Raw genomic sequence first — 70,748 nt, 5'->3', positions numbered from 1 at the left:
ATTCCCCATTTCCATTCTCAATTTTATTCTTTGAATTAAAGAAGGTTTACATAGCTCTTTTAAGATTGTTTATTCATTTCTAACGTCACAGAACCCAAATTGCATCGAGTACCCAAATTGCCCCTATTCAACAAAAATAGCTGTAGGAAAGTTTTCTTTCAGCCAAAACACTTGGTATTTTTATAATTTGATATTATACATCAAAATATCTGAATGTATTCAAATATGCACAAAACGTACACAGTAAATACCGAAAGATGAAGCGTTCAATGGAAAACGTAAATCCGATGTTCTCAAGAAGTCATCTTTTAAAAATGAGCAAATTCAATATGTTTTAAGCATCCGTTTCTTATAAAAATAGATAGTAAGCATGGACTTATGTCAAATTGCTCCAAATGTTTAAAGAAATGGAACAAACCATCTGTTATTCCATTTTAAAGAATGTGAATTTAAGCATGGAAGCAATTTGGGTACTCCTCATTATGGAATCATTGATCATTTGGAGGTCGGTTCAAGCCCATTTTTCTAGGATTCAATATGGATTCAAAATTAAATTTGATGTCACTATATAGTAAACAAGGATACATCTACAAAATAAACACAGAAAGCAAACTTTTGTCTGGATCATAAAAAAATGTGGGTGAAAAAGCAAAATAGGTGCAATTGATTACCGTCACGTTAAACATAAACGTATAAAAAACGTTATCATTGGTGTACCAGTGTATGTAAAGTGCGGATCCTAAAATATCATTTTCACTGTATATGCCATGCATTTCTGATGTAGAATGGTAAATAAACAGACGAAAAAATTATGATTTTTGAAGAAAATGAAGAAAAATAGTTCAAATGTATATGTTTAGTAATAATTAATACAAGTTAAATAAAGTAAGAGATGGGAACGGGCTTTTATCGCGCCGAGAACCATCTATACGTGAAATATATACCGAAATAGGTGAATATTTAGGACGTTTTACGAACAAATCGTGCAGGTGATTAAAAACTAGCAGGAAAGATGTAGTTGCAGAAGAATATTAATTTCAAAACAATTATTAATGTTGTATAACGTAGAATAGCTTTTGTTATTCAGTTTTTCCATATTATATTGAATTCCACTATGATGCTATCTTTATGCGAGTCATGTTTACTGTTGAATAATGATACTTCACCTTCATTTTCACTGTAGAGCGATTCATTAGTACTGTATATGGATTTCAACAACAATTGAATATTTGGGGTGCTTCGGCATGCTGAATCTCATCGTGTTTTTAAATTTGGGATTTTGGTATTTTGGATTTTAAGTTATCGAAATGGTCCACATTGAGGTACAAAGGGTCCGACATTCAACATTTTTTTTTTTTATTTCATCAAAAAAGAGTCTAGCTTGAATGTTGTGTACATACCTACCCCAAACTGTTCAGGGTTCGACCTCTGCGGTAGTATCAAGGGTGCTCTACAACACGTATATCATGTACGGTACCAACTTTATCAGTTTACATTTTTGACATAAAAAGTTTGCCCTACACAACTTGACTTGCATTTCACGCTTTGCTGACTTTGGATAATTTATATGTCACATGTCGTTTCATTTTATACAGTAAAGAACATGCAAGCAACAGTCGAGCTAAAAAACTATCTTTCCTTAATAATATGGATATGGTGGATATGGAAGCATAAGGGGAGGCAAGTGAAGATGAATCACAGAAAAAAGAACTAAAGTTAAGAAGGAGGGGTCTTCATTTCAATGCACTTATTGTCCTTTCAACACAAAATGGGTAGCTAGTTTGCACAGGCATAAGAAGATCCACACTAATGAGTTACACAAATGTGACCAGTGTGAATAATTTTTTTTAGACTTCTCAATGAACATAAAAAATGATAGCATGGAGAAGGCCTAATTTGTACTCATTGTTCCAAACACTTCAAAAGCAGAACTGGGCAGTGGCCGATCCAGAACTTTTTATAAGGCGGGCCCGATGGCTTACCTAAATGGGGCGCCCCATCTCACGCTTCAGTGATTCCCTATATAATCAACCAATTTTTTCCAGTCCCCCTGGATACGCCTATGCTGGCCTGGCTTACCATGATATGACGAAAGCAGTAGGAACTTTTAATCACAACTGCTCGTTTTGTAGAAAAACATTAAAATGCTTCGCTGACCGCAGAGGTCGAACCATGAACAGTTGGGGCAAATTTGGACACAATATTAAAGCTTGATACTATCTGAATTTGGATTATGATCATTTGGAGTAGGTTCTGTAAGACCCCTTTTTGGGCCTAAAAATATAGCAGTTTTACAAAATTGTTAAAATATAAACCTTTAGTTATTTATTGGACAGTAGAATGCTTCTGCTACATAAATATGAGCTGTTTTTGACAATACAATGCACATATATCCGGTACAAGCACCATTAAGTCATGCTAAATTACTGAAATCCTCATAATTCTAGCATTTTAGTTAAATTTTAGATAGTTTTCGTGTAAAACGAAAGTGGCCGCATTCGTGTTCATCCTTAATATTGAAATGCAAGTTGTATTTTATGATAATTCATAACATATATAAAGGTTGAGGATGAACACGGATGCGGCCACTTTCATTTTTACCAAAAACCATCTGAAAAGTGACATTTTTCGGCATATTAGGTAGATTTTTCATATTTGAGCTTGAATCGGATCGTTTTTAATGACTAAATCTGTTAAAATCTTTCACATAAACTAATTAATTCAAATAAAATAGACACTTAAGTGTTTAAAAAGTGGTCAAAATCTTTCGTCAGATGAACCTGAAATTTGAGGCCAAAATCGGTCCTTACCGGACCTACTCCTTTAAGACGTTATAGGTTTCTGACACAAGTAAATGTGATCGAAGATCTTACAAATCGTATGCGCAATACTTTTAAAAATTTGAAATTCAAAAAAAATAAAATAAAAATAAAAGAGATATGAACCCGTTTAAACCATCAAACGAAATCCCAGTCTTTCCCTTGTGGTATTATAAGTAAACCTTGTAGTACAATTATGAGAGATCCATACACTTAAACACAAGATATTGTCTGGAAACATTTCTGTTGTCCCTAATTTCTGCATGTTTGGGGCAATTATCCCCGAACCTAATCCCAGTCTTCCCTTTGTGATATTGTTCCTTGTGGACTGGTACAATGCCAGAAAGATACAAAAACTTACACACAAGTAAACATGATTGTTGATTGTCCCTTTTTGTTCCTTAATTCCTAAACTGTTAGTACCGTAACCCCCAAAATGAATCATAACCTTCTACTTGTGGTATTGAACACTGTGGTACAATATCAGAGCAATCGAAATTCCTATACAAAACTATATTTATAAGTAATTATCCTGAATTTTAAAAAAAAATGCTTCTTGTATGCCCCTTGTTCGTAAACGGTTGGAACCATCGTTCCCAAATATATCCCAACATTCCTGTTATGGTTTTGAACCTTCTTTAAGATTTATATAGATCCATTCACTTAAATTGAAGTTGTCCGGAAACCAAATGTGTCTTCGGAAGACGCAGACGATGACGACATCATAGCAATATACGAACCAAAAAAAATGTGTTCGTATAAAAACAATACTTTGATGGCCATGTCAACAAGCATCTAAACAACAAGCCCTATAAATTTAAGAAATGCGAGAGGTCATTGTTTTACATACATAATTTGAAACAACATGCACCAAAAAAACAACAAAAAGTATCAGTGTGATTTGTGTAATCAGGAATTTGCAACTTCAAAAGACCTAGCGAATCACAAAGCAGGGAAACATGGCGATACAGTTCACACATGTCAATACTGTGGGAAAACGTATAAATGGCCAGCCAGTTTTTATAGACATATACAATTTATAAAAAGAAATAAATATTAAAGTAATCAAATAAGTTTTTCATATGTTACAAGTCTAATTATCACATTAATCTACAATGAAAATTCATCGCATCTTCGAAAATTCTACATCAGAAATGAATGCCATACAGTGATAATTTATCGCATCTATAGTGAAAATGGATCACTTTTAATAATTTGTATTCTATATTATGTTGCTTTTCTAACACATATTTGAACTTTAATACTGTTATTTTACATTAAAAATACACATCATAATAAAAATATCTTAAAATTTAGTTTCAAATCAATTATTTTGGTATTTTCAAAACGTAAACAAATAAAGTTTGTCCATGATCCTTTATTATACAATGAACCTACTCGCATACAACAGTGAAAATGAACTGACTGGATTTGCACTTTATATACACTGTGTACGGGCATTAAAAAATACATCTGATTAAAATATAGAATGCTGATTTCGTTATACTATATGAGCTCATATTTTAATAAGATTTTAAAAATTGTAGACACTGTAACTGTTAAAACTGTAACTGTCCGAACGATAGCTTCAATGATACAATATTTGATATTTGAGTTCAGTAACTTTTGTAACACTATTTTATAGATTATTTATGACAAATGTTCATTACATCAAACTAGAGGACAATAATAGCTGTAATTGCGCATTTAATTGTACGAAAGAAAGTGGTAATAAAATTGTTTCATTAACGATAATTGAAAACATCGGAATTAATATGCGGAAGATATCAAATGGACAATCAAAGAGTTCTATTTACAGTAAATGAAATACTTCAAATTGAAGACATAAAATTCTATTGATGTTATTTAGTGATAAATCATAAATTTCAGGAATTAAAAAGTACTAGACAACAACTGTTCCAGTGTATTCCTTGTATAAACATATGAGGGGGAAAAAAATAAGTAAAATCCCAAAAGTACAGAGCTCTGAGGAAAATTCAAAACGGAAAGTCCCTAATCAAATGGCAAAATCAAATGATAAAACACATCAAACGAATGGAGAACAAGTGTCATATTCCTGACTTGGTACAGGCATTTTCAAATGTAGAAAATGGTGGATTGAACCTGATTTTATAGCGCTAAACCTCCCACTATGACAGTCGCATACAATTCCTTTATATTTACAACGATGCGTGAACAAAACAGACATAATAGGTAAAATTCAAAATAGGGGTACAGCAGTCATCACTGTGTCACAATGTTAATAAGAACAAATACAAACAAATATTTTAAAAAGAAGCACAAAAAGCATCTATCAAATTTAACAATCACATTCATTGCTAAGAGTCCCCATACAAATATAGAACCAACTATTAATAAAAGGTAGAAGTAAAATGTCATAAAGCGTTTATGATTTAAGCTTGTCAAAACTGCAGTTTTAAAAAAAATGGCAAATTTAGAGGGCTTATCCCAAAATTGAAAAGGGAAAACATTCAAACCCAAATCCTAAAGACTATTCTAACGGAAATATATCTAATATACAAAATAATTTACTTTTGTCCCTAATGTTCTTTAGTGCAGATTTTTTTTAGACATAAATTTGCATCAATGAACCAAAATTGGTTTCAACAGTAATGATAGCACGCAAATGCATTCCGATTTCATCTAGACTTAATTTTTGTGATTCATGTTACCTTTTTCATGTATTATATAAGTACACATGATGCAAATATCTAGATTATATTCCAATTTCACTTAATGGTAAATGTGTGTGCTGAAAATTAGCTTGAATGTAACCATTTCTATAGCTCACATATTCAATGCTTTCGGGTTGTATAATAAGAGACTGTTCTAATGGTGTAAAATAACAAAGGGACAACGGCATGGCTAAATCAAAGTGATGGAAATCACTCATGGAAAGTTAGAAGATTAGTTTAAATTATTTCATATTAAGGTATGGTGGGGGGAAATGAACATTAATAAAGTACTATTGCTGAAAATTGCATTACCAGCAGGTCTTTAGAAGGAAACGTGTTTTTCCAGTATGAGGATAAAATGAGCTCAAATTAAATAATATGGGTCTCTTAATTTGCACAATTGTGTTCCAACTAGAATTTATATCTTATCGAAACAATGTTGCCTGTTCTGAACATGTTTCAAAAAACAAACAATTGCAAATCAAAAAGTCTTCTAGTAAATGTTACCAACTATTCTTTTAAGACATAAAATAAGTGTCAACAAAAATAATCTAAAAACGTTGTGTTGGGGCATTTTGTAAGTTGAAACAGAGGTTAAATGACATTGAAGATTTAAAGTTGTAGAGTGCCTTTTGGTCAATTTTTTTAAAAGTATTTTTCAACACAGTGCATTGAAAATGTACCTTTTCAACGTAAACAAATTAAAATACTTATTTTATTGAAATTTGGATTCTTTCTTGATTGCAAAAATATATATTCACTTCTAATAAAAGTTCAAATGACTGAAATAGACATAATGATTGATGGGGAATAAACTAATAAACAATGGTTTGTTTATAATGATTAAGTTTTAAAATTTGAAACTGTTTCAAGCCAATTCCTGATAAAAAAAAAAGAAAAAAAGTGAACTAATCTAAATTGTTGATTAATTACAGATCATAATTGCTTATTTCTCAAGTAAAAAAATAGGCCTTACTTGAATACCTTTTATATATTCATATTTATATTCATATTTCATTTTTTTAAAGATCTTGTTTATCCATTAATCATTTATCTTTCAGATATAATTTACAAAATCACTTTCTGTAATGTAGATCAAAAGTAATTAGCAATTAATAAATATTTCATCTTTAAATATATCAAACATCTAATATATACATCTGTGTATTCAATTATGAGGTCAAATATTTGTATATTGCAGGATCTGTATAATTATGTAAGACTGAGGTTGATAAGTAATGTGGTCAATTTGATTGACAGTTTAGGAGGTGGGGTATTGTAATTAAAGGTCTTCCTTGTCTCTGATTGGTTAGTGATAATGACAGTTGTCAATCACACTAGTATTGTATCAATACCCAGTTACCTAATCAAATTTTTTTTAAAAGCCTGCACATCAACACACCTTAATGACATACATTCTTAAATGAACTGCTCCAATAATATACCAATTTTTTTCCAGTTTATATGTGTATTATGTGCACATACATGAGAACCATAGGGAACTATATATCAGTGTGAATACATTTAGTAACAGTAGCTAACCTGTCGTGTTTTAGGGAGGCCGGTGCCTTAGTAAAGATTTAGAACAAGTTCTAATCTTTCCAAAAAGAAGACAAAAACCTGTACACAAATAAACGCAACATAGAAATCTGAAGACTGAGCAACAATAGACCCTTAAAATGGGGATGCTCTATAAAGGTAAGCAGATCCTGCTCCACATGTGACATTCCATTGTAAAAACACACAATTTACCCTAACACAGACATATTTTTGACTTAACGAATAAAACGCATTGTAAAATTAACATGCATGCATTGCCAATATTAAAATAAAACTCTAGAAACCAGTTTGAAAACAAAAAGTTCTTATTAGTTTCCCTTTTTCGAGTGTCAATGTTGTATACTTAAGAAAGAAGCAACAAATAATAATATTACTCGTACTTAACAATGCGAAGAAAACATATGTACTAAACCATCTGTGTCGATTATCAGTTACAAGAAGAAGCACCTAAGCAGTAATGATTTTCATGATCCATAAATGGTCAGACTATTCTGAATTATTAAACATTATCATCAACTCAATTGTCAAACAGATAAATGTTGGTAAACAAAACTAAAAGGCTCTAAACAAGAGCCAATTCTAGCGTTTCAAAAGAGTAAGGAATATTCCGCACAATTAGGCAATCACCCCATAAATATATAAGATAATTTATTTATATCCTTGATTGAAGTTCTGATAAAACACAACAGATGGTAACGCTAAGGTATTATCACTTGTAATATTCAAATAATTTTACATAACAATCTGGTTTGAGTCTAGAACAAACAGGATAAATGCATTAAGTGTATTGTTCAAATTTGAGATATTTATAACTATACAAGTCAAGGAAAGTAATGATACAAAAGTTAAATATAGTAATGAATAGAAAAAACAGAAAAAAAATCAAATTGAAATAATATTAATTTGAAAAAAAAGGATGCATTATATTTAGAAAATCTGACCAAGTTTGAAAGTTAGATTATATCACGTGATTATATCATATTATTGAACGATGGCAATACAATTTTGCAGAAAGTTGACAATAATCTGCCCTTAATTTAAAAGTTGAGAACTTAAAAGTATTCAAGTATTAGCGAAGTTGATAACAGTTTCAATCACACAATGACTTTGTTGTAAGTTGTTACATCGGTTTTAGATATTGTTGGTGCAAAAAAATAACAATATATTAGTTTTTTTACAGTAAGAAACCACATATCTGGGTGTATTAGACGATTTGGACAATTTTTACTAGCAAGGAACCGTGTATCCTTAAATGATCTTAAATGGCTGCTTTGTTTTTTCTAGTATATGTATATAGCACGACTTTGTTAAAACAAAATCCTCAAAGATACCAGGCTTAAAATTGTATTCCAGACGCGCTTTCATCCACAAAAGACTTACCAATGAGGTCCCATTCAAAAACATTTAAATTAATGAATCGCTGAAAAATTAAGTTTGATTATAAATGTTGTTGTTTTGTAATACATTGGATTATAAAAACATGTTGAAACTATTAAAAGGATGAAATGAATATATGACATTGAGACTCAAAGACAAATATAACAGACATTGCTCAACGTAATACTTCTACTGTTCACTGATTGTATACATCTTTCTTTTTAGCTCTTCCTTTTTTACTGGTTTGGTCATTTATATTGTGCTCATGAATTAATTTTTATACAGTTAATCGATTTGTTCAGTTCAGATGAAAATGACAATATCAGTACAGAAATGTATCCACTAGTAAACTGCTTGAATAGCATATCATGGTCTAGCACTTTTGAACTTTGCTGGAACACCATCTTTGCCTAGCATAATCTAGCCCGTTTGGAACAAAATTGAAAAATAAACAACTGAAGTGATTCCAACTAATTAAAACCCAGAACACTCGTTAGGAAAAGGGAAATGCTGTTCATTCATGCTGCAAACAAGAGAAACAAAACCCGAAGTAACAAACTACATATATGTAAGGGTTGAAAGGACGATATCAGAATTGAGAAAAAATTGGCCTAAAACAAAATGGGCAAAAATAAGGAATAGTGAATAAGGGGCAATTAATATATATATATAAAGAATAGGCTCTGTATACATGCGCTGCTGGAATGTTGCTACATAGAAATTGAAAGTTCACAATTTGGAAGCTGAAATCATCTCTTTTGTTGTAAAGTTTTGTTTTCAACCGACCCTCATTGCCAATTTCTAGATGTAAGTCAGATATTAGGCAGACTTAACTGTATCTGTTGTATCCTTTATCTCTAGTTTGATGGGATAGATGCATTCAACATAGTCACCCAATTTTGAATTATTTAGCGGTAGGTAAAGTTAAAGGATATTGCTAACTTCATATCTTCATTCCTAAGAAGTTCCTGTATGAAGTCAGCCTCATGATAATAAAGAAACAAGTCAGCTAAAAGTTGGACACAATTGGTTCCCATTGGAATGCAACTGTCTGTTGAAAAACTTGTCCTCCATACGTAGCAAATATTTTGTCAATCAAGAAATCAAGCATCTTGATTATGGCAGTTTCAGAGATGTTTTGTTTTTAATCAGAGTGATTCATTACAAAGTGAATTTATCCCTCCCAAAGACAAGATAGTTGAATCTACGTTTGACATTCTTTTTTATGAAACAAAGCAAAACCAACTCTTTCAATTTTTCTTTTAGTTTGGAATGGGGAATACTTGTGTAAAGAATAGAAAAGTCAAATGTTTTAATACTATTGCAAGATGAGAGAGTCTTAGATTGAATGTACTCTAAAAGATCTTTGGAATGTTTTAATATCCACATCTGATTCACGCCACCTCTAGAACAGACAGTTTCACACTAACTTTGAAGCCCTGCTTTGATTGCTGATAGATGTTAATAATTTAGAAGGAGGTTTCGTGGAGCACTTGGAAGACCCAGCAATATATTGTTGTTTGTAAGGACACTTTTGTAGTTTAGGTATCCAATACAGTGATGGAAGATCCAGTTCTTCATCTTTGGTTGAAAGATAGAGTCTAGTGGTGATAAGACCTACTTCTGCCTTCAACAATGCTGGTAAAAATCATTATCAGTATGTTACATGAGCAGCATTTGGAAATAGAGATATTTCTAAATATAGCTTCAATTTGTAATAGTGCAAATTGCCTTTTGGTATTTTCTTATTCTATTGCTTGTATGTTTTTTATCTAATTTCTAAATATATTGACAACACTAAAACAATTAAATATTATTATTTATCTTTTAAACACCATCTCTGTCATCAATAAAATCTAGTTATATTAGTGAACACTAATCCTATTAGTCTACTTAATTTAATTCATGATAATTTGCACTTAGCATCACCACCTTGGCACAATACAACTTCAGCCTCTTTACAAACTTATCACTTTATAATCTAGCAAAAAATAAATATATCACAGTAAAAAATGCCATTCAACTATCAACTTCTAGAAGTTCATTTCCATTTTGATCTGTCACCTAAAATGTTCTTCTCCGGATGAGGATAAGGAATTCCAAACTTCACGCACATTTTTCTTAATGTCTGTTCATATTCTTTGTTTAATTTTGCTGACTGTTGTAAAGCAAATTTAATATCCTCTATTTCTTCAAAGAACCCCTGTAAAAGTAAAGTATATATTATTACATTGGTTGCAATGAATTATATTGATTTCCCAGTTAAATAAAAACCAATAATTTCACCTGGTTATTTCACTCTTTGACGTCATACAAACACTCGTTGAATATTTTTCTCTATTTGAATTCTTCAATAAGTTATTCTATTAATGTTATTAACTATGAACACAATGTCAATGTCTAACGTCTACATATATTAAGCTCTAAATGACTCTGACCATAATATGTAGACCCTTTTTCCATTTCATCTCTTTATTCTTTGAAAGAAATGCTTTTTATTCAATATAAATGACCACAAATTTTGAGAAGTATCAACTTATAGAAGAAGCTAATTTTCTGGTTCCATATGGGATGTTAACTCACCACATACATGTAACCATACATTTTAAAGAATAAAAAAAGTCTTCTATACATGGAATAAAATCTCACTTACCAAATCTAAACCTTTCAATTCTTTCTTGAGCTTTTCATTTTCCTTTTTTACCTTTACACATTCATTCTTAATATGTGAATATTTATCTTCTGTGTCTGAAAAAAGATAAAGGTAAAAATATTTATATATATATATCAGTATTGCACAAAAAAGTAAAACTACACCCATTCCCCCTTTTTCTTACTTACAAAATAAATATTATGATGTAGCTTAGTTTTGCATGTGTCATTTCATTGATTGGTTGTTTATGTTTTGTAAACACCTCATTCAGCACTCTTGGATTTATATATATATTGGCACCCAGCTTTTATCTGTGCCTATAGAGAACCATTAATCTGCAGTAGGAAACAATCAATGTATTAAAAAAAGGCTATGAATGCTGGAAATATAAAATTTGACATAGAGAGCAATTTGACTAGAATTAGTGTTTTTTTCTCCCTAACTTTATTTCCTACCTTCTTTCTTCTGTGCCATTTTCTTATGTTTACCGACATGAAGATCTAGAAGTTCTTTCTGTGTTTTTTTGTGTTTCTCACTCTTATCAATTAGCTTTCTCTCTAATTCACTCAGTTGTATCTGTAAATCACAAAAAGGTTAATGAAAGATGCAGATAACTTTCTGTATCTGCACAATTATTAAAGAAATATTGGACAGCAGAACTAGAATGCAATGTCACAAAAATTAACTACTATATAGATAAGGAAGGAAGCATCTGTGTACCTAGCTGAAAATTGAACTATAACCAGAAAGTATTCAATATTCTTTGAGAGACTTATGTCAAGGCAGTTTGATAGTTATGAAGCCAATTACAAAAATTGAGAAGTTTAAGAAATCTTGATTATTTCTTGATCAGTTTAATGAAATAGGCTACCACAATTTTTGCAATACCAAAACATTGACAAATAAAATGCTTCGCTGATCACAGTCTGATACTACTGCAGAGGTTGAACCCTGAACAGTTGGGGCAAATTTGGACACAATATTCAAGCCTGATACTTTCTGAATTTGGATTGTGATCAAATTTTTGACAAATTATAGGTTTCTGACACAAAATAAATGTGGTCAAAGATCTTACAAATCTATTCCACAATACTACTAGTACATGCAATTGAAGATTTCTTCTTGAACTTTTCAAAAATTTGAAATTTAGAAAACTTCGAAAAAAAATATGAACCCTTAAGAAAAATAGGGAAAAAAATCCCCCCCCCCCCCAACTGTTTTGAATACTCCTTAGGAGCAAATTCCCCAAAACTCATTCCCAGCCTTTCCTTTGTAGTATAGAACCGTGGGCAATTTTAGAGAGATCCATACACTTAAACACAAGTTATTGTCTAGAAACTAGAAAAATGCTTGTTTTTGGCCCCTTTTCTGTCCCTCATTCCTGCATGTTTAGGGCATTACCCCTAAACTCAATCTCAGCCTTCCCTTTGTGATATGGAACTTTGTGATACAATGTCAGAGAGATCCATACACTTAAACATAAGTTATTCTTTGGAAACTAGAAAAATGCTTGTTTTGGCCTCCAAAAACAATCCCAACCTTCCTTTTGTGGAATTGAACCTTTTGTTAAAATTTCATACACTTAAACTTAAGTTATTGTCCGGAAACCAAATGTCTTAAGACGACGCAGACGATGTGATACCAATATACAACCACAAAATTTTTTTGTGGTCCTATAGAGATTAATACATGGCAAAATCCGTATCATATGCCGTATCATCCCGAGATACCAATATCAGCCACAGGGCCTTTAGGCTCGTGGGATGATATTGGTCCAGGGTGATGCAACATGTGATACGGATTTTGTCATGTTGTATACGCTTTATCATATATTTCAACAGGAGAGTACAGAACATATGAACAGCTTTCTGATCCCTAGCACCTGGGTAACCTTCAGTTCTACTTTTGTCTTATTTTAAAAGCTTTAAAAGAACTGCTCAATTACTCATCTGAAGCACCTGGGTTACCTTACAAATTACGTGCTGTTGTTCAAAAAATATTTTGTTTATTGTGTTTTTTGTGTGTTTTGTATGGTTTTTCATTGAGTTCTTTTAATAGTTGCATTTCGTGTATCAGAAATATGAAAATTCAACGTTTGTGACTTCACATTCCAAACAATGACGTCATTCAATAAATTGCGCCACGCCCTAATGACCGTTCATAAAGAACTCATTTTGAGGGAAAAAAATTCTGAAGAAGCTTGCATAAACTAAAACAGAGTTAATGTAAAAAAAAAAAAAAAAAAAAAAAGTAGGGATGCGATAAAGGGTAGAGGTGTGATAAAGGGTGTGAAAAAGGGGTATGATAAAGGGTGCACATTAAAGTTGCGCAATATGGATTAAACAGCAGGCTATTTATCAAATATTCAAAACTACTTTATTTACTACTAAATGTATGATAAATAAAAATTATGAATCTACAATATAATATATGTATAATGAGGGCTTTGAGAGAAAATGAGATAATGTAATTACTTAAATATAATAAAATAAAAAAATCTATGATCACCCTCTTAAATTAAAGTGTTTTTTTATCATCATATTTTTTTATCATTATTATATATATAAATCAAACTGCCTTTGAAATCAACTGACACAACTTGATTCATTTTAGTTAGTAGTAATACTAGAACATGAATAAATCTGAATAGGAAAAAAGTGTTAAAGATGAACACTAATTAACATTAGGATTGCTTTAAATACTCCTCTCTTTTTTTAAAGGGAAAGTTGTAATATGATTCAAAAGATAACCACTCAATTTTCAATAAGCCCTACTTAATTATTGAAGAAATCAAACGCCTAAGAATATTACATTTAAGTCTGTAATAGTTTCCATGTGTGACATATTTAGTTTGACTTCTTTTTCATATCTTCTCATCATCTGATTATGCATAGATAACAGTCTGAAAAGAAAAAAATAATGCATAAAAAACAGTCTAATAAGAAAATCTAATTCATAGATAACAGTCTGATAGTGAAGATAATGCTTAAATAACAGTCAGACAGTTTAGATAATGCATAGATAACAGTCTGAAAGATAATATAATGTGTAGATAAGTCATAGAGTGTAGAATAGGTAATGCATAGATAACAGCCTGAAAGTGTAGATAATGCATAGATAACAGTCAGAGATAACAGATAATTCATAGAAAACAGTCTCAAAGTGTAGAAAATGCATAGATAACAGCCTGAAAGAGTAGATAATGTGTAGATAACAGTCAGAGATGGAAAATAATGCATAGATAACAGCCTGAAAGAGTAAATAATGTATAGATAAGTTAAATAGTGTAGATAATGCATAGATAACAGTCTGAAAGTGTAGATAATGCATAGATAACAGTCTGAAAGTGTAGATAATGCATAGATAACAGTCTAAAAGAGCAGAAAATGCATAGATAACAGTCTGACGGTGTAGATAATGCATTGATAACAGTCTGAAAGTGTAGATGCTGCATAGATAACAGTCTGGCAGTGTAGATTATGCATAAATAACAGCCTGAAAGTGTAGATAATGCATAGATAACAGTCTGACAGTGTAGATTATGCATAAATAACAGCCTGAAAGTGTAGATAATGCATACACAGTGAGACAATGTAAAGTAAAATCATATTCATTAAATACCAAATTATTTGTATAAAAAGAACAGTTCATTTTACACTACAAATTATAGTATGGCCATTAAGATCAAGTTCCTTGTGCATTATTATAGGATTAAACACATTTTTTCTAGAGGTTATTGATGTGTAAACCAGGGCGATTAACTCACAAGCTGAATAAAAGTCCTTCAGGACTTTTATGTAAAGTTTGTGAGTAAGTTTTTTACACATCAATAACCTCTAGAAACAATGTGTTTAATCCTTATAAATCTTAAGCCAAATAATCGCGATTTTTAATTAACATTTTTTTGTGTAAACGCTTCTATAATATCCATCAAATGCACAATTGACATGCCGTAACTAAGGAAGTTGGCCGCCATATTGACTTTCTAAAATCCATAAATGTTTGTAAAATGCAACAGAATCTAAAATAAAATAGCATCTACCTCCAAAACTTCAATTTAATGAAATATTATCTGAATTTGAAGCATTCAAGCAACGAAATAATCTATTCAACCCTTTCCTCCATGATTTTCTTTTTTAATATACTTGATTCGCATAGGATTTTTTTCATTTAAAAAAAATCATCAGTTTTAAAGTGTTAATGCATTGTGAAAACCAATATTTTATCAATGAAATTCAAGTCAGATAATTCTTATGAATCTCCTTTTCATACTGGATACAATTTTTTTTAAGTCTGATGCAGACATTTTGTAGTCAAAGCATTTCAACTGAGGTACTACACAGGCGTCAAAAGGCGTCATTATGGAGTAAAGGGGGTGGCCTCAAAAGGCGTCATTATGGAGGAAAGGGCTAATAGAAGTTTTCATTCGTATGATGTCCTGTTTTGCCATGACGTAAAGTCGCCAAATCATTCATGAAAGGAGAAGGTCCGGTAAGGACCGATTTTGACCACTTTTTAAACACTTAAGTGTCTATTTTATTTGATTCAATTAGTTTATGTGAAAGATTTTAACTGATTTTGTCATTAAAAACGATCCGATTCAAGCTCAAATATGAAAAATCTACCAAATATGCCAAAAAATGCTACTTTTCAGATGGTTTTTGATAAAAATGAAAGAGGCCGCATCCGTGTTCATCCTCAACCTTTATATATGTTATGTATTATCCTAAAATACAATTTACATTTTATTATTAAGAATGAACACCAATGCGGCCACTTTCGTTTTACACGAAAACCGTCTAAAATTTAACTAAAATGATAGAATTGTGAAGATTTCAGTGATTTAGCATGACTTAATGGTGCTTGTACCGATATATGTGCGTTGTATTGTCAAAAACAGCCCATATTTATGTAACAGAAGCATTCTACTGTTCAATTAATAAATAAAAGTTTACATTTTAACAATTTTGTAAAACTGCTATATTTTGGGGCCAAAAAGGGGTCTTACCGGACCTACTCCTTTCAGGGAATTTTATTTGAATTTGAATTTTATACATTTTCGAAGATTTAGTATATTTATTTTATTTCTTTTTTGTTATATGTGCACTAGAATAGTCACAACTGTTATGCATTTGTTTTTTAATCTCAATTTGCTGAAAATCCCGGGTTCACTGCAAGCTTGTGTATCGCGCATGAATAGATTACGAAAGTTGTTTCGGAAACATGGTTTATTGAAGTGTAAACTTAGAGAAAAATATTAATTGACCAATCCAATTGAAGTATTTATAGATATGCAAATCATATAAGAATTATTGCTTAATAATAGCCTAAAATTGTTTATAGCATAGAACTACATCATCAAGATTCGAATACACATTTTCACATATTCTTACTTTGGTCTTTATGAATAATTGTCTATAGCAAGTCAAAATCTACATCACACATGACTTTTTTAAATATTCTTTAAATTACATTTTTTTCAAGTTTACCATTAACATGATTAAGTTCTTCCAACAGAAAAAAAGATTTATAGCAGGAGAATACTTCTATATCATTTTGCTGTTAAAATTGTACCATTCAGGCAGCTTATTTGCCTATAAGAATAGTGGAGTTGGCAGACTCCTAAAAATCTGCTACAGTTATAAAATCAAATAAATTCAAATGTTCAAAAGTTTACTTGTTTGTTTTATCAGCATCATTTTCCTTAGCTTCTTCACTTTTCTTTTTCTGAAAGCATATAGGCTGCCATGATCTTCCAGGTTCTGTCTGACAACTAGTGCTGAAATATATACAAACACATATAAATAGATATAAGAAGATTATATTAGGATATGTGACAACTCTCCATCCAAGTCCAAATTTGTCAAAAGTAAACCATTATAGGTCAAATTACAGCTTTCAGCACAGAGCCTTGGTTCACACTGAACAGCAAGTTATAAAGGGCCCTAAAAAATGACTAGTGTAAAACCATTCAAACAGGAAAACCCAAAGTATAATCTATGTAATAAAAACAAGAAACGTTAAACACTTATGAACCATAATCAATGAATTGCTTTTAAGATAAAGATAAAAACGACCCTAAAAAATGATTATGATTAAATGGCCATAGTGTATATAAATCAGAAGATGTTGTATGATTGGCAGCCAATGAGACAAAAATTGACTAGAGTTCACATGACAAATATGAAAGTCACTGACTCCCTGTACAGCCTTCAATAACAAGGAAAACCCATACTGTATACATTTTAATGCAGCTAACAAAGGCCTATAGAAGAATATGAAATGATTCAAAGGAGAAAACTAACAGCGCCACTTTAGTATAAATCTTAATCTTGAAAATGGGCAAGACACATAAATCAAACCAAATTAGTAAGTTTCATTTCAATAACAACTTCTCCCTCCACTCTATATGTAAGGGTTGGAAAGATTAATCATCTGAGGATCAGTAATATGATTGAATTGTTGTATAAAAATTACTAAGACAAGTACTATTGTATCGTGTTGTTTCACATATTTCTTTTTCATGTATGATTTTGATAACTTACTCCCTGGTTGTGACATAACTCTTTTTCATGTATTATTTTGATAACTTACTCCCTGGTGGTGACATAACTCTTTTGATAACTTACTCCCTGGTGGTGACATAACTCTTTTGATAACTTACTCCCTGGTGGTGACATAACTCTTTTGATAACTTACTCCCTGGTGGTGACATAACTCTTTTGATAACTTACTTCCTGGTGGTGACATAACTCTTCTGATAACTTACTTCCTGGTGGTGACATAACTCTTCTGATAACTTACTCCCTGGTGGTGACATAACTCTTTTGATAACTTACTCCCTGGTGGTGACATAACTCTTTTGATAACTTACTCCCTGGTGGTGACATAACTCTTTTGATAACTTACTCCCTGGTGGTGACATAACTCTTTTGATAACTTACTTCCTGGTGGTGACATAACTCTTTTGATAACTTACTTCCTGGTGGTGACATAACTCTTTTGATAACTTACTCCCTGGTGGTGACATAACTCTTTTGATAACTTACTCCCTGGTGGTGACATAACTCTTTTGATAACTTACTTCCTGGTGGTGACATAACTCTTTTGATAACTTACTCCCTGGTGGTGACATAACTCTTTTGATAACTTACTCCCTGGTGGTGACATAACTCTTTTGATAACTTACTTCCTGGTGGTGACATAACTCTTTAGAAGGTGATAACTTAATTCCTGGTTGTGACATAACTCTTTAGAAGGTGATAACTTACTCCCTGGTGGTGACATAACTCTTTAGAAGGTGACAACTTACTCCCTGGTGGTGACATAACTCTTTTTCATGTATAATTTTGATAACTTACTTCCTGGTTGTGACATAACTCTTTCATGTATGATTTTGATAACTTACTTCCTGGTTGTGACATAACTCTTTAGAAGGTGATAACTTACTTCCTGGTGGTGACATAACTCTTTAGAAGGTGATAACTTACTCCCTGGTGGTGACATAACTCTTTAGAAGGTGATAACTTACTCCCTAGTTGTGACATAACTCTTTAGAAGGTGATAACTTACTCCCTAGTTGTGACATAACTCTTTAGAAGGTGATAACTTACTCCCTGGTGGTGACATAACTCTTTAGAAGGTGATAACTTACTCCCTAGTTGTGACATAACTCTTTAGAAGGTGATAACTTACTCCCTGGTTGTGACATAACTCTTTAGAAGGTGATAACTTACTCCCTGGTGGTGACATAACTCTTTAGAAGGTGATAACTTACTTCCTGGTTGTGACATAACTCTTTTTCATGTATCATTTTGATAACTTACTTCCTGGTTGTGACATAACTCTTTTTCATGTATAATTTTGATAACTTACTTCCTGGTTGTGACATAACTCTTTTTCATGTATAATTTTGATAACTTACTTCCTGGTTGTGACATAACTCTTTAGAAGGTTGTCAATGTTCTCTTTCTGTTTGAAGACTTGTAATTCTTTATGGTATGTATCTCTTTGCTCTTTAACCTTTAAATACTTTCTTTTCAAGTCTATATTTTCTGATGATAACTACAACAAAAATGTTTTGTGTTTTTAAAGTTCATAGTATGAAGAAAAAAAAATTTGATCAGTAAATATAATAGATACAATTGCTGTTTCAAAACATAAAGTAAAAAAAAAATGAACTCTTTTAAACAAATGGCAAAATCATATAAAACCTGGTTTTATAGCTAGCTAAACCTCTCACTTGTATGACAGTCCAATAAAATTCCATTATATTGACAATGATTTAGCTGTCAAATTCATGTTCATCAATTTGACACAAATTCTCATATATGATTTATAACATACTCACAGAGTACAAGCGGACAGTGACACAAAACGGAAGTTGCTGATCTGTCCGACGGCGATCGGCTCGTTGTTTTTCAAAAAAATATAGAATATCAACACAAAGTGTCCCATAATGGATTGTTCAGCAGCTCAAGGTAAGTGAATAACTACAATGATGTATTTTTGACCATTTAAAGCTTATTTTATGCTTTTAGCATCAACCGTCTTTTTAAAATAACTCCTGATCATGAAGAGGGGTCAAAATTTTGCGATTTTTCGAGTCATAAATCTTAACAAAACTCCGAAAATTCAAACATTTTCAAGATTTTTAATCGATACATAGTTGAATAATCATATTCCGCATACACACACAAAAGTTTGGTTCATTTTTTTTTATTATATTGTCACAATTGAATCTTTTCTATTCAAAGTGTACTGTCCGCCTCGTTGCCACCGTATGTATTCATACTGTCCGATTCGTTGGTCATATTCATGATCGATATCTTATGCAAAAGTAAGATTGAAACATGCAATTTATCCACATTTAAACTTTATTCAACACAGATACTGTCTATGATTATATATGGAAAATATTTATAGATTATATATTCAGCTTGGATCTCGTGTCAATTAAAGGGGGACATTGGTCACTCTTCCAGAACCTTTACTCATGTCTGCTGCTCGTATTCATCGTTTGCGGACCTTGTTGTTAGATTCTCTACCGATATAATATTCTAATAAATGCATGGTGAATTCAGTACACATGTTCCCTATGACATGAATTCTAATTTAATGCAAAATTAGAGTTTTGATCCAATTTTAATTGCCAATGAGACAACTCTAAACAAGAGAACAAATTAAATGACACAGAAATGAACAACTATAGGTCACCGTACGGCCTTCAACAATGAGCAAAGCCCATACCGCATAGTCAGCTATAAAAGGCCTAGAAATAACTTTTGTTGCATGGTTGTATTTTTCATGAAAAGTTATTACCCCTATTTATGTTTTTAAGTGATAAAAATAACAATGTTCCACATGAATGTATGAATAAATATACCATAAAAATCACCTACGTGCCCCATTTTCCTAAAACAAACTAGAGAAACGTATATTAAATTTTCATGTGCATGCATTAACAATGCTTTTTATATGTAATAATCAGTAACATTTTATAAATGTTGATATTTCCTAGGAAATCGGTCATGAATGTGGATAAATTGCATGTTTCAATCTTACTTTTGCTTAAGATATCGATCATGAATATGACCAACGAATCGGACAGTATGAAAACATACGGTGGCAACGAGGCGGACAGTACACTTTGAATAGAAAAGATTCAATTGTGACAATATAATAAAAAAAAATGAACCAAACTTTTGTGTGTGTATGCGGAATATGATTATTCAACTATGTATCGATTAAAAATCTTGAAAATGTTTGAATTTTCGGAGTTTTGTTAAGATTTATGACTCGAAAAATCGCAAAATTTTGACCCCTCTTCATGATCAGGAGTTATTTTAAAAAGACGGTTGATGCTAAAAGCATAAAATAAGCTTTAAATGGTCAAAAATACATCATTGTAGTTATTCACTTACCTTGAGCTGCTGAACAATCCATTATGGGACACTTTGTGTTGATATTCTATAATTTTTTGAAAAACAACGAGCCGATCGCCGTCGGACAGATCAGCAACTTCCGTTTTGTGTCACTGTCCGCTTGTACACTGTGATACTAAAACATATATCAAAATTACAATAAGTTTGAAATAAACAGTTAACAATCCATGTGCTCTATTACATATATCAGAATTTTGTATGTATTAAAGTCTAGTCTCAAGCTAAATAACTATCAAGATGACCTCTGAGGATTGCAGATGATCACAATACCTGATATAGACATATCTTAGGTTCGAGACCACAATTTTTTCGTAGTGCATTTCTTTTAGAACATTAATGAAAATTAAAAAAATCCCACATGCGCTTTCTCAATGAAATTTTTACAGTGTTTTGTACTACTTTTGGGACAAATTATATCAAAATTATAGAAAACTTCATCAGCTTTAACTCAAAATATGGACAATTTTATGTGTAGGGCGTCTTGAAATCTTTTGACAGCTTCCGAAGTGCTAATTATTAACCTTTTTCAGCTGGACCAAATCATTACTTTCCTTTAAAATTCATTGAAATTCTGGACCAAAATTTGTTTTTAGTGTAATTTCAAAGCCCACCCCCCTACTTGCAATTTGAGGCATTAAACATGGAGAAATAAATTTGGAAAGGGTATAAAAATTAATGGCAAGTAACCCACTGTCAACACTAGGGACTATATTTGTGGACAACGAAAATCAAGGGACGACAATTGTGGTCTCAGACCTAATATCCAGAAATAGAAAGTGACCTACATCATGTACATTGTAGTGCAATTGAATATTTCAAGGACTGTTTGATTTCATATTATAGATTAAAAGAATAAGTTAATTTGCATGCAATAAATGAATACATCTTGTTATATAGACCTCATCCCTATTTGGATATCAACAACACTTGACCTGAGAATTTGCAACACTTGAACCATTGACATCATACAACAAACACTTTCCCTCTTGTAGCATCAGACATTCTCTATTGTGTCAGTGACGTCAAAATATTAATGGAAATGTTAAATTAGTGATGCCAGTGATGACGAACAAATATTGATGCGGTAAATTCTGTCTGGCCCTACTGTCCAGTGGTAAGCATAGAGGTTTGTTACAATTTGCTGGGTTTACTATCTATATATGAACCCTGAAAAAATCAATGATTTTTTTTTATAGTAAACCCAGCAACTTGTAACAAACCCCTGTGGGTAAGCAAGGATCTAACACTATTATGCAAAGGGGTCATTTTTTTACATCCATGCATTGTTTCATGTTTGAATAAATACACGAATCTGGGCACATTGACCAAAAATGATTTTGCCCCCTTTCAAGTTCGCACCTCACATGTTTGCACCCTTAATGAAGGTTTTGTGTTGAATAAGTTTTTAAGAGGGGGGGCAAGGGGTTTAACTGTTATGCTGTTATGGGGCAATTTAATTCTTTGTTATCTGTTATTTTGAAAATATATTTGCTGTTAGCTGTTATTGTCTTATTCTTTGTTAGCTGTTATTGGGCTATTAGTTTTTTTGTTATCTGTTATTGTGATAATGTATTTGCTGTTAACTGTTATTGAAAATTGGAATGTTAGCATTTTTTTCTGACAGTCAATATTCGGTATAAACTGAAGATCATTGGACATTGGGGTCTACCACTACTAATATGTTTGTACCGTATTCAGAGAAGGATTCCATTAACTTTTACCCATCACAAAAGTGAGGTCCAGGACAATTCAAGTATATCTTATGATTATCCTTTGTAATAAATTCCATTTTTTTATGAATGTGTATTTAGAATTATCTTAATTTTTTGTATGAGAATAATGTTCCTGGTTTCCCATACGAATTAACATATTATATTAAAACAATTCATAATATGACAAAAAGGAAAACATTTGGCCAGGAATCTCTGACAAGGATCTCAATTAAGGACTAGGTCCTAACAACCAGTTAACCTTTTATATAATATGGTACATCGACTCAACTGTGTGATTCTTTTCAAATCAGAACCAAATGCATTGTACAATGAAAGTTCCAACAATGTACTTGGGTCCGAAGCTGCACATAACTCATTACAAACAAAGATTTCTTTCGTTTCAAGCCATTGGTTTCCCTACTAAACTATGTATTCTACTTACTAGTACACTTGGTACAATCAAAAACCTCAGCTGATAAAAAATTGTTCAAATAAGGCCTTTGAAAATAGTGGAATAAATTGCTTTTGGAGTGTCAAAATTCGTTCGAAGTACTTGATAAATTGCATGCTTATAATTGGTGCTTTTGATTTTGCTACCCTATATACCACTTTGCCTCATAGTCTTATTAAGAAAAATTCACATACCTCATTAAAGTCTTTTAATTGTGCTTTAGTTAACACATTGCTATAAAATAAAGAAACTATTTTTTTTTTTAGGCAGTGGCTATTTGACCGGCACCGGCTAAATAGCAAATTTGCTATTTGACCGGCACCGGCAAAATAGCAAATTTGCTATTTAGCCGGCACTGAATAAAACTGTTCATTGATGTGATTAATAGAGAATAAAAAAGATTAATAATAATTTAAAATCATTTTATCATAATATCAAGCATTAAAAATATAGTACAATAAAAAAAATTATTGAAGATGTTCATAAATAAATAATTTATAACTTTATAATATTAATTAAAAGCATGAAAACACATTTGTATGTAACATTACTAAATATATTTTTTACTAAAAAATATTTATAAAAAATCTGTACTACATCACTACTCCACATTACCAGATTTTGCTGAACACTTTCTGATCGCCTTAAATTCTTTGCGAACAGAACGAGACCTCAAGACAAGTGGTATATTTCAAAAGAGGACTGTTTCAGCATTCTCCGGAATGATTCACCTGAATATAGATATCAAGAGTTGGTGACACCATATGCTTGGGCATATATCCTGAAACAGTTTTCACTCAGGTCTGAAGTAAAACTGGAGCAGAAAGAGAGATTATATGGACAGCTACAACAAGCCAAGGCCAAATGAGGGTCAATTCAAAAATTTACTCTTGTATCTTTCATCAAAGTGTGCTTCTCCCGTGTAGGCATATACTCAAACTAAGAGAAGTTAATCACGAAAATTTGTTTGTTGAAGCAGTGTCAGATCGTTGGAAGATTAACACAGTCAGGACATCACATAGATTATTTGATGATACCAGTCAGAGGCAGATTTAGGGGGGGGGGGGGGGGGGGGGGGTCCTCTTTTTGGGAAAAAAATGTGTTGCTTATATAGGGAATCATTGAAGCGTGACTGGGGCGGGCCCCCTCTTAGGTCAGTCAGTGGGCCCCACTTATGAAAGTTTCTGGATCCGCCACTGCCAGTCATCAGTGTGCTCTATCATATGTACACCAAAAAGAGTGAGAAAAATTTCTCAAAGCACAAAACACAGGGAGACACAAATTCTGTTACATGATGATGATATAAATGTAACAGACAATAAAGAAAATGATACTGATAATGTTCATATATTCGAAAAATCACGAAAACTAGTTTCGCAAGAAGAAAAACGAGATACTGCTCAACAAGAAGAACACCTATTGGATTCCAGTTGAACTTTGTGGATCGTGTGTTTCGCATATATATTACTTCCACCAAATATGAAGAAACGTGGAAGGCCAAAAGGTTTGACCCAAACTGTCATCGGTCTTCAAAAAAAGAGTACCCGAAAAAGCAATTGTGTGCCATTTCATAAGAAAAGTTCCAAAGAAATCAGGGCATTTTATGAAAAAATGGTGGGTTGAACCTGGTTTTGTGGCATGCCAAACCTCCCGCTTTAATGGCAGTGTTAATTACGTGGTTAATTATATCATTAATATGACAACATTACACGACAGGGTTACAATAAATAAACAGATAAATAGGAGAAAATATAGGACAGAGAAACAAACAAACAAAAGTCTTAAAAAGTGTGTCATAATAGAATCAAATCGGTAATTGGCAAATGGGCTATTGTAAACATTGATTTAATTATTGTCGAAAAGATAAAATTGAGAAAGGAAATGGTGAATATGTCAAAGCGACAACCACCCGACCATAGAGCAAACAACAGCCGAAGGCAACCAATGGGTCTTCAATGTAGCGAGAATTCCCGCACCCGTAGGTGTCCTTCAGCTGGCCCCTAAAATATGCATAATAGTACAGTGATAATGGACGTCATACTAAACTCCGAATTATACACAAGAAACTAAAATTTAAAATCATACAAGACTAACAAAGGCCAGAGGCTCCTGACTTGGGACAGGCGCAAAATTGCGGCGGGGTTAAACATGTTTATGAGATCTCAACCCTCCCCCTATACCTCTAGCCAATGTAGAAAAGTAAAACAATAACAATACGCACATTAAAATTCAGTTCAAGAGAAGTCCGAGTCTGATGTCAAAAGATGTAACAAAAGAAAATAAATAAAATGACAATAATACATAAATAACAACAGACTACTAGCATTTAACTGACATGCCAGCTCCAGACCTCAATTAAACTGATTGAAAGATTATGTCTTCATCATATGAATATCAGGTACAATCCCTCCCGTTAGGGGTTTAGTATCATACTATCATAAATAAGATGCATGAGAAGCTATTAAGAGCGTTTATAAAGAGAAGAAAAAGAACCCTACCTACATATGCAACATATGCACACATGATGCAGATTCAAAGGAAGCCAGTGTAATGTGAAGTTCCTGTTTGGAGTGGCAACATTTATCTTGTGCTAGATTAAAACAACTTCCAAAGGCAAAGAATTGGTTTTGTAACAATTGCAAATGTTAAATCATGTGTCCTTTTGAAATTCGTAGCAAACAACTCTTAATATTGTCTTTTTTAAGATGTACGGTGTAGTTTTACATAACACTATTTTTATAGCATGGCAGGATATTTAAACCATAGATTTTACACATCTTCAATATTATTATTTTTTATTGTACTGTATTTTTAATGCTTGATATTGTGATAAAATGATTTTAAATTATTATTAAGCTTTTTATTTTCTACTTATTACATCAATGAAGTTTTATTCAGTGCCGGCTAAATAGCAAATTTGCTATTTTGCCGGTGCCGGTCAAATAGCCACTGCCTTTTTTTTATTATTTAAAAAAAAAGTGACATCCTAAAAACGTATTTAACAGGTTTTCATTTGCGAATCATTTTGATGAAATGAACATTTTTTTCAGAATTACTAGCCTCACTGGACACAATTACATTACGAACGATTTTTGAACTTTAAGAATTCTTTTCTTGAATTGTTTGTACCATAAAATTTAAGATGTATGAATGTTTTTCATTTTGAATCATAACACACATAATTTTCTATTTTAAAGGCAGCTTAACTGCCTAAAAACATATAGACCTGAACATAAACTGTAGAAAACATGGAAAGATATCACAGGCACTTGTTTCTATCCATTGGAAGACCCACTATCAACGTACATTTACGTAAACAGTTAAATGTACGTTGATAGTGGGTCTTCCCCCTTACGGCAAACATTAAAAATCGTTCGTAATTGCGTCCAGTCGTAATTGCGTCCGGTAAGGCTGTTAAGCTTGGCTTATATCAATAGATCTAAAATAACCTTCATGCATTTATGAATATCGGGAAATGACATTCTCGATCCAAAGAAAAATGCGTCCCTGGCAGCAACAGAGTTATACCCCTTATATTTGCCGGCATGCACTGCTCTCATCAGATTCTTCTTCTTCCTTTGTAGTACAGGCCTCCCAGGGGAGTATTATCGTACTGTTTTATGTACATGTTCGATGTGAGAACAACAAATGTGCGGGTAGGTGCGAAATATCTACAGTGAAACGGTGATTCTTTAAAATAAGGTTAAAAACATGGTTGGACATCTATCGAAGCTGGACCACTTGCACGCCCCTTTTGAATGAATCAAGGGTTGTGCAGCTTACTAGTTGTTGTGGCAGTCCATTCCAGATTCTGATGGTGTCTGGGAAAAACGAGTATCGATATACTTGAGTCCTGGCAAAAGGAACAAGGAATCGTTCTTTGTGCCCTCGTACTGTTGTTGTTACTGGCTGTAAGTTTATAGATGGTATAGCAATGAGTTTGTGCACTACCCTATAAAACATGATGGCTTTACATTTAGCTCTTCTTTCCTGTAACGTATCCCAATTTAAAGTTTGTAGCATTGATGTTACACTGCTTGTTCTTCTATAATCATTCAGTACAGATTGTTCTGTTTCAAAATTATATAAAGTTTAACCAAACTCAATTCATAATTTAAAAAAATAATATACAAAAACTTTAATAAAGAGGGAATTATAATTTTTTAGTTGTCATTATACATTTACAATATTTGTGGACAGTGGTAGTACAAATTTAAGCAAACATAAACAACAACAAAAAAAAATAATTTACGAAAGCAGAGACATATGTCTCTGACGAAAGTTAATCCAATAGACACAAAATCATAAGTGATAAATTTAATTATAATATTACAATCGATGATAGATCAATATAATATTCAATATTCATGTTACAATAAGACCTCTGTCCTCGGATCTCCATTGACATCACAACATGTAACTGACCATTCAATGATAAGCATTTGTGGTATATGTAGGAGGGGGGCAAGGGGTTTAACTGTTATGCTGTTATGGGGCAATTTAATTCTTTGTTATCTGTTATTCTGAAAATATATTTGCTGTTAGCTGTTATTGTCCTATTCTTTGTTAGCTGTTATTGGGCTTTTGATTTTTCTACCCTATATACCACTTTGCCTCATAGTCTTAATAAGAAAAATTCACACACCTCATTAAATGGGCATTTAAAAAAAGTCAGATGCGAATATATATTTTCAAACTCTTTTAGGTCATTTTTCAGTAGCAACAAACACAAGAACTATATGTCAATTGGACCTGCTTTGATACCATAACTGCCCTTTTTTACTAGCCATCATTTTTTTTCTCCTTGACATATTCCTAATTTCCATTCTCAATTTTATTACACAGTATTTAAGTTATAGAGTTTCTATAACTGTTTAAAAATAAATGCTGAAAAAAGTATTCTATAACAAATAAACAGCTACGCCATGAGCGCATGATACGCCCGTCGCCCTTTTTGAAATATTCGATAACTTCTTTATGTCATATCAGGTATTTATAAAAATTTAAAGAGAACTTCAGTCAATATATATAAACAATACACCAAAGTTTCATGAGAACTGCTGAAAACATTGTTGAGTAATTGTCTAAAAACTGGAAAATATCACCTTTTTTAATGAATAGAACCCTTCAACTCAATAACATAAAATCTAAAATTAATGAAAATAGAAAGGGCGCTTACAACAATAGCTATAACGTAAAATATAAAATTTATAAAAATTGGAAGGGAGCTGACATGTCAATAGATATAAATAATTCACCAAAATTCCGTGCAAATTTGTGAAAGGATTTTTGAGATATTATCAGAAAACTGAAAAAAACAACATTTTTATTAAATAAAACCGCATTACTCAGAACTTTAAATCTGAAATTTATCAAAAAACGAAGGGGAGCTCACGTCAATAGATATAAACATTTTTCCAAAGTTTTATGCAAATTGGTTAAAGAGTGTTGGAGTTAATGTTTGAAATGTTGACGACAGACGGACAACAGTATTCCATAATACGTCCCGTAAACGAGCATATAAAAATATACTGAGTAGTGAACACATTCTAGATACATAATTTTAAGAACATGTTCATAGAAAATGGAATTCATTACATAGGATTATACCCGTAATAAGAAATACTGGATCTGTCAATGACCCGACTTATTTTAATATTTCATTTAATTACTGTTATCTGTTTTTGTCCATTTTAATTCCTTGTTATCTGTTATAAGCCAAATCAATTTGCTGTTTTGCTGTTATTGGGACCCCCCTTGACCCCCCTCGTTGAGGGGTGATGTGGATAAGCTCGGATAAGAATCCTCTAGATTTTCCATATACTTCAATGCAAATTAATTTAATTGATATATATCGTTACCAGTTGAATGTAGTAATTTTACTCTTTTTATATTGTTAAAGACACTATATAATATCTTCATTTTGATTTTTAACGTACTAAAACCTCTGGTTAAAAAATAATCAGCAATATAAATAATCAGTAATCACCTTCAAATAGATGAAAAATCTAGAGGATTCCTGTTGGCATCACCCCCTGAAAATGTAAATGCCAGGATGTCCGGATGTGACCTTTTAAAAAAGAAGCCAATAATTCTAACATGTCTTTTTAGGAAGCGGGATAAAATAATTTTTGAACATCAGGTAAAGGAATAAAATGGTCATCCGTATATCATTAAAATTTTAGTTTCACCTGACTCTCCTCCTGTGTTAAAGAAGTCTGAGTGTAAGTATTCAGTTTACCTCAACCCTCTTATATAGCTTAACTTATCAATGCTTGGCATTTTCGAATCGCCCTTTTCTGTACCTTTCCTTTTCTAGTAGTATACCTTTAAAAATCTGTATAAAAAATATTTTGGTGGCTCGGATGTTTAATCAAATCTTAAACCTCTACAACATAAGATGAACATTTCAACTTGAATTATCCTTTTAAAAATTATGGTTGCTTAACAGTTGCTGAACAAGAAAAAAGACAAAAAGCTACATGTATCAAATGAATCTAACAAACTAAAACAAACCCAAAGTTATCATAGTTATTTCTTGGTTTATCTAAAAAAATTGAAAAATAAAAATTGGAGTACGTTGTGGTACTTGATTGATTGCTTTTTGGTATTCTGTAAAATCAAGTATGAATCTCACCAGGAACCGTATTCCTGAACCCTGCTTTGTTCAAGTTTGGGAAGACTGGTCGAAAGGAAAATTGAGTCGACTTTCTGTTGTAATATATTGAAAGTAACACTTAGTTAGTAACATTTGCTTATCATTGTTGATTAATTTTAAGGAAATTGTACAATATCTTCTTCTGGAAGGCGTCCAAGCAAGAAATTATCAACTGACCAAAAAGCTAAAATAAATATCCCAAAAAATAACATAAGTTTTTGGCATACTGTGTCCACAGACATTTTCCTGCTTATACATCTCATCGCTTTGGGAAGGGGGTCATCCTGGATCCAACTAATTGTTTAAACATCAGCACAACAATGTTAGATCTGTAAATTTGCTAACGATTTTTGGGATACGATTGCTTTTAAGGGGGTTCGCGGGTCTAAATCATTTATATAGGATTTCTCTATATTTTTCTAATATGAGGCAGGCATTACCTGTAAATGGGGACGAAGTCTGTATGAATTATTTTTTTGTAACTTAAATATTTGTTTTAAAAAAAAGAATCGGAAATACCGTAACGTTTCCGATTTTGGTTCTGTTGTTAGGGATTTAGTTGTGACGTTATTTAAATTATGACGTCATATGCAATGTAAACAAAGAAACGCTATTATCACAGTAACGTTTTTTCATATCAAGGAATTATTAAAAATGAAATTGGTATTGCGCGTTCCTTCCTATTTTATACTAGACTGATAAATATATATTTTACTCAAAGTTTCATACAAACGAGACCGGAAAAAGGAAGTGCATTGTACATTTCTGCGCAGGTCCGGGATTTCAAAACACGACAAAAAAAATTTGAACGATTTTGAGTTCATTAGTACAATGAAAAATTCGGGAAATTGAATTTTCTACTGTTATTGGGGACTCCGTCCCCATATAAATGAACTTTATCTTATATTTAATAGAAAAATAAAATAAAAAAGTGGGGTCACCGTTCATTTGCGCTCACAATCTGCCTTCGAAAGAAGCATACATTTTTGTAAAGGTGTTTTTTTTCTGTTGAAGTATTAGGAGAAATAAAGGTAATATCGAAATAAAAAAAAGAAATTTATTACAGAAATCGCTAAAATTTTACAATAATTTAGTTTAAGTACAGCTTATATGGAAATTATATTAAAAAAGATAGGTCACCGATGAGTTGAAAAAGATATTTCAATTTTAGAGCCAAAAAATGGCATTTTTCCACCAAAGGGAGATAATTTGGATTTTTTTCAATGATGTATACATTTTGAAAGTCATTTGGGGCCAACGAGAAGTGATTGTTTTGAATGATTTTTGTACCATATGATAAAGTAGCAACTACAAAAGGAAATAAATAAAATTTGTAATGAAAAACAAATGTTTGATTTTTTTCTGAAATTTTTATACCCTCGAGCCTCCTTAAGCAATCTGTATTAAAAGCTATCTGTAGACTTGTACCAGTGACTCAGGACAATGCCCTCACATCAACTGTTTTATTCTATACATTAAGGAACATCTCAGATTCTTATGATTGTCTTGCTTTAAAAGGTAAAAACAAACAAAGGGATTGAACTCAAACAACTTTCCTATAATTTTCTTTTCATTATCTTCATGTTTGATATTTGCCTTGACTTATATGCCTGTTTTTATAAATTTAGAAACACGTCAGAGGGAAGTCCCCAGCTTTGATAAAAATGCGAGAGTTCTCTGAATTCCGATAAATCTATTTCTGTCATATTAGAACTGAAGTGGAGTTTTTCTTATATGTCACCGTTATGAAACTGATATTTGATATTGTACTTCCATAAAGAAATAGAGCACCATCTAGGTCGTTTAATTAGAATTTAATATACGTTCTTGCTCCAGGGTTTGTTTGGGTAATTATCATATTATGCGCATGCGTATAGTTTCTGGACTTCAAGGGGTATTAGCTATATATAGATTGAATGGTTGCTCTGGATTCCCCACTCAATTGAATAATTTAAAACTCATGCGATCCTTTCTTTGTATGTCTGCTATTGAGGGTTATTGTTGTTGCATAATTTAAATCATATGCATCATTTAAATTAAAATAAATGTATATTCCACATCTTTAAGGTATGGCTACAACACCCCTTCAGACGAAATGGAGTCATCCATATTATCGTTTCGAGTTGTCTCCTTCGGAAGTAACTTCTGTCAATTCTGAATGTAAATACACTTCGAGAAAAAATAACTCATTCTGTCGATAAACATCGTATTATATTAAAAACGATCGCAATTTAAACCGAGGAATATGTACGGAAAGGAGTAATGACAACTGACCCAAAGAAAATCAAACATTTAAAGAGTTAGGAATGGGGTTCCTCCTAGAATTAACGTAGGAAAATAGGTGATAATTAAGATACGAAGTGAAATACCTTCTCTCACTCTGAGTCTCAATGACTGCTGTGGAAAGTAAACTTGGAATTTATAGGCCTAGTACAAAAATAAAACACAATAGGCCTAAGTACATTGTTAATACACTTTTATCCGTGATTGGCTATTTTGTAACTATTCATATTACGTAAATCACATTTCACATGTGCAGTTGAATTAGTTTTGAAAATAATATTATCTAGCTACATGTATACATGTGTCAATAAAAACAATGGTAATGGTATCCCTCAGAGCATTCTGCTCTTTGATTTTCTTTTAGGTGGATTCAGGGAACATTTGGTTGATTATATGATCTTATATATATAGGGAATCATTGAAGCATGACTGGAGAGGGCCTGTCCTTAGGTCAGTCAGCGGTCCCACCTTACGGTTCTGGATCAGACACTGTCTTCCCTAACCGGAATTCAAACTCATGCTACTGAGATATCTTGGCAACAAATCGCATTGCACCATGCCTGACCACTAGACAACTCCACCTAGGCTCTATAGTACATGTATTTTGAATTATATAATACCTAAATCATTAACATGATTAACAATGTTTAACTATATATATTAAACTGATTGTGTCTCTGCTCAACATTTTCGTAAACACTTTAGATATATATTGTATATCAAAACAGATATTAAATTTCTTGCAATTTTATACAGTTTAGTCTTTAGTCTTTAGAAGTGTCAACTTGACACTATAATCTCTATCTGTAATTTCGATCACTCTGGTAATTTTATGTCTCTATTGTATTAAACTCATTAGTACATTTGTATTTATGATGTGGCACTGCAGAGAAACTAAATAAATAAATAATTCAAAAATTAATTCAAAAAAAAAATTCAAAAAAAATTCAAAAAAAAAAAAAAAAAGAATAAATAACAAGAAGTAATTGTAACAGGATGCTGTTTCGAAGTCTCCCAAACAAAGCTCCCATTACTCGCCATTTATATGGTCCCATGTTCATTTGATTTGATTTTTTGTCCAATACAAGAATATATATGGCTTACGGGTGGGGAGCTCCACCATTTACAAGTTTTCAAACAGGAGGGGGTGGTGGTGACCCCCAGGGACTTTACCTACATTTCATTTGATTTGTTTTATTGTCCCATACAAGAATATATGTGGTTTAGGGGTGGAGATGTTGACCGTTTACAAGTTTTCAAACAAGAGGGGGTGGGGTGACTCCCTCGGGACTTCCCTTTTATTTCATTTCATTTGTTTTATTGTCCCCTACAAGAATATATATGGTTTAGGGGTGGGGATCTGGACCATTTACAAGATAATAGAACATTCTCAAATTGAACGGGGTGGGGGGCAACCCCCAGGAACTTCCATTTGATTAATTTTATTGTCCCATACAAGAATAGATATGGTTTAGGGGTGGGGATGTTGACCGTTTACAAGTTTTCAAACAAGAGGGGGTGGGGTGAGCCCCTAGGGACATCACTTTTATTTCATTTCATTTGTTTTATTGTCCCCTACAAGAATATATATGGTTTAGGGGTGGGGATCTGGACCGTTTACAAGATAATAGAACATTCTCAAATTGAACGTGGTGGGGATGACCCCCCGGGGACTTCCCTTTAATTTCATTTGATTTGTTTTATTGTCCCATTGAAGAATATATATGGTTTAGGGGTGGGGATCTGGACCGTTTACAAGATAATAGTACATTCTCAAATTGAACGGGGTGGGGGTGACCCCCAGGAACTTCCATTTAATTTCATTTGATTAGTTTTATTGTCCCATACAAGAATAGATATGGTTTAGGGGTGGGGATGTTGACCCTTTACAAGTTTTCAAACAAGAGGGGGTGGGGTGAGCCCCTAGGGACATCACTTTTATTTCATTTCATTTGTTTTATTGTCCCCTACAAGAATATATATGGTTTAGGGGTGGGGATCTGGACCGTTTACAAGATAATAGCACATTCTCAAATTGAACGGGGTGGGGATGACCCCTGGGGACTTCCCTTTAATTTCATTTGATTTGTTTTATCGTCCCATTCAAGAATATATATGGTTTAGGGGTGGGGATCTGGACCATTTACAAGATAAAAGCACATTCTCAAATTGAAGGGGGTGGGGATGACCCCCCAGGGACTCCCCCTATATTTCATGTGATTTGTTTTATTGTCCTTTAATCATTTCTGAAGACTGCATGTATCTATCACTTACAGTTTACAAGTTATATTCATTTGAAAATTTTAGAAAATAAAATCCCATAGGGTTCTATAGTAAACCTCTCCCTCCTTTCTACCCCCCAAAATACCCCTTAACAGACCCCAATGCACAAACGAAAGATTGATGGCTCACCTAGACATGTTAGTCTAACATATTGTAAAATCCTAAGTAAATTTGACAAGCCGTTTAGGAGAACCGCTGCGGACAAGTTCATTTTTAAAGTGGCGGAAGAAGAAGAGGAAGAGGAAGAATAATAAAAATAATAAGAACTGACCAAAAACAATAAGTCTCCAAACTTTGTTTGGGAGACTTAATTAACCCTTATAAAACCTTAACTATCTATTTTGTGAACCTTCCAGTATCTTTAATAAAAACCCCTAACAAATGTTGAATATCTTCTATGTGATGTTTGTAATTATCATTTTTTGTTGTTGCTAATAGTACTTCTGATTCAAGTGTTAGTTTTGATGTTATGAAATAGAGTGCAGAGCGGAGTTTTTCTCTAGCCTCCTCATAATTTTCACAATCCAGAAGATAATGGTCAACTGTTTCTATTTGTCCACAGCTGCATTTGTCGATGAGTGCTGGGCATATCATTGATTTATATGAGTTTAAATTGCAATATCCTGTTCTAAAACTAGTAGTTATTCTATATATTTCAGTTGACGGTTTGTCTTTTGGAAGTGTATTCTTAACATTTTGTTGAAAGGCATAATATCTCCTTCCTTTTTCACTGGTGTCCCATCTGTTTTGCCATTTTAACATAACACTGTCTTTTACTCCTTTTTGTATATATCTTGTTTGGTAAATATTGGAATACTTTGTATTTTTTCTGCCTCCTGTGCTGCTTTTTTAGCTAGTTGGTCTGTTAGTTCATTACCTTGTATGTTAGCGTGTCCAGGGGTCCATTCAATGGAAACAATGATTCCTTCAGATTTTAGTGCCACTATACCGATTTTAATATCATGAATAGTTTTGCCGTAATTATCTGATTTCCAATTTAAAGTTAAAATTCCAATTGCTGATTGGCTGTCTGAGAAAATTTTGATGGATTCAGTGTTTTTTCTGTTGTTTGGAATTATAAGAAAATCTATTACCAGCTTGATAGCTACTAATTCCCCTAATAAAATAGATCCTCTATTGGAAACTGGCTGTGTTAACTCCACATGTTCTGTGCTGTTTGATATTAAAATAGCAGGCATATTTTTATTCTGTTATTATTTTAAAATTGAATATATATATTTCTCTTCATTGATCATTATTATAATAAGTATTTTGCTTTTTTTTAGATTAAAGATGGCAGCTAATCGACCAAGACGACATACCAGAGAGATACCTATACTTTTTCATGATAATGACAAGTGGAGCCTGATAGAGAAAAGAAGATACCAAAGAGCTTTGTTGAAGTACATTTACAAATCACTTTATTCCTTAATAATTATTTATAGATCCAAAAAATAGTTTTTGAAATTAAAGAGGCAGTTGATAATACAGAATTCATGTTTGAGGTGAAAAACTAAAAAGCTATCAAAATTCAGTTACTTTTATAGATATTAATTTTCAACATCTTTTGTGTAAATTTTAAGACTGTTATGAGGGTAGTTAAGAGCAAACCGTTACCTTTTTTAATTTTGGTCACATGTTCACAAATGTAAAAAAAATTAAAAAATACCATTTATTACTTTAATTTCACTTCAATATTTAAACTGGAATCATTTCATTTGCATTTTTTTCTGAAGATTTTGATATTTACATATCAATAAGTAGAATTACTACACTTTCAAAGTGGGTAAGAATTTCTATAAAGAGTAGAAGAGATACAAAGAAGTATTTTCTTTTATGAAATTCCTTTCAAATTTTTATATTTATTGACTGACATGACTGAAAACCAATATTTAATAAATAAAAAGTTAATCAATTATCTTTAAATAGTTGAATTTATTTGAAAAACTTTTTTTAAGATGAAATATTAATATTTGTTATAAGTGATATTGATATTGTCTTGTAGGCATAGTCCTCTAGAATTTGGAAAAATATCTAAATGTGTTCAAACCAAAAGTGCCAAGGAGGTAAGTTTTGTAACTCAGTATGACCACATTTGTCTCCCTTTGTTGAGTGTAACTCTGTATAATCACATTTGTCTCCCTTTGATGAGTGGAACTCCATATGACCACAATTGTCTACCTTTGTTGAGTGTAATTCCTTATGACCACATTTGTCTCCCTTTGTTGAGTGTAACTCAGTATGACCACATTTGTTTCCCTTTGATTAGTGTAAATCTGTATGACTACATTTGTCTCCCTTTTGTTGAGTGTAACTCAATATGATCACATTTGTCTCCCTTTGATGAGTGTAACTCCATATGACCACAATTGTCTCCCTGTGTTGAGTGTAACTCCATGTGATCACATTTGTCTCCCTTTGATGAGTGTAACTCCATATGACCACAATTGTCTCCCTTTGTTGAGTGTAACTCCGTATAATCACATTTGTCTCCCTTTGATGAGTGTAACTCTATGACCACATTTGTCTCCCTTTTTTTGAGTGTAAATCTGTATGACCACACTTGTTTCCCTTTCATTTGTGTAAATCTGTATGACTACATTTGTCTCCCTTTTGTTGAGTGTAACTCCATATGATCACATTTGTCTCCCGTTGATGAGTGTAACTCCATATGACCACATTTGTCTCCCTTTGATTAGTCTTACTCTGTATGACCACATTTGTCTCCCTGTGTTGAGTGTAACTCAGTATGACCACATTTGTTTCCCTTTGATTAGTGTAAATCTGTATGACAACATTTGTCTCCCTTTTGTTGAGTGTAACTTCGTATGATCACATTTGTCTCCCTTTGATAAGTGTAACTCAGTATGACCACATTTGTCTTTGTTTGTTGAGTGTCAGTGTGACCACATTTGTTTCCCTGTGATTAGTGTAAATCTGTATGACTACATTTGTCTCCCTTTTGTTGAGTGTAACTCTGTATGATCACATTTGTCTCCCTTTGATGAGTGCAACTCCATATGACCACATTTGTCTCCCTTTGTTGAGTGTAACTCCATTTGACCACATTTGTCTCCTTTTGTTGAATGTAACTCTGTATGACCACATTTGTCTCCCTTTGTTGATTGTAACTCCGTATAATCACATTTGTCTCCCTTTGATAAGTGTAACTCCATATGACCACAATTGTCTCCCTTTGTTGAGTGTAACTCAGTATGACCACATTTGTTTCTCTTTGATCAGTGTAAATCTGCATGACTACATTTGTCTCCCTTTTGTTCAGTGTAACTCCGTATGATCACATTTGTCTCCCTTTGATGAGTGTAACTCCATATGACCACAATTGTCTCCCTTTGTTGAGTGTAACTCAGTATGACCACAGTTGTTTCTCTTTGATCAGTGTAATTCTGTATGACTATATTTGTCTCCCTTTTGTTAAGTGTAACTCCGAATGATCACATTTGTCTCCCTTTGATGAGTGTAACTCTATATGACCACATTTGTCTCCCTTTGTTGAGTGTAACTCCGTATGACCACATTTGTCTCCCTTTTTTGAGTGTAACTCTGTATGACCACATTTGTCTCCCTGTGTTGAGTGTAACTCAGTATGACCACATTTGTTTCCCTTTGATTAGTGTAAATCTGTATGACTACATTTGTCTCCCTTTTGTTGAGTGAAACTTGGTATGATCACATTTGTCTCCCTTTGATAAGTGTAACTCAGTATTACCACATTTGTCTCCCTTTGATAAGTGTAACTGTATAATCACATTTGTCTCCCTTTGATGAGTGTAACTCCATATGACCACAATTGTCTCCCTTTGTTGAGTGTAATTCTGTATGACCACATTTGTCTCCCTTTGTTGAGTGTAACTCAGTATGACCACATTTGTTTCCCTTTGATTAGTGTAAATTTGTATGACCACATTTGTTTCCCTTTGATTAGTGTAAATCTGTATGACTACATTTGTCTCCTTTTTGTTGAGTGTAACTCCATATGATCACATTTGTCTCCCTTTGATGAGTGTAACTCCATATGACCACAATTGTCTCCCTTAGTGAGTGTAATTCCGTATTACCACATTTGTATCCTTTTGTTGAATGTAACTCTATGACCACATTTGTCTCCCTTTGTTGAGTGTAACTCCGTATAATCACATTTGTCTCCCTTTGATGAGTGTAACTCCATATGACCACATTTGTCTCCCTTTGATTAGTGTAACTGTATGACCACATTTGTCTCCCTGTGTTGAGTGTAACTCCATATGACCACATTTGTCTCCCTTTTTTGAGTGTAACTCTGTATGACCACATTTGTCTCCTTTTGTTGAGTGTAACTCAGTATGACCACATTTGTTTCCCTTTGATTAGTGTAAATCTGTATGACAACATTTGTCTCCCTTTTGTTGAGTGTAACTTCGTATGATCACATTTGTCTCCCTTTGATAAGTGTAACTCAGTATGACCACATTTGTCTCCCTTTGTTGAGTGTAAATCTGTATGACTACATTTGTCTTCCTTTTGTTGAGTGTAACTCCGTATGATCACATTTGTCTCCCTTTGATGAGTGCAACTCCATATGACCACATTTGTCTCCCTTTGTTGAGTGTAACTCAGTATGACCACATTTGTCTCCTTTTGTTGAATGTAACTCAGTATGACCACATTTGTCTCCCTTTGTTGAGTGTCAGTATGACCACATTTGTTTCCCTTTGATTAGTGTAAATCTGTATGACTACATTTGTCTCCCTTTTGTTGAGTGTAACTCCGTATGATCACATTTGTCTCCCTTTGATGAGTGCAACTCCATATGACCACATTTGTCTCCTTTTGTTGAGTGTAACTCCGTATGACCACATTTGTCTCCTTTTGTTGAATGTAACTCTTATGACCACATTTGTCTCCCTTTGATGAGTGTAACTCCATATGACCACAATTGTCTCCCTTTGTTGAGTGTAACTCAGTATGACCACATTTGTTTCTCTTTGATCAGTGTAAATCTGTATGACTACATTTGTCTCCCTTTTGTTGAGTGTAACTCCGTATGATGACATTTGTCTCCCTTTGATGAGTGTAACTCCATATGACCACATTTGTCTCCCTTTGTTGAGTGTAACTCTGTATGACCACATTTGTCTCCCTTTGTTGAGTGTAACTCAGTATGACCACATTTGTCTCCCTTTGTTGAGTGTAACTCTGTATAATCACATTTGTCTCCCTTTGTTGAGTGTAACTCCGTATGACCACATTTGTCTCCTTTTTTTTAGTGTAACTCCGTATGACCACATTTGATTCCCTTTCATTAGTGTAAATCTGTATGACTACATTTGTCTCCCTTTTGTTGAGTGTAACTTCGTATGATCACATTTGTCTCCCTTTGATAAGTGTAACTCAGTATGACCACATTTGTCTCCCTTTGTTGAGTGTAACTCTGTATAATTACATTTGTCTCCCCTTGTTGAGTGTATCTCCGTATGACCACATTTGTCTCCCTTTTTTTAGTGTAACTCCGTATGACCACATTTGTTTCCCTTTGATTAGTGTAAATCTGTATGACTACATTTGTCTCCCTTTTGTTGAGTGTAACTTCGTATGATCACATTTGTCTCCCTTTGATAAGTGTAACTCAGTATTACCACATTTGTCTCCCTTTGTTGAGTGTAACTTCGTATGATCACATTTGTCTCCCTTTGATAAGTGTAACTCAGTATTACCACATTTGTCTCCCTTTGTTGAGTGTAACTCCGTATGACCACATTTGTCTTCCTGTTTGCTTCATTTAATTAGCAGACATGACGTTCAAATTTTAAATTTTTCTGCACATTTACAAATGTACAAATTTCTGCACATATAAAAATGTTAAAAAATCATTTTTATACAAAAACTTGCAGTGTTGACATTTGAAACAACGGCTGCTAATAGTAGAATATTTTGTTTAGAAAGTAAAGACAGATTGAGTTAAATGTTCAAATTACAAATAACAAATTTACATTTAAAATTTTATGTTTATATTCATAAAGACAAACATACAGATTGATGGCCCATTATCAAATATCTATGGACCACCAATATAGTAAAGGCCTTTGGGGCAAACTATATAGATAACAATGTTTTTGTAGGTAAAGGCGTATTTAGAACTAATGGAGAAAAGAGTAAAGAAAAAAGGTAAGTTTTTGTTGACTGACTATGTGTAAATTTTAATTGCATCCAGAAATTGACTTTTTGGAAAATTTGAAATGCATGTATTGTATTCTTTGTTCTATATTGATTTTTTGGGATACGATTGCTTTCAAGCAATCTGTATACCTATACCATTTGCTCAGGGCCATGCCCTCATGTCAACTGTTTTATTCTAAACATTAAGGAACATCTCAGATTCTTATGATTGTCTTGCTTTAAAAGGTAAAAACAAACAAAGGGATTGAACTCGAACAACTTTCCTATAATTTTCTTTTCATTATCTTCATGTTTGATATTTCCCTTGACTTATATGCATGTTTTTAACAACACAGAAAATCAGAATTAAGCAGTATTTATATTTAGTGTTTTTATAAATTTAGAAATACGTCGGAGGGAATTCCCCAGTTTTGATAAAAATGCGAGATTTCTCTGAATTGTGATAAATCTATGTCTGTCATATAAGAACTGAAGTGGAGTTTTTCTTATATGTCACCGTTATGAAACTGATATTTGATATTGTACTTCCAAAAAGAAATAGAGAACCATCTAGGTCGTTTAATTAACATTTAATATACGTTCTTGCTCCAGGGTTTGTTTAGGTAATTATGCGCATGCGTTTAGTTTTCTTGACTATTAGATTGAATGGTTGCTCTGGATTCCCCACTCAATTGATTAATTTAAAACTCATGGGATCCTTTCTATGTATGTCTGCTATTGAGGGTTATTGTTGTTGCATAATTTTAAATCATATGCATCATTTAAATTAAAATAAATGTAGTCCACATCGTAAAGGTGTAACTACAACACCCCTTAAGGTGAAATGGAGTCTTCCATATTATTGTTTCAAGTTGTCTCCCTTCCAAAAGTAACTTCCATCAACTCTGAATCAAATTACGATACAACAAGTCGAGAAAAATTAACTTGATCTGTTGATAAACGTCGTATTATATTTAAAACGATCGCAATTTAAACCGAGGAGTGTGTACGGAAAGGAGTCTTGACCACTGACCCAAAGGAAATTAAATATTTCAAGAGTTAGGAATGGGGTTCTTCCTAGAATTAATGTAGGAAAATAGGTGATAAGATACGAAGTGAAATACCTTCTCTCACTCTGAGACTCAGTGACTGCTGTGGAAAGTAAATTTTGAATTGATAGTACAAAAATAAAACACAATAAGTGCATTGCTATACACTTGTATCCGGGATTGGCTTTTTTGTAACTATTCAGATTACGTAAATTACATTTTACATATGCAGTTGAATTAGTTTTGAAAATAATATTATCCAGCTTCATGTATACATGTGTCAATGAAAACAATGGCAATCGTATCCCTCAGATCAATCTACTCTTTGATTTCATTAGGTTTCGGCAGCACAGCCTTTTTCCATATTTTACAATTGCAGTAGTTTAAGGAATTATTTTAAAAATTTCCTCTCTGATAAACTAAGAACATGATATAATTTTGTTGAATGTACTATTTGTTATGTGGTCTGGTTAATGATGTACTCAGTTATATAAAACTTATGACATTTGATGTTTAAAATGCTGCCAGTAACAAGAAGATGACTTCATGATCAGAAGAAAAAAGATTTTGATAAACCTATTATCAGTAATCAATATGACTGTAGTCCTTTTGGAAAAGTTCAAAATTGGGATAAAAAAAATTGTTTAGATTTTTATGTTTTCAATTTTCACATCCTTGAGTAAGGGCTATATTTTGTGATTATGATCATGCATTTGGGACAAATGGTTATAGTCCTTTGATTGACATCTTAAATTTGTATTTGTATGTCAGGTATTTGTTTGTTACGGATTTCAGTGCATACAATTATTTCTAGGGTAAGCTATGAATGCTTGAGATGCACATTTTAAGAGGGCTAATTCATAAAATATAATCAAATCAAACAAAACCAATTGTGACTTAACATTTCAATCAAATAATTTATTGTCCTAAACCCAAATGTAAGCAGAAATTCTTTTAAAATATCACTGCTAATCCAACATTCCATAAACTGTTGGCCTAAAAAATGATTAAGGAATTATTTTAAAGTTTTATGAAATTGGCACAGTTTTGTTTTTATTATTCAATTATGTTTAATAGAAAGAATGATAAGTTTAAATTTTTGTTTATTTCCAGCGGACGAAAGACCAAAAGAAGCAACAGAGGTATGTAAGAGGTTTACTAGTATAAGTAGGCTCAAGATCAAAAGATCAGGAATTGAATGTAGAAAATATATGTAGGACTCTAAAGTGTGATGGGGACGCTAAAGTACGATGGTCATGCTAAAGTGCGATGGTCTACGCTTAAGTGCGATGCTTTCATACGCTAAAGGCTGATGGTCCACGAAAAATATAGACGTTAGAAATGTAGTTCGATAATGACGTTAACAGTCGTTTATACAAACTAAAAATGAACATGCCGGAAGACTTTTACACCAAATGTCCATGACTTACGAGTAATTGATTTAATTTAACCGCTCTTTGTCGACTGAATCACAATGTTTATTTTTTTGTGTGCTGGAAGAAGGACTTGTATCCTACAGTTGACCATTTTACTATATAAATACAAAACAGTATACGCATACTTATCCTGCTTCTATTTGAAGCAAACCAATAGATTTGAATCATTGTTTATGTGGCAGTTTACTTTGTGATCCCCATTAAAATGTCGTCGATTTTGATGAAAAGTAATGTAGATAAAATAGAGATACATGTTTTCATGCGTGAACTATAAATTGTCTGCTAAAACATTAGTTCATACTGTATATTGTGGGAAAATAAAACATGTATTTGTACTCGCTACAAAAAAGGAGAAAGCTAGGCAAACATTGCATTTCTCTCGCATTTAGATTAAAGCTTATACAAATAAATGTTACATATTTCGACGAAGAACAAATTTTGTATTTTTAATTTTCAATGAAAAATGTAAGGGAGGTTGTCACATTAGTGTAAAACGACAATCTACATCAATTATCCAAATATTCAATACGCTCCGAATTGTTAAAATTTCATTTTACATGAAATATAATATTTGCAAAACATAAATTACCTTTATAGCAATTATAACTTGGTCAGACTTGTTAATTTAAAAACAATCACTTTAGCCTATCGGTAAATTGTAAAGCCTATCACATATGTTATACTTTAGCATAATAGCTTGTGCAAAAAGACTTTTGAAACCTCAATGTTTTAATACTTCGAATCATACCCTTTGGACCATGGCACTTTAGCGTGATACACCATCATACTTTAGCAAACAAACAACCATCACACTTTAGCGTGAGACACCATCATACTTTAGCGTAGACCCTCACACTTTAGCGTGACCATTGCACTTTAGACTCCTACATATATATTTTTGTAATGGACATCAAAATAATTTGGAATGCTCTAAGGTTGAATTCCTTAGTCCAATTACATAATTTAGAAACTTATTTCTTTACAATGACAGTGAATCATTTTAATCATGTCAGTACTTTAGTTGTTTTTTTTTTAGGGAATAATTCTCTCAGGGATTCACAGCACATCAGCAGCAAATAAGAAAGTAAACTTGTAATACCCTCTACAAAACACAGTATCTTGAATAAATTTTAAGCTCATGACCACAAGTTTTGAAAGGACAACTGCATGCCATTTTTGAACCTAAGCAAAACTTAATTTAGGAATAATCACAACAGCTAAAGCAGTCTGATGCCTTTATAGGAGTTTGAACCCAAGTTTTCGTTAATTTGTATAATTAAGTACTTTAGCCTGTTGCATTTATTTCAGATGTGGGGTACTTTAGCTTCAGACTTAGTATCATGTGAATTAAAAGATTATAGTGAAGCTTTATCACAGGTATGTCTATATCAATAGTCAGACCATATGAAATAAATCTTGGTCAAACACACACAAAAAAAAACCTGCTGGCTTCTATTTAGTGATGATAAAAATGATAAACTGGGGTAATATCCGAAAATTAAATTTTCCTTCATTTTTTGTCACATGTTGGGTTGCTGTTTCATGCAATGTTAGGGTCAGCAAATTTTGTGATTATATCATTTTTTTTCTTAAGTAAAGCACACACATTTCTTATCTGATTTCATGTGTTTATTTTAGCCAAACTTTACTAAATGAATGAATTGAAAATGATATAGTAAAATATATTGTTTGCCATATGAAGTTTGATCTTGTTTAACTTTTTAAGCCAGATCTGTAAGTAATTCAGAATATTTTCAGGTAATGGCCGTAGCAGGGAATTTAGAAAATCCTTTTCCACCAGATTCTCCTGATGCTCCAGATTACAGTTCTATTTATAGATACTTGTCGGCTATACTTGCTGGGGCGGATTTACCATATTTAGGATATCTTGGTAAATACATATTTAAGTTCTATTTATAGATACTTGTTCGCTATTCTGTCTGGAACAGATTTATCTTATTTAGAATATCTTGGTAAATATATATGAAACAAGTACAGAAAATAAGTAATGAATAGTCATGTCAACAGAAAAATGAAATTGGTACTAGAAATTAAATACAAATATTATTGTACAGTCAAATAGGCTAATTTGATATATTTGCTATATTGGCAGAGGGTATTTTTCATTACAAATGATGATTTTGCATGTAATCATTAATTTGGTGAAAAGTGAAGTAGGAAAGAACCAAAATTTTCATACTAAACAAAACATGAGAATTCAGTGCATGGTTACAATTGTTATACAAATAAAAAGACATGGTACATAAAGGCAACAGTAGTATACCGCTGTTCAAAACTCATAAATCTATGGACAAAAAACAAAATCAGGGTAACAAACGAAAACTGAGGGAATTTACAACCCTTCAATGAGACAACTCTACGCCAGGGATCAAAATGACACAGAAATTAGCAACTATAGGTTACCATATGACCTTCAACAAAAAGCAAAGCTCATACTGCATAGTCAGCTATTAAAGTCAGATATAAAAAATATAAAACAATTCAAATGATAAAACTAACAGCCAGATTTATGGACAAAATAATGTATTGTTCATTTTATAGAATGTAGAATAATCACTAAATCAGGAATAGTTCATGGTTATTCACCACAAAGTAAATAAAATTAATTGTTTTTTATGTTGTAGAATGTAGCATTGTCCAGGATCTACTTCATGGTTTGGTGGACACAATCAGAACATCTGATACCAGTAAACAACAAGAGATAATGATAAACAAATATCATCTATTGACCAGTAAAATAGATATCAACAATACCATGGCTAATGTCAAGAGATGCCGTAAAGCTGTTAATAATGGTATGGGTTATTCCATTAAATTATAAGAGGGAGGTTAGGATATAAACAACACCATGCTTACTGTCAAGAGGTGTCCAAAATCTGTTAATAATGGTATGAAATGAATGTAGGATGGTATGGAGGGAATTATTATTTTAGACTAATCATCTAATTCATAATTTGGGTTGCAATTCCCTCTGGCATAGTTGACCTTAAACTGTTTGGCTTTTATTGCTAGGTCTGTTTTTGGTCATAAGCTCTTTATTGGTTTTCAAAATAATCATCTTTGAGAGTTCTTGATGAAGGTCAAACCAGAAAAGAGCTTAGCACACATCAAATTTATAAAGTGTTGGGGTTTTTGTTATGCCTCACCTAGGGGCATTATGTTTTTCTGTTCTTTGTCTGTTTGTTTGTCACACTTTTGGTTAAAGATATTGGTCAAGGTAGTTTTTGATGAAGTTGAAGTCCATTCAACTTGAAACATAGTACACATGTTCCCTATGATATGATCTTTCTAATTTAATGCCATATTAAAAGTTTAGACCCGAATTTCAGGGTCCAGTGAACATAGAAAATGATAGGGCAAGTTGGGGGGGGGGGGGCATTCTTGTACTCTTTCTTGTTTCATATTCTCCAAAATCCACTTTAAGGGCATTTTAAGTGTTAGTCAGACCTGAAGTTACAATGAAAATTTTCCTAGAATATCACAATTGCCCTTTCCTACAAGTTTTTAAATAATTCTCCTCTTTATATTAAAAAAATCTTAGTAGTCTTTTACCTGAATTACATTTAAATGTAATTGGTTGGTTTGACTGTATGCATATGTTTGTACAGAACAGTTGCTGATTGTGTTCTTTATATGCTTGTTTTGAGCAATGCTAATTAAGATAAGTATTTTCTCAGACTAGGTGAACTTTTGTGGAAGAAAATGTGTGACATTGTATTTTTGTTAATACATTTTTATCTACAATGATTATTTTGTTTATAATTTCAGATTTTTCTGACTTTGAAAAAGCTGAGAATGCTCTATACAGGTCCAAATCACCCATTCTTATAGATGAAAGCCTACCAGCTCCACGTAAGCCCAAATCACCCAAACTTATAGATGAGAGCCTACCAGTAAATAAAAAACAGAAAGAGGAGAGCACACCAGTCAATAAAAGAAAAAGAGGTAGACCAACAAAAAGGACATCTACTTCTTCTGAAACTGTACCTGCAGATAAGGGACCAGATGAATTATCTACAAGACAGAATACAGAATCAAATAAGACAGACAAAATATCTGAAACTACAGCAAAAAAAATAGTGAGGAAAGATTCAAGTCATCTGCCTGGTCCTTCAGGAGATTGTTCAGATACAGAAACTCAAACAAATATTGCAAAAAGTGGTCAGTCACCAAAAACCACAACTGTTCACCCTGAGGGTGATAGTTCTAAATCTACACAACCTAGTACCAGTCAGAACCATCCTGGACCGTCAGGTGACACAACATTTAGTTCTTCAGCAGCCAATGAAAATGGTCAAGATGAAGTAGATGGAAATCAAACTGAAGATATTCCCAAAAAACCTTCATTGTTTACATTGAACCCATATTGTATTCCTATAGACTTGATTAGATTCAATCCTTTAGTTTCAGCAACAGTTGTCTTTAACCCGGTAAAAAAGAATACAACACCTATTCCAGCGATTGTACCAAAAACAAACAGAAATGTAAAACAACAGAAAGATGGAGAGGTGGATGTGATTTGTATGAATCAGAGAAAAGACATTATTGGTAGAGAAAGATTCATTTCTATAACTCGTACTAGTATGAATGATGACAATTGAAAATATCAGTATAAAAAAGTTCAACACCAAAATACGCCAGTTATGTTTAGGATCATGTCTTTTTACCATTGTAATAAAGTTTGAAAAATTACATTATTGATGCTATTGCAAATATAATACTCACTGCCTTCACAAAGATCCTTTGTATTATTTACCACAACTATTTAAGTAAACTTATGTTTGACCTCAAGACATTTGATTGGCAGTTGACAATCTCAGTCTTTCATTATTTTAGCTCTGTTGGATATCAGTGCCAGTGAAACCTTATTTTGACATCTTGTCCATCTTTTGTATTGCCTAAACATATTGACAGCAGTGGTGGCTGAGTCAACAACAGGGAAATTCTATGCACAGTACACAAAAAGTATAAATGGTATTTTAGGCAAACATTCACATTTTTATCACATTTTCTAAAGACAGTCACTTGGTACCCATTACAAACTTTTTTCTTAGATTTACGAAATTTGTTCAAATCACATAAAACAAGATTTAGGAGATAACTGTATTGTTTTTTAAGCTCCGACGGCATCAATTGGGGATTTGATGGTCGCTAATTAAGTTTACTGGCGACGCGTTAGTGGAGACAGTAAACGGGTATTTGCGACCATCAAATCCCAAATTGATGCCGTCGGAGCTTAAAATACAATATTGTTATCTCCATTCTAATGAAACTGACAGAAAACAACGTTAAAACATTATTTAAAATCTGTCATAGGCCGTCTGCGCTTGCGCGTACGTCCCATAGCATCAATTGTCAATTGATGCCATGTAAGAAAGTGACGTTATCCAATCAAAATGAACTTTACAAACGTTGTTGCATTAGAATGATCCATATGGTGTCTGAGATATAATTAATAAAACTATATTTTGGTCTAAATTTAATAATAAACCAACATGGCTAAAAAGAAAAAAAATGAAAGATTGTAATACACATAGTTGTTCCAATATCTTTTATTAAAATCAAAAAGTATGTAAATACGCTCGCTGTTTATTTTTGAAATTTGGAATTTTATGCTACTGTCATACAAGTGAGAGGTTTATCTAGCTATAAAACCAGGTTTAATCCACCATTTTCTACATTAGAAAATACCTGTACCATGTCAGGAATATGACAGTTGTTGTCCCCTTTTTTATGTGTTTAAGCTTTTGATTGTGCCATTTGATAAGGGACCTTCTGTTTTGAATTTTTCTTGTAGTTGGTATTTTTTGTTATTTTAAATTATGAGTATAAATATCTATTGAAAATCTTATTTCAGAATTATTTGTTAATTTCAATAAATTTATATTTGAGTCAAATCTTGGAATAACAAAACAGGGACTGTTTGAGCAAAGCAATTATCATCTTCTTGTGACTGAATCAGTCATTGAATGTATCAGTAGTTACAATAACTGTAAATTCAGTAATCTTTGTGTGCTATTATTATTGCGATTTTGTCATTTTAGTCGAAAATACAATTTTAATTTTTGCAATATTGAGAAAAATCCTGTTTAATTGATATACCAAACAGTTTTAGCAACAATAAAAACATTGCAATAATTTCTGAATTAATATTAGCCTTGTCTCCTAATTTCATATGCATTAGTGTAACAGTGCATTGATTCTTCCTGAATGTGTGAATATCAAAATCTTGCAGCATTCATTGTTTCATGGAAGACTCCAGTTCATTGACAAAATGAAACTGATTGTCATTACAGAGCCTCTTTGTATTAATTACCACAACATTTAAAAGTAAACTTATGTTTGAGGTCAACAAAAAATTAATTGCCAACAGTTAACAACCTCAGTCTTTTATAATATACGCTCTCTTGGTTGTAAGGGCCTGTGAATCTTTATTTTGACATATTGTCCATCTTTTTTCAGGTTTTGTATAACCTAAACGTATTGACAACAGTGGTGACATCTTGTCCATCTTTTGTCAGGTTTTGTATAACCTAAACGTATTGACAGCAGTGGTGACATCTAGTCCATCTTTTGTCAGGTTTTGTATTATCTAAACGTATTGAGAGCAGTGGTGACATCTTGTCTATCTTTTGTCAGGTTTTGTATAACCTAAACGTATTGACAGCAGTGGTGACATCTTGTCTATCTTTTGTAAGGTTTTGTATTACCTAAATGTATTGACAGCAGTGGTGACATCTTTTCCATCTTTTGTAAGGTTTTGTATAACCTAAACATATTGACAGCAGTGGTGACATCTTTTCCATCTTTTGTCAGGTTTTGTATAACCTAAACATATTGACAGCAGTTGTGACATCTTGTCCATCTTTTGTCAGGTTTTGTATAACCTTAACGTATTGACAACAGTGGTGACATCTTGTCCATCTTTTGTCAGATTTTGTATAACCTAAACATATTGACAGCAGTGGTGACATCTTGTCCATCTTTTGTCAGGTTTTGTATAACCTAAACGTATTGACAGCAGTGGTGACATCTTGTCTATCTTTTGTAAGGTTTTGTATAACCTAAACATATTGACAGCAGTGGTGACATCTTGTCCATCTTTTGTCAGGTTTTGTATTATCTAAACGTATTGAGAGCAGTGGTGACATCTTGTCCATCTGTTGTCAGGTTTTGTATAACCTAAATGTATTGACAGCAGTGGTGACATCTTGTCCATCTTTTGTAAGGTTTTGTATAACCTAAACATATTGACAGCAGTGGTGACATCTTGTCCATCTTTTGTCAGGTTTTGTATAACCTAAATGTATCGACAGCAGTGGTGACATCTTGTCCATCTTTTGTAAGGTTTTGTATAACCTAAACATATTGACAGCAGTGGTGACATCTTGTCCATCTTTTGTCAGGTTTTGTATAACCTAAACGTATTGACAGCAGCGGTGACATCTTGTCCATCTTTTGTCAGGTTTTGTATAACCTAAATGTATTGACAGCAGTGGTGACATCTTGTCCATCTTTTGTCAGGTTTTGTATGACCTAAACGTATTGACAGCAGCGGTGACATCTTGTCCATCTTTTGTCAGGATTTGTATAACCTAAATGTATTGACAGCAGTGGTGACATCTTGTCCATCTTTTGTCAGGTTTTGTATAACCTAAACGTATTGACAACAGTGGTGACATCTTGTCCATCATTTGTCAGGTTTTGTATAACCTAAACGTATTCACAGCAGTGGTGACATCTTGTATATCTTTTGTCAGGTTTTGTATTACCTAAATGTATTGACAGCAGTGGTGACATCTTTTCCATCTTTTGTCAGGTTTTGTATAACCTAAACGTATTGACAGCAGTGGTGACATCTTGTCCATCTTTTGTAAGGTTTTGTATTACCTAAACGTATTGACAGCAGTGGTGACATCTTGTCCATCTTATGTCAGGTTTTGTATTATCTAAACGTATTGAGAGCAGTGGTGACATCTTGTCTATCTTTTGTAAGGTTTTGTATAACCTAAACGTATTGACAGCAGTGGTGACATCTTGTCTATCTTTTGTAAGGTTTTGTATAACCTAAACATATTGACAGCAGTGGTGACATCTTGTCTATCTTTTGTAAGGTTTTGTATAACCTAAACATATTGACAGCAGTGGTGACATCTTTTCCATCTTTTGTCAGGTTTTGTATAACCTAAACATATTGACAGCAGTGGTGACATCTTGTCCATCTTTTGTCAGGTTTTGTATAACCTAAATGTATTGACAGCAGTGGTGACATCTTGTCCATCTTTTGTAAGGTTTTGTATAACCTAAACATATTGACAGCAGTGGTGACATCTTGTCCATCTTTTGTCAGGTTTTGTATAACCTAAATGTATTGACAGCAGTGGTGACATCTTGTCCATCTTTTGTAAGGTTTTGTATAACCTAAACATATTGACAGCAGTGGTGACATCTTGTCCATCTTTTGTCAGGTTTTGTATAACCTAAACGTATTGACAGCAGCGGTGACATCTTGTCCATCTTTTGTCAGGTTTTGTATAACCTAAATGTATTGACAGCAGTGGTGACATCTTGTCCATCTTTTGTCAGGTTTTGTATAACCTAAACGTATTGACAGCAGCGGTGACATCTTGTCCATCTTTTGTCAGGTTTTGTATAACCTAAATGTATTGACAGCAGTGGTGACATCTTGTCCATCTTTTGTCAGGTTTTGTATAACCTAAACGTATTGACAACAGTGGTGACATCTTGTCCATCATTTGTCAGGTTTTGTATAACCTAAACGTATTCACAGCAGTGGTGACATCTTGTATATCTTTTGTCAGGTTTTGTATTACCTAAATGTATTGACAGCAGTGGTGACATCTTTTCCATCTTTTGTCAGGTTTTGTATAACCTAAACGTATTCACAGCAGTGGTGACATCTTGTCCATCTTATGTCAGGTTTTGTATTACCTATACGTATTGACAGCAGTGGTGACATCTTGTCCATCTTTTATCAGGTTTTGTATAACCTAAACGTTTTGACAGCGGTGGTGACTGCTCTGCTTTTGTCAGGTTTTGTATATCCTAAACGTTTCGACAGCAGTGGTGACATCTTGCTCTGCTTTTCTCAGGTTTTGTATAACCTAAACATATTGACAGCAGTGGTGACATCTTGTCCATCTTTTGTCAGGTTTTGTATTACCTAAACATATTGACAGCAGTGGTGACATCTTGCTCTGTTTTTCTCAGGTTTTGTATTACATAAACGTTTTGACAGCAGTGGTGACATCTTGCTCTACTTTTGTCAGGTTTTGTATACTGTACCTAAACGTATTGACAGCAGTGGTGATATCTTTGTGTATCTTTTTGTCAGGTTGTGTACGTATTGACGGCAGTGGTGGCTTAGTAAACAATTTGTTAAAGTTTGTAATTACCTTTAGATCAGTTTAAGAGGCACCACTACTTAATTCACATTTTAATATTAATTACTTTTTGGTAGTTATACTAGTATGATCATTTGCACATCTTATTTCCATGGAGATAATTTGGGGTCTCTCTAGAATAAAACATAATTTAACATAGAACTGAAAAACTGCTGAGATAAATTATTTTAAATATTTTTTCTAATGGATAAACAATAGTGTGCACAAAAATATACTGGCTGCTTTCCTAGCCATGACAGATTTTATATGCTGAAAGACCTTAAGAGAATGATTTTACAAAAAGTTTCACATAAACTTCACATTATTCAAGATCCATGACAACAAGGTCATGGTCAGATAACTCCTGCCAGACAAACATGTTCAGCTTGCAATTTTTAAAATACATCATCAATATATTGATCTATTGCTTATAGCATATAAAAAGAACAACCTGATACAGGCAAAGCATTAACATACATGTATAAAAATTGACAAATGAAAATGAGGTCAAGGTCAGATGAAACCTGCCGGATATACTTCCTTTCTAAAATTGTTTAACATCTCGCCCCTTATTTTAGTGATTTTGTATTTGAGAAAATATCTGAAAAAGTCTAATTTCCATGTCCCGTCTTTCACCAGCAATTATTATTGTATTCAGGTATCTCTTTGGAAAATTTTAAGTTTTAGTATTAACTAGAGTATATAATGCATCCACTGCACCCAATTAAACATTCTTTTTAATATTTCTTCTAATAAAATATTATAATTTAAATGGTCACCCCTCCAAAAAAATCATGTTGTCCCCTGTTTTTTTTTCTGAAAATTAAATCATTCAAAGAATATCTAAATTAAATGTAAACAGCCTTCTGATTTTCACAAATCTGATAGATTATATAAAAAAAACTTCTCCATTACTGGTCTGATTTTGTTATAACTAAAGCATGTAAGAAAATTTTGCATTTTTAAGGGTCTTTTAAATGTTGTCCCTAGGGGTAATTTCCCTCCTGTTAGTTGCCGCTGGTTTTTTTTCCACCTGTGGACACGTTTGAAAGACCAAAAATGTATTTCTTGTAATGCAATGTGACGAGCATCATTTCCTAAGTGTATGACTCGATATGTTTAGGTGAATAGCAGCAAGTTTGAAAAATCTGAACTCCCCAAAGATCAGAATTTTGAGGAAATAATTTTGTTGTTCCCTCTTGTTACAGCCTTTTTGTGTATCTTCTGAGAATATTTCATTGTCAGCACTATAACAGTACATGTGTTTTTATAGTATCTTATCAATTTGATAAGTAGATGGAAGTAAACTTCTACACAATTCGAGTAAATGAACAGAGTACTGCGGAATTCTTTCTGTTACGTTCTGTCATGTTACCTGATAAAAAGTAACAGCATAACCATAATCAGTAACAGGAAGGAGGTTCAAGACCATTTCACTGATGAATCAAAAAGTTAATCTACTATATGCCAACCATTTCATTTAATATAAGTTATAATCACCATATCAAATAAATTTCAAAATAATATACAGTATATTGAATGAAAAAATAGGTTTTTTGCTTTTGATAACAGCAGAGAACATTGTGCAATTCTATAGTAGATAGTAACAGAAAGGAATTTATTTTAGAATTTTTCTTTACCTAGGCAGATTTTTCATCTTGCTAATACAGTTTTAAAGGATAAATGACATTGTTTGCTGTTATCTTCCAATTGTGACCAATCTAAATTATGTATTTTTCTTAAACAATAAAATAAAACATTTTTTTTAGAGAAAAAATCCTTTCTGTTACCAACTCTGTCCTGTTACCGTTGTCCTGTTTCTCAAGATTCTTTCATGTTACCGACATATCTAGCTATAGTTTAGTATATTTCTAAACCTTTTGTATTGCAAATGCTAAAATCAATAATTGGCATTTGATAAACTATTGCAGGATATACTAGTAAACCACACATAGTGTCTTAAACTTATTCCGTATTCCCGTTAGAAACTTTTTAAAATTGATTCACTTTGGTAACAGGAAAGTACTGGTTTTTTAGTACCATTTTTAAAATTGCTATTGTTATTGTAATGTTTATTGGTTGTTAAGGTAACAAACAAGAAGAATCTTGTTGTACATATGTATATTTCATGCAGAAGGAAGCGTTGTGTGGATTTAGGCGTTTGGCGGGAGAGTCAGTGGTTGGGTCCATTGGTATGGGGGTGTTTGAGGGTCCGTGTTTGAGAGGTACTCTTGTGTTCGGTATCGGGACATTTAGAGAACACCCCTATCCAGTAAATAGTGAATTCGCCCTAGAGTATATAAGTGGGTGAGGAATACAAATCGGGTTGTTGATCTCATATCATTACATTTAGTCACGTCTCAGTCATTACAGCTGAACGGACGTGCTGGGCCAACTCTCCTTTACCCGCTATCTTCGATGAGGGTTTACAGTTAGATGATCAACGACTTACTACTTTGGATGACAGAAACCAATCCAAGCCGTACAGTAGACGTAGTAGTAGGCGTACCCGTGTTAAAGGTCGTTAAACACTTCCATATATATAATCGGGTTCTTCACCGACCGTGCAAGGACTGTATAGCCAGTCAAGGTCGTTAAAAACTTCCATTTGTTGTAATCGGGTTCTGTCGATGTTCTTACAGAAGACTGGCTTACAATAGAGAGTACGCTACATAGCTGTAAGATTGATGAGAGGACAACTTGTACTGGGGACAAAGTACAAGTTGGTCTAACATTGAAAGTCGGTAGAGCAGATTGTCCCACTCGGAGGACAGACTGCAACAGTCCGCATTGTTTGTTAGTTACAGACTGTCCCGCTCGGAGGACAAGTTGTATCAGCCACACTGACTGTCCTCCGAGTCTGTCCTACTCGGAGGACAAGTTGTATCATCCCGCACTGTCTGGTAGTAACATACTGTACCAGCCCGCACTGTCGTATAGGACAGGTTGTTCTAATAGGAGGACAGGCTGTGTTATAATTATATTTGTATATATATAATTGTTTTATAATATTGTTCATTGTTACTTTGTATCGGTAAGGAGCTAGTGTATATATTTTGGTTCATTGTGCATAGCATAGATAGTTATAGTTTTTGGTATTGACATATTGTTTGTGGACAACTTGGATCCAAGTATTTACTGGAATGTTCGTTTAAGATATAAACGCGGCCTGATTACAAGTTACATATTTGGTGGCTAGCGGTTGGCCCGATTCAAGTTGTCTATATACTATTTGAATTATAGATTGATTGTCATTTAATATATTGTCAGTTGACATCAGTGTATACGTAAAAGATTAAAGTGAATGAACCGTGGGGCATAGTTGTTAGTCACGGCTGAGTTGTAACACGAGTGTATTATTTAATATGAATTGTTTCATTTTGATTACACTGTACTGCAATAAATATGTCAAAAATTGACGATCAGATTGCTGAGATAAGTAGACAAATACAGTCTCTTAGCGAAAGCACAATACAACACGGACAAGGTTTTATATCTTCTACACCTAGAGGTCAGGGTCTACGTCCAAAAGTTGTTGAAAACAAATAACATGATTCAGGCGTGGTGACGACAGGGCCGTCTCTATCAACACCTGTAGGATAAGCCGTGGGTGATACACTACATTTTCCAGATAGGGATATCATGACAAATCCTCAGGTAAATAATAGAAAATCCATAGGGCAAGACAAATTCAAAATATAAGTCCTAAGCAGGAATCAACAAAAAATCAAAGCAAAGCTCTGGATCAAATGATGTTAAAATCAAACCTTCAAAATATGATGGCTTCACTCCTTGGATGGATTATTTATCACACTTTGAGATGTGCGCCCTTGTTAATATGTGTTCTGAACATCAAAAAGGTTTGTACTTGGAGGTGTCTCTGATTGGTGAGGCCCAAGCAGTCCTTGGTGATTTACCACAGGAAAAGAGACAGATATTTACAGACCTAGTATTTGCACTGGAGGAACGCTTTGCTCCATCCAGTCAAACGGAACTTTATCGCGTTCAATTCAAAGAACGACGCCAGAAAGCAAGTGAAACCCTACCGGAGTTAGGACAGTCAGTTAGAAGACTGTCTAATCTGGCATACCCTACTGCCCCATTAGAATCAAGAGACACGCTCGCCAAGGAACAATTTTTGGACGCATTAGTAGACTCTGAAATTAAACTTAGAATTAAACAGTCCCGTCCTAAAGGTCTCAAAGATACTATACGATTGGCAGTTGAGCTTGAAGCTTACAACAAAGCTGAGAGTAGAACAATGAAAAGCATGGGTCACTTACGACAGACTACGAGTGACGAACGGACAGAAGCATCTAATAGTCCGGATACCGTTGTATCAATGGAGAATATGGCGACATAGATGCAGACAATGGAGAATAATTTACAATCTTTAACGAAAGACACGATGACGCTTAAGGATTTAAATTCTCAAAAGAAGTTCCAACCACGTGGGGAGACCTATAATACTCAAAGCAACACTGAGAAAAAAGGGGTGGTCCTTGTTTTAGTTGTGGTGAAATAGGACACTTTGCAAGAAATTGTCACATCAGTATTAAGAAACAAAATGCTCGGGGAGGGTATACGAAAAAAGTAAAATCACAAAAATACGGAACTTAAAGGAAAATCAATTCGGACAGTCCATAATCTCATGGCAAAATCAAATAACAAAACGCATCAAAAACGAATGGACAAGAACTGTCATATTCCTGACTTGGAACAGGCATTTTCAAATGTAGAAAATGGTGGATTAAACCTAGTTTTATAGCGCTAACCCTCTCACTTTGATGACAGTCTCAATTAAAGGACCTGATACTGACGGATCGGTCAGGAAACTGAAGTCTGAATAAAAGGCGGCAAATAAAGATAAAGGCGCTGTCATTATATCATTTATACAGACCCTAATAGATAGGAACATTGCTTAATATCGTATGATTTTATACACACCCTCATAGATAGGAACATTGCTTAATATCGTATGATTTTATACAGACCCTCAGAGATAGGAACATTATTTACACAGTGTGTGATTGTCCTAATACGAGAATTTATTGGGTCAATAAAATATGAATTTAATTGGCCCGATAAATTCCGTATTAGGACAATTGAACACTGTGTAACGAATTTATCCTGATTTTGTTATATTATTATATTCAAAGTCAATGTTAGGACAATATCAGCGAAATATATTTTAAATATTTAATCTAAAACTGTGAAAAATTTAAAATATTTGGACTATAAAGCATCTCATTTTTTTTTTATTAGAATGGTATAAGGGAGATAATTCCAATTGACATAATAAATAAGGACGATAATTTCAATCGAAGTAATAAAAAATTGTACTGATATTTATTAGGACTATCAACCAATTAAATTGCGAGAAATTACCCTAAATGAGGATAATGCTTAAAATCGTATGATTTTAAACAGACCCTCATAGATAGGAACATTGCTTAATATCGTACGTTTATAAACAACTATAAATTATTAATACAACAGCAGTCTGGATTTAGAGAAAAACATTCTTGCCATACAGCACTCATTTAAATAATTGATAAAATTTAAATGGTTAGAAGAATTGGACAATGGAAATTTTACCGTCATTCTCTTTTTAGATTTTAAGAAGGCTTTTGATACGGTAAATCACAATATACTTTTATCAAAACTCAAATTATACAAATGTGATGACCACTCTGTAAAATGGTTTTCATCGTATCTTTCTCAGAGAATGCAAAAAGTTAAGTTAGGAACCACTGAATCAGAATATCAAACTGTGACTTTTGGAGTTCCTCAAGGTTCTATACTTGGACCTTTATTGTTCCTCATTTATATAAATGACTTATCATTAACCTTAGAATATACAGAATCTGATCTATATGCTGATGATACAACTTTACATTTGTCATCTAAATCTATTGTAAATTTAAATATGTGTTTGAATAAAGACTTCGACAATGTTATTAAATGGTGTAAAGAAAATGATATGACGATAAATAGCAAGAAATCAAAATGTATGCTTGTTGGATCAGACAGAAAACTGGTAAACTGTAATGAATGTTTATGTGTTTTATCACAAGATAATATCGCTTTAGATAATGTTGAAGTTGAAAAACTTCTCGGATTTCATATTGATAAAAACCTATCATGGTCAATTCAAATTGATAAAATATGCGAAACTATTTCAACCAGAATATATTTGTTAAAAAGGTTGAAACGTTATTTACCATTAAAGGGTCTTATTCTTTTTTACAATAGCTATATATAACCCATTATTGACTACTGTTGTACAGTATGGGGTCTCACCACACACATTAATCTGGAGAGGATACATAAGCTCCAAAAACGTGCTGCAAGATTAGTTTTATCTGTTCCTTTTGATTTTCCATCAACAGTAATGTTTAAAAAACTTGCATGGATGACTATATTTACGAGGATACACTATTTTCAAGCTGTGTTAATGTTTAAGTGTATGAATGGTCTAGCACCTGATTATCTATCTATTAAATTTACTGCTTGTGCTGATCTTTATAATTATTGTCTGAGGTCGACAACATCAGGACTTCTCCATGTACCAAGACCTAATTCTGATTTTTTTAAAAGAACATTTAAATATTCTGGTCTTATTACCTGGAATAATTTACCAAATAATATTAAAGAAATAGACAATTTAGATACATTTAAGACCAACTGTTCAAACTATTTTCTAACTGAACAGAATAAAGATGCACGAAACTAATGTATATTTTTTCTTCTTCTACTGAATGCATATATGTGCTTATTCAATATTTAAGCTGCTATATTTAACTGTATTATGTATTTTATTTTGTATGTATTTTTGTACGTTTTCTATTTGTATTAATAGTTTTTGAAGGCCTCATGGAAGATTAACATGTAATTGTTAAATGTGTTACCTTCGTTAAATAAAGAATTTTATTATTATTATTATTATTATTACCCTCATAGATAAAAACATTGCTGAATATCGTATGATTTTATACAGACCCTGATAGATAGGAACATTGCTTAATATCGTATGATTTTATACAGACTCTCATAGATAGGAACATTGCTTAAAATCATATGATTTTATACAGACCCTCATAGATAGGAACATTGCTTAATATCGTATTTTATACAGACCCTCATAGATAGGAACATTGCTTAATATCGTATGATTTTATACAGACCCTCATAGATAGGAACATTGCTTAATATCGTATGATTTTATACAGACCCTCATAGATAGGAACATTGCTTAATGTCGTATGATTTTATACAGACCCTCATAGATAGGAACATCGTATGATTTTATTAAACAGTTTTTTTCAAGTCAATTCCTTTCCTTCCCTTCCCTTCCCTTTCCTTTCCTTTCCTTTCCTTTCCTTTCCTTTCCTTTCCAGTACTGTTAATTGTTGTTGTTCTAGTTATATTACAAGTTTCATGTACCTAGAGTTACTCCACTGAAAGGCCACTTCACGGTTAGTTCGTGCATATTGAATAGGGGGCAGATATTTTTGAAAGAGGTGGAAATAGTATGAGAGTACGAGAAATCCTATGCATGTTTTCAGCGACTGCTCTGTTAGACTGCCGCCTATTCAATACGGCCGAACTAACTGTGAAGGGGGCTATTTATAAGGAGGAGACTTGGGTTCTATAAATAATCAGTACACATTTGCCTATCCCTAGCAACGAGCATTTTCAGTGACTTGTGTTACACCTAGGTTTGTATAAGCAGGTATTCTATTGCTTGCAGTGGATCCAGGGGGAGGGTTCCGGGGGTTGGACCCCCCTATTTTTTGGACGATCAATGCATTTGAATGGGGACATATAGTTGGACCCCCTCCCCGCTTTTTCCTGGGTCGGGAACACCCCTCTCCCCTTTAAAATGGCTGGATCCGCCCCTGTGCTTGTCTGGTTTGGTTTGGGGTTTTTGTTGTTATTGTTGGGGGGGGGGGGGGGGTAGTGGATGAGGTTAATTTGGTTTCGATGACAGATCATAATTATTCACTTTAATATTGTATGTTCTCATTAATGACGACTGTTTGTTTTACTTTAAATAATTTCTGTTATTTTTGTCGTCTCTTTGAATCTTCCCCTCGTCCTCTTGTATTCAAATTAATTTAATGATACATATTTTTTTATGGTGAATCGCACTACCTACTAGTTGGTTGGTCTTTTACTAGATATCCAACTTTCAATTGGATTTTTAAAGGTGGGGTAAATTTAATATCTGCACAGCATCACATGGACCAACTAAAGAAGAATTCAACACAATTACAGTCGTTGGGTAATTTATTCCGCACCTCCAGCTTTGCCTGAAAACAATTCATCTAAGTTGACTAAACAAGAATCGAAATAGGCTCCTAACCAAAGACACCAGTATTGCATACCTGAAAACAAATTGCAATGCATTATAAGTAAATTATGATCAATAATAATTTACACTACTTCTTAAAATGCTATTGGAAGCTGATTTTAAGGGATTTACTGCGAAGAAATCAGAAAGTTAAAAATAAAATTTCAAAAATTAAAAAATGTCAACTCAAGGTTGGAAAAATTTGAAAATGGCCCTACCTAGATATGATTAAATGGTTGATTGGTTATGTTATATAGATACAATGGATACGCGTTGATTCTTGAAAAAGAAACCGTGAGCCCGGAGGGCGAATGATTTGTCTTTCATGAATCAAGGCTTATCCATTGTATCTATAACTGAAACTATTGTGTTAATGTCTTTTTAAAATTAAAGTCTTTTCTTAGTTAGAAGGTATTGTAAGTGAGTTTAAATAACCATTTTATCATGTTCAACGATGCATTAATAAATCTTAGGTCACAATTAATTGGTTAGAAAAATACTTCTCTAATTTTTGTGCTTTTTTCACATTTCTTGATTTGTGTGAGAAAAATATTTCTCCTCACTAGTGAACAGGAAGGATAAAAATCGTTAGAGAAACAGATTCCACCACTTATAAAATTATAATAAAATTGAGAATGGAAATGGAAATGTGTCAAAGAGACAACAACCCGACCAAAGTATATATGAAGTATGTTACCGAAATTTCTATCAAGAAGCCTAATTCTAGGTACATCACGATTTACTCGCATAGAAATTTGCGAATAAACATTTGTAAAATTATGTAGTAAAACAGATGAAATCATACTGTATTTATAAAACAAAAATAGACAAATACTAGAAGAATGTAATCATTTTCGTTTCAAATATGTGAAAAGCCAATAATAATCCAAAAATATACGGAAAACTCGCTATTACAAAAATATCCTCAATAACATACAAAATAAGAAAAGAAAACAGGAATACTTAAGAATAGGGACAACAAAGAGAATACAGGGATTCGAACCTAAACCGACAAGTTCCTACCTTTAACTCATTAAGTATAACCATGCTAACCTCGCGGTTACCATCTTATACTATACGACTGCCTATTATGTATGTTTAAAGGTACAAGCCCTGTGTGACCGTTCATATGTTCATTTATATATATAAAATAGACATCTAAATTGTAACCCATTGGTAGCCGAGAGGTTTCGTCGATATAATGATGACAGTCACACAAAACAGATTTCAAGGACGGATTCGATTCCCAGTGAAGGCTTATAAATTTACAAAAAATAAAGGTAATTTTTTAAATTAATTCCATTGGTGAACAGAAATCAGTAATTTAGCCAATTCAAACTTAACGAAATTAGGCACACAGAGGAAACAGTTGAATATAATTTGGTGACTCCATTTCAGCGACAGATTTAGGAATCGACTTAGTTGATTCTAGAAACAGAATCCACGGTGAAATTAATAGGCAGACGTCACGTCAATGGTTTAAAATTGTATGATTCCAAGTGTGACGGGGTTGCTTCCATTAGAACAAGTGGAAGATACTTAGTCAGCCATAAGCAGTTGAGCTAAGGAAGTATTTCTTTGTAATGAAATTCATGCTCTCCGGTTACACAAGCTTTATCCGTTGATACATCTTTATAATGAAAAAGGCTTTAAGGCGACGAATTTAAGTTTGGTCAATCTAAGTTGAAACTAAGAGTACAATACACAGATATTAGCTTTAAATGCTATATTTTTACTTACTACTGGTAACTCGCAAATATAGTATTCTGAGTCAGTACAAGAATCAGCGTCCCAACCCCAAACACCGTCACTGTTAAGATGTAATTCTACACAGCTCCCACGCGGCTCGTCCGGTTCATTTTCTAAAAAGAGAAATAAAAATAAAAATTATTTTAAATACGATACTTAAAGATGTTTGTAGTTGTAATTTTGAGGTAAAATTGTTCACAATATGTCTAAAAGCTGATATCTTACAAAAATCTATAAACACGAAAATTGTATTATGAATGAGATATTGAATTCTTAGGTATGTTAGGCCTACAGACGTCAGTTCTTTTGTTGGTGAGACTGGTTACCTGTAAATTGCAATATAGAGAATAGAGCATTATTGTGAACTTTATGTTTTGATGACTACAGTTTACTAGTCAATCTTGCAAAATTTTGTAAAATTGTTCTATCTGTTACAAATTAGGGTTGCCTTCCCCTGTAAATTCAATAGAACATGTATACTTTATCCCATTTCATATGTTCCTGTCATTCCGTTCATTTCATTGTTTTGTATATATGTTGGGTCTTGAGAAATAAAAGTTTTCAAGTTTCAAGCCTAATATTTGATTTATTTGCCAGCACGAAGAATCTTCTATTCAATAAGTATGACGTCGGTTAAAATTATAAAAACCCGGTGCAAAATAGAAAGAAGTTGTGATTACGACAAATTAAACATATCTCCCAGCTTTGATCAATTGTGACAAAAATAAATTTCCTGAACGGGATACCGTCTGTGAAATGTTTGAAGAAATGACTTTAACTTTACTATTAAACATATTCACCATAAGCCGAAACCAAAAACAGTAGTGAGGTAAATGGTATATATTTATAATGTTTAATTAACTCAACCCTTTACTCCATTATATTGTTTGAAATTGGAATATACTAGATGGAGTATTACTTCAATTCAACAATTTACATGAACCTATCAAAAAAAAGCAAAGTTAAATTCAACGAGTATTAAATACACTAATGCAAGTAATATACAAATAAGATGTTGATACAAATTTACTTACGATGTACAAGTTTTGTCGAAGGGGAAGAACTGTAGGTAAACGGACAGAAAGTCACAGGACATAAAGTCACAAATTTGATAGGACAAAAAGTCACAAATAATTTTTTGACAATATTATTGTTTAAATATATTTTGAAATATTTTATTTTTCTGAAAAATAATCATTTTTAAGTTAGGAAAATTGCTCATAAACCTCGATAAATGAAAATGTATTTAAATTTTAATCATGCAAAGGATATATTTATTGGCAAAATGACGCCATTTAAGTACCAAGCCATTTTGACATTTTGTTTTCATAACAATTATTTGATATTTGTTGAATACATTTTAATTACAAAGTTGCTTTATATATAAAACTTCAAGAAAAATACAAAAAAATGTTTTCAAAATAATTGTTTTCTTGTTCAAAGAAAAATAATCTCAAAACTGAATTGCGACTTTTTGTCCTGTGACTTTCTGTCCTACATTCGAACTGTACATAGTTCTACAATATGTGCAATATAGTTCCGACTATATATATAAAGATAACCTTTAGTTTGCAAATGAACCAAAACAAATACTTTAAAAGGCAAACATTTTTTTATTTTATTTAAGAATTGAATGCTTCTTTTTGTAACTACATTGCCCAGGGTGTAAAAGCGTTGACCGAAGTACATTTTGTATGAAGCGCGGAAGCGCTTCATTCTAAAAATGTGCACACGGTCAACTCTTTTACAAACCTATGAACCCTACTACAGAATACGCATGCTCGAAAATCCTTTCTGTGATTGAACAAAATGCTGTCATGGTGGGTGATTTGGTTGTGTTTGAAAAAAACGTCTCGTTAATTATATCGTGATGGAAAACAAGTGAAAAACTATAAATATTTGAACTAGATCTTACAAAGATTTATATTTTTATTAAAATAATTGTTTCTCCAATAGCTCTTTGCATCCGTGATAGCTGTTTATTCGGGACAATTATATAATTTTTAATGAACACTTTGTTGTACGAACGTACATGAATTTTAGAACGCACCTACGCATGTGAGATTTCCGCGGGGTTTTGGTGAATGTAAACAGAAAGAAACGAGGACCGAGAATACTGAACACAAACAGAGAAAACGTTATTTAAATGGTATCTTTGTGCTTCTGAAGGTTATCGACTGAATGATAGTTTAAACGTATACTCAATTTTAAATACGTAGGATATCTTTTTTAAAGATAGTTCTTGTTTAGCTGTTGCTCCAAACACAAAAGAGGGTAAAAAAAAACTCCTATAAAGAGTAACAGTCTACTAATTACATCAGCAAAATTTGACTTGTTAGTAGGTCTTTTCTTGCTTATCATTTTTGATTATCTAAGTTTCTATCTATCTATTATAATTTTTATCATATAGAAACGCAAAAAAGTGGTGAAAAATGTAATTAAAGGGCAATAACTCCAATAAGGAGTCGTCGGAAAATTTCCACTTTGTCTTAATTGTAGATCTTGTCTTGCTGATCATTTTTGTATAATTAGGTTTCTTTCTATCTATTATAAGTTTTAAGACACAAGACAAAAACGCAAAAAAAAATGTACAAATCGTCTTCAAAGGGCAATAACTCGAAGAAGGAGTCAACTGATTTCAGCCATAAAACTAATTTGTAGAACTTGTCCTTCTGATCGTTTTTGCAATTTGTAATTTAAGGGCAATAACTCCTACAGGGAATCGTCTGACAGTTTTGACGTATTTGGATAAATGGTAGAGATCAACATTCTGAACAGCTTTATCCTTTTCAGATTTCCTCTTTTTATAACGGTTATCAGAATAATAGACAAAACTTGCATTTTACCCCATATGTTCAATTTTTTTGTCATGTCAGCCATTTTTGTTGGCAGGCGGGGTCATGGGACACATTTTTTAAACTGAATACTCTTATGATGAATGTGGCCAAGTTTGATTCTATTTGGCCCAGTAGTTTCAGAGTTGAAGATTTTTGTAAAAGATCGCAAAAATTTAGGAGTCAATTGACAATTTTGGTCATTAAACTTATTTGTAGATCTTACTCTGCTGAACATTATTGCTGTTTACAGTTTATCTCTATTTATAATAATATTAAAGATAATTTCCAAAAACTGCAAAAATTTCCTTAAAATTACCAATTCAGGGTCAGCAACCCAACAATGGGATGTTTGATTCGTCTGAAAATATCAGGGTAGGCAGAACTTCACTTGATGAACATTTTTACCACATGTAAAATTTGCTCTAAATGCTTTAGTTTCAGAGGAATAAAGAAGCGGTACTTATAAGCTGGCAAATTAAACTTTTAATGGTTTGATTTGGTTAAGATGTTACCCTACATTTGAACAAATGGCTTTGATGTTTGATGTTAGCAAAAGAGGGGCGAAAGATATCAGAGGGACATTCAAACTCATAGATCGAAAATAAACTGACAAAGCCATGGCTAAAAAAGAAAAAGACAAACAGGCAAATAGTAGTACACAGGATACAACATAGAAAAAAACTAAAGACTAAGCAACACGAACCCCACCAAAATTGGGGGTGATCTCAGGTGCTCCGAAAGGGTAAGCAGATCCTGTTCCAAGCTATCATTGAAATTTGGCCAATTCTTCATCAAGCTTTCAGTTTAATGAAAACATGGCCTTCAGCTGAAGAATGGGAATCTATGAAGGGTGATTGGCCAGAATTGGAAGAAGCAGTTGGATCTATTTATGGCATCTCCCGAATAAATCGCCCAACCAAAAAGCAGGCACTGTTTTATTGTGGACATCGTCATGTATACACTTTATGCATACGCAAGTCATAATAGACACAGGAAATAAGATAAGATACACCAAACCTGGTTTCCTAGGTCATTACAGTGACGCAATGACTTACAGATTGATGGATGCGATCGGTCCACACGAGATATTACCGTTTCCGCGTGATTGTTACTTACTTATATACCATATATATGTTATCCATCTGAACATCCTATTGCAACACCATATACTGTAAGGCAGTTACGCAATCGAAATGCAATAATCCGCGATCAACGCAAATTTGCCAATGAAAATATTCGTGCAAGAAGAGTTTATGTAGAACATTTCATAAGGCAAATACAAATTTATAAAATAATAGGCATAGTTGAAATGATATTGCACCTATTGTAGAACTATGTGCCGCTCTTTCCCTACGACTAAACCTGCTTCTTGATGAATGTAAATCATAAATAAATTGTATCAACATCTTAAATTGTATATTTCTTGCATTCGTGTATTTATAATGGTTCAATTTAACTTTGATTTTTTCATAGATTCATGTGAATTGACGAATTGAAGTAATACTCCGTCTTGTGTATTCAAATTTCAAACAATATAATGGAATAAAAGGGAAAACGGTACTATTTATTCTGCCATAGCATGCATAAGCGACAATACTAACAATTCCTAAATTTACCCCTTTTTATAATAAAAACCTGGATAAAACAGTTATGTGTGGAGTTAGTACTTTATTATTCTATTTTAAAAATTAAAGCCAAATAGTATCATGACCAATTTCCAACGAAGCTTGTTTATGTTATCCATGCCCACCGTCATTTTACAACACATTTTTGAAATTTTGGAAGCCTTTTCGAATAATTCTCTAGAAAATATTTCAATAGGTTTTAAAATTTATATTGTAAATTTACACACTGCAGTTATTCATAGATAATTAAAAAAATATATTGTACCCTTACATCCAATCACAGCGCTCCTAATTTGACTTTCTTCATCTGCCTTGGGTACACAAAAGGCCAACCTTATGCTGGGAAAATGTAATACTACCGTTTTTCCAAAAGGATTGTCATTGAGATAATTAACATTATAAATATTTACCATTTACCTCACTACTATTTTTGGTTTCGGTATCGGTATCGGTATCGGTATCGGTATCGGTTTCGGTTTCGGTATCGGCTTATGGTGAATGAACCTTAAGCTTTGTAAATAATGAAAACCCGTATTCATATCATTCCACCATATTCTTGTACTAAATATCTGTTAAAGTTCAATTGTCGTCATACTAACCTATTCCAAATGGCAGAGCGTTGAAATCAAACTTTTTGTTGTTTCCTTTAAACACAAAGTTCCCGGGACTGTTCAAATCGTTGGCACCAGTCCAAACATCCACATCGTTGTCACCTGGATGTAAGTAAATGTAAATTACATGATTTAAATAAAAATTGAATGCTTATTTTTTGTAATTTTACATGGTTGTTAAAGAGTTAAACGTGCTCAAATTAGTTTTATAAAGTGCGGAATATTACATGTAAATGCTACAACCATCATGAAATTACTATAGTTAAATCAAGCTATTCGGTTTGTTAAGCCTTGTTTTAATGTTGTCATGCAAAGCACGTGTAGGCACGTGTAGTCAGCCATGTTGCATTGTATCAGGAAATAAAATATAGGTTTTGGAATGCCTCAACCAATCAAAATTACGAAATCGTATGAAACTTCCTATTTAATTTTCTAGTGATTATATATAAAGCCAGCTAGTGTATCCTGGCCCTCTTTTGTTTTGTATAGATCTGAGTTATATACTCAGCGTCGATTTTACCGTGAAATTTAATTAAATCAAGCCTCGTGTTATTTTAGAGCCAATTGTTATTCCACAGCCTCGTGTTATTCCAGAGCCTCGTGTTATTCCACAGCCTCTTGTTATTTCAGAGACCAGGGTTATTTCAGAGCCACTTGTTAATCCGCAGCCTTGTGTTTTTAATGAGACCAGGGTTATTCCAGAGCCACTTGAAATTCCACAGCCTTGTGATTTTCATGAGACCAGGGTTATTTCAGAACCACTTGTTATTCCAGAGCCTCGTGTTATTTCAGAGCCACTTGTTATTCAAGAGCCTCGTGTTATTTCAGAGACCAGGGTTATTTCAGAGCCACTTGTTATTCCAGAGCCTTGTGTTTTTCATGAGACCAGGGTTATTCCAGAGCCTTGTGTTTTTCATGAGACCGGGGTTATTTCAGAGCCAATTGTTATTCCTCAGCCTTGTGTTTTTCATGAGACACGCGTGACCGTTGATAATCACATTATCGCTGCTAAAGGAACAGTAGACATTAGGCCATTAAAATAAAAGGCGGAAGATACCAAAAAAGGACTCCACTGAGAAGTAAAAAAAAATATAGGATATAGATAGTACAATTTCAAAGCTTGATTGAACATGTCATGGTCTTGTGTAACAATGAATACATTATATATTAAGTCCTTAGCACAGGTAACTGACACTGGACATATATATCCTTAGGCATCTTACAATTATCGTTTGGCTACATATTATATAATATCTTTATTCCTATACAGCCAATACATTGCATCGGTACAGAGATTATGTCAGGGAATGGAGGCATGGTTTTTTATACGCCCGGGACGGGACGTATTATGGTATACCATTGTCCGTCCGTCCGTCCGTCCGTCCGTCGTCCACACTTCGGACAATAACTCAAAAACACTTTCACCAATTTCCAAGAAACTTTGGTGAATTGTTTATATCTATTGACGTAAGCTCCATTTCGTTTTTTTTTAATTTTAGATTTTAAGTTTTGGATTTATGGGGCTTTATTCATAAAAAAAGGGGGGATTTTTAACACTTCGGACAATAACTCAAAAAGGCTTTCACCAATGTCCATGAAACTTTGGTGAATTGTTTATATCTATTGATGTAAGCTCCCTTTCAATTTTTATTAATTTCAGATTTTAAGTTTTGGATTTATGGGGCTTTATTCATAAAAAAGGGGGATTTTTAACACTTCAGACAATAACTCAAAAAGGCTTTCACCAATGTCCATGAAACTTTGGTGAATTGTTTATATCTATTGATATAAGCTCCCTTTCAATTTTTATTAATTTCAGATTTTAAGTTTTGGATTTATGGGGCTTTATTCATAAAAAAAGGGGGATTTTTAACACTTCGGACAATAACTCAAAAAGGCTTTCACCAATGTCCATGAAACTTTGGTGAATTGTTTATATCTATTGATGTAAGCTCCCTTTCAATTTTTATTAATTTCAGATTTTAAGTTTTGGATTTATGGGGCTTTATTCATAAAAAAGGGGTATTTTTAACACTTCGGACAATAACTCAAAAAGGCTTTCACCAATGTCCATGAAACTTTGGTGAATTGTTTATATCTATTGATGTAAGCTCCCTTTCAATTTTTATTAATTTCAGATTTTAAGTTTTGGATTTATGGGGCTTTATTCATAAAAAAAGGGGTATTTTTAACACTTCGGACAATAACTCAAAAAGGCTTTCACCAATGTCCATGAAACTTTGGTGAATTGTTTATATCTATTGATGTAAGCTCCCTTTCAATTTTTATTAATTTCAGATTTTAAGTTTTGGATTTATGGGGCTTTATTCATAAAAAAAGGGGTATTTTTAACACTTCGGACAATAACTCAAAAAGGCTTTCACCAATGTCCATGAAACTTTGGTGAATTGTTTATATCTATTGATGTAAGCTCCCTTTCAATTTTTATTAATTTCAGATTTTAAGTTTTGGATTTATGGGGCTTTATTCATAAAAAAAGGGGTATTTTTAACACTTCGGACAATAACTCAAAAAGGCTTTCACCAATGTCCATGAAACTTTGGTGAATTGTTTATATCTATTGATATAAGCTCCCTTTCAATTTTTATTAATTTCAGATTTTAAGTTTTGGATTTATGGGGCTTTATTCATAAAAAAAGGGGGATTTTTAACACTTCGGACAATAACTCAAAAAGGCTTTCACCAATGTCCATGAAACTTTGGTGAATTGTTTATATCTATTGATGTAAGCTCCCTTTCAACTTTTATAAATTTCAGATTTTACATTTCCGTGTTATGAATTTTTATGCTTAAAAAAGGGGGGATTTTCCAATTTTGGGACAATACATTTAAAGCATAAAAGACAAGTTAAAAGAGCAACGGGCGTATCATGCGCTAAAGCGCAGCCCTTTATTTTAAAGTAGATTTCAAATGTTTTCAGAAAGATAAATGGTCAGTGTCATGTATAGCCTGCTCAGATGGTTATCGCTTACTCTAAGTTATTTACAGAGGATTTACGAAATGTATGAAAGTTAAAATATATCAAACTTATCTAATGGGTTTACCTC

The 70,748-nt window shown here is 32.9% G+C and overlaps 2 protein-coding genes and 1 long non-coding RNA gene across 7 annotated transcripts in view; 1 reads left to right on the top strand and 2 right to left on the bottom strand.

Annotated features, from left to right (window-relative positions):
- Positions 1 to 10,258: 10,258 nt before the first annotated feature.
- On the bottom strand, positions 10,259 to 26,747 carry LOC139525550 (centrosomal protein of 290 kDa-like). 2 transcript variants are annotated; one of them, XM_071320977.1, is made up of 7 exons: positions 26,662 to 26,747; positions 19,030 to 19,169; positions 16,783 to 16,884; positions 13,917 to 14,007; positions 11,561 to 11,681; positions 11,106 to 11,200; positions 10,259 to 10,655 (listed from the first exon to the last, which is right to left on the bottom strand). In XM_071320977.1, the coding sequence occupies exons 1-7, from the start codon at positions 26,692 to 26,694 to the stop codon at positions 10,494 to 10,496; spliced, it is 744 nt and encodes a 247-aa protein (XP_071177078.1). In that variant the 5' UTR covers positions 26,695 to 26,747; the 3' UTR covers positions 10,259 to 10,493. The 2 variants fall into 2 exon arrangements, with proteins under 2 accessions (XP_071177078.1, XP_071177079.1); XM_071320978.1 differs by lacking the exons at positions 19,030 to 19,169; positions 26,662 to 26,747 and adding an exon at positions 18,514 to 18,626.
- Positions 26,748 to 29,850: 3,103 nt separating this feature from the next.
- LOC139525547 (uncharacterized) lies at positions 29,851 to 47,790 on the top strand. 4 transcript variants are annotated; one of them, XM_071320973.1, is made up of 9 exons: positions 29,851 to 29,928; positions 35,723 to 35,839; positions 36,442 to 36,502; positions 40,556 to 40,601; positions 42,755 to 42,783; positions 44,386 to 44,454; positions 44,836 to 44,968; positions 45,723 to 45,893; positions 46,867 to 47,790. In XM_071320973.1, exons 2-9 carry the CDS (start codon positions 35,730 to 35,732, stop codon positions 47,697 to 47,699), a joined length of 1,452 nt encoding a protein of 483 aa, XP_071177074.1. In that variant the 5' UTR covers positions 29,851 to 29,928; positions 35,723 to 35,729; the 3' UTR covers positions 47,700 to 47,790. The 4 variants fall into 4 exon arrangements, with proteins under 4 accessions (XP_071177074.1, XP_071177075.1, XP_071177073.1 ...); XM_071320974.1 differs by having other exon boundaries at positions 29,851 to 29,942; XM_071320972.1 differs by having other exon boundaries at positions 29,863 to 29,952.
- Positions 47,791 to 60,541: 12,751 nt separating this feature from the next.
- Positions 60,542 to 70,748, bottom strand: part of LOC139524822 (uncharacterized) — a 10,465-nt gene continuing 258 nt past the window's right edge. The window contains exons 2-4 of the long non-coding RNA XR_011664868.1: positions 67,669 to 67,782; positions 62,599 to 62,720; positions 60,542 to 60,892 (exon numbers count right to left, since the gene is read on the bottom strand). This is a non-coding gene — a long non-coding RNA (uncharacterized lncRNA). The remainder of the gene's footprint in view (positions 60,893 to 62,598; positions 62,721 to 67,668; positions 67,783 to 70,748) is intronic.

The sequence above is a fragment of the Mytilus edulis genome, chromosome 5, assembly GCF_963676685.1.
Source record: "Mytilus edulis chromosome 5, xbMytEdul2.2, whole genome shotgun sequence".
Classification (NCBI taxonomy): Eukaryota; Metazoa; Mollusca; class Bivalvia; order Mytilida; family Mytilidae; genus Mytilus; species Mytilus edulis.
The sequence above is the reverse complement of the archived record's forward strand: the minus strand, read 5'-3'. Positions and strand labels throughout refer to the sequence as shown.

Coding starts and splice junctions, on each gene's coding strand:
- LOC139525550 (XM_071320977.1), bottom strand. CDS start 26,694: ATGTCATTTCCCGATATTCATAAATGCATGAAG. Junction 19,170..26,661: donor ATATTCATAAATGCATGAAG/GTTATTTTAGAT, acceptor TTTTTGTTGTAG/TTATCATCAGAAAATATAGA. Junction 14,008..16,782: donor GATGCTGATAAAACAAACAA/GTAAACTTTTGA, acceptor TTTTCTTTTCAG/ACTGTTATCTATGCATAATC.
- LOC139525547 (XM_071320973.1), top strand. CDS start 35,730: ATGGCAGCTAATCGACCAAGACGACATACCAGAGAGATACCTATACTT. Junction 42,784..44,385: donor GACCAAAAGAAGCAACAGAG/GTATGTAAGAGG, acceptor CATTTATTTCAG/ATGTGGGGTACTTTAGCTTC. Junction 44,969..45,722: donor ACCATATTTAGGATATCTTG/GTAAATACATAT, acceptor TTTATGTTGTAG/AATGTAGCATTGTCCAGGAT.